The 72,089-nt window shown below is 34.2% G+C and overlaps 1 long non-coding RNA gene and 1 pseudogene across 1 annotated transcript; both read right to left on the minus strand.

Annotated features, from left to right (window-relative positions):
* Positions 1 to 5,926: 5,926 nt before the first annotated feature.
* On the minus strand, positions 5,927 to 41,052 carry LOC140524163 (uncharacterized). Its single transcript, XR_011973587.1, has 5 exons — positions 40,964 to 41,052; positions 33,036 to 33,293; positions 32,193 to 32,357; positions 30,780 to 30,849; positions 5,927 to 6,136 (listed from the first exon to the last, which is right to left on the minus strand). It is a non-coding gene; the product is annotated as an uncharacterized lncRNA (long non-coding RNA).
* LOC140521997 (heterogeneous nuclear ribonucleoprotein D-like pseudogene) lies at positions 6,195 to 23,345 on the minus strand (annotated as a pseudogene).
* Positions 41,053 to 72,089: the final 31,037 nt, after the last annotated feature.

The following is a 72,089-nucleotide window of genomic DNA, read 5'->3' on the forward strand; positions in this document are numbered from 1 at the left end:
GAAAATACCTGTTCACCAAGAAAGCAATCTTCTATAGTCTTATTTTTCCCCTTTCTTGGGCATTTTCCCATCCAGTTACTTGACTTTTGAGTCCTTTGTCAGGAGGAGGGTATACTCTGTGGACCTGTAAGCTTCTCGTTCCTCCAAGGGGGCACAATCAAGGGAGAGGAGTTCACTCTTCTCCTCGTCTGTGCTCTGGTCTTGGAGCTATCAAAGCTTTTCTGACTAGGATCTGCAAGAAGAATTCCCTTTACAGAGCCTCCATCAGCTCCACCATACCAGCCAGCACTCTTCCTCATCCCTGGACCACCACTAAGGACTGAGACCCAGAGCAGAGGCTCAATTCCCCCAGGGGCTTTAGGCTGAGGGCTCCAAAAATGGATGCTGCTGCTGCTGTTGCCATTGCTGCCTGGCGCTGGGTCTAGGGGAGGACCCTGCTCCCTTCTTACCCAGGAGAAAGAGCTTTTTCACTGACCTTTGAAGTGTCTTTGGCATTTGTGGGTAGAGGGATCTGAGAACTGCTGCTGCTGCTGAGAATCCTGCCCCAGAGGCCTGTTCTTGTCCTGTCCTTGCTGCACTGTGCAGGCAAGGCTGGGCTGGGCTCTATGGGCTGTGCTCTGCTCTGTGCTGCATGCAATAGACATTTCCTGTCAGCTTTCCAGGCTACCTTGGGCTGGAAATCTCTTTCACTCTGTTGTTTTGTGGCTTCTGCTGCTCCAAAATTTGTTTAGAGTCATTTTTGTACAGGTATTTTATGGGCTGTGTCTGAACATCAGAGTTGTAGTACAGCTAGAAAGCTGAACTTGGAACTGGAAGACTTAGTTTTGAATCCTGGATTTGACACATATTTATATGCATGTAACCTGGGCAAATCATTCAATCTCTCCTCAGTTTCCTCTTTGGTACAATAAGTATAAGAATACTTGTACTATTTGCCTCACAAAATTATTTTTAGAAAACTATTTTTGTAAACCTAAAAACTAAATAATTGTGGGTTTTTTTAATGTTAAGCAATACAATAGTTATAGAGGACATCCTATCTGGAAAGCTACCTATTTAGCAATGCAAGAGATGAACAAAGGTATGACATGCATTCCCTTCCTTCCATTTGCCTACAATTTATTAGGGAAATGTCTTATGAAGCTGTATATTATATACTATATGAATAGAATGGCAAAATGCTAGTGTAGTTGAGGGGAGAAGGTATATTTTGGTACTGAGTTTGGTAAGGTTTCTAGCAAGAAGTATATTTTCATTTGGTCTGTGAAGAAGGGATAAGATTTTCAGAGGTGGAACACAGAAAAGTGGGTATTCCACAAGGTGAAAGGGGTGACAGAAGTAAAGGTACAGAAGGTGAACCATGCATAGAATATTTAAGAGAAAAGGCGAATAAGCTTAGCAGATGCACTGGGAATTTATTGAAGTGTCTTGTGGACATATTGTGGAGAACTGTAACATAAAGGCAAAAAGTTTTGATTTAATACTAGAGGCATATAAATGCATTTAAAAACACAGTCCAAAGTCCTTCTAGACAGCTTCATAGTTAATATTATGAGGTAATACCATTTAGTCAAATCCTTTATTATGGATCCATCTACCCAAACCTATCACTGAAAACATGTTACTTGGTTGTGTGTAGACAGTTACCAAGGTACCTTAATTATTGGATTTATTTAACCTTGCCATTGAATAAGCATAATATAAATTCTGCTCAGGCTAATTTTCTTATATTTTAATTTTTCACTTGTTTAGTCTTTATCAGGAATAAAATCTAGCCAAGTATTCATCAAATCATGACCCCGATATTGAAAATAGTAGATATGATTTTACTGTGTATCTTTGTGACTCATTTCACATAAGAGTTCCATGCCCAAACAGCAAGTTGTTAGAAGCTCCAAAAAAGAGTTTATTACAGAAACAATCAAAGCAAAACCAATAGTAATTATATGGTTAGGATAAGGTGTTTTTACTGTATTGTTTGGAAAATACAATCTTGAGGCTGAAAATTCTATATTTACTTTGTGTTTCACTATATTAATTTTGGATGGCTTAAAATTTCTCATTTGTCAAGAGTAAACAATACACAAAGGTAATTTGATATTTTCAATCCCCTGTTTAAGTGAAATCCTATTTTATCTTTTTTAAAACATCACTGAGAAAGAGAACTTTATTGCTATAAAGTCAGTTAATGAAAATGTTGCCTCTAGAGGCCAACACTCAGCAGAATATCATTAGAGAATTTTTAGCAATGTGTGGGAAGACATTTTTAAAAACAATTCACAATTGCCATTTTGAGGTCAAAATATTTCTAGATGAATGAAATGAATAAAATTCTACCAAACCCAGCTCTGCTAGTGTAATATGTATATGTATATATATATGTGTGTGTGTGTGTGTGTGTGTGTATGTGTGTGTAAGTGTGTACATACATACATATATTGTAGGTTTACATACATATTGTGTAGGTATACATACATACATATATATACATACACACACACACACACATATATATATATGTGTGTGTGTGTGTGTTTGTCCTTCCTTGTCAAAGAAGACCATGCCTTCAGAGAAATAATGACATGACTTGTACTTGACTTTGTTTTGAGTGTGGGAGGGCTGTGCAGGTCCCCAGCCTCACTTCTCCTCCAGAGCCATCTGAATTCAGTGACCAGATATTCATCCGCATGACTGGAGATGACCCAGGATGAGGCAGTTGGAGTTAAGTGACTTGCCCAAGGTTAAACAGTTAGTGAGTGTCAAGTGCCTGAGGTGAGATTTGAACTCAAGTCCTCCTGACTCCAGCACTGATGCTCTATCCACTGTTCCACCTAGCTGCCCCACATACATATAGTCAGTAATGAAAACAACTGCTTTTTCATGTTATAAAGATAGCATTTAATGACAACCAATGACAATATTTGCAGCAATTTTTTGAGTAGAGGAAAAGATTTCAAAGTATCTAAGTATTAAAAATGGTATTTACGTTTCCATACATGTTTTCACATATTGCATTACTCTTCTTAGCATACTATATAGTTTCTTTGGTAATTGTGTATTTCTAGAGCTGTTTGCTTTTTAAATTATTTCAAATACTCTGATTTCTTTTTCCTTTTTAAAAATATATCTGATCATCATAGTCATTTTCAGGAAACTGAATCCTATGAAATGTAGTCTGATATAGTTAATAGATAATCAAACTGAGACTTAGAAAGGCTTAGGTTCAGTTTTGGCCTGAGATATATACTATGTGATAATGGACATGTTATTTAACCTCTATGAGCCCTAGGAAACTCTTTAAGTCTATCAGATGTAGATTAGTAACTGCCATAAAATATTTTTAATTGATTACTTACTTTAGCTACCCTACTAAATCATTAATTTCTAGAAGACAGGAAATTTATTTTATAGAATATTGTCACTATTGTTCTTTACACAATATCTTGTCTGTAGTATGTATTGAATGATGACTGAATGAGTAATTTATTCCCTCTTTTGCTTTTCCTTTTCATTTGGAAAAAAAATATTTCCAGGAATTCCTACACTTTTCCAACATCAAATTCTGGCTCAAAGCTCAGGGACTATTATTAAATAATTATATTTGAGTAATTGTAGAGAAGCAATGTAACATACTGGGTTCAGAAATGACCTCTGAGTCAGGCATGCATAGGTTCAAATTCCACCTGACAAATAATAGCATTGTGACCCTAGTCAAATCTTTAATTTCTCTGAGACTGCAAAGGAGTTGTTACCATTCCCCGGGAAAAGGAGTTTCTTCACTAGAATCTTTGTAAACAAGTGAAGTTATAGGTCTGGACCAATCCTATATGATATGGTTCATGCCTCTTCACATTTTTACTTTATATTTTTAGGCATCTTTAAATTTATATTTTATACTTTATATTTAAATAGATTATGTACTTCTACTTATACCTATAAACTTTATATTTTACACATAATATGGTTGTTGCCCTTTGAACTCAAAGGCATAGTTTAACTATGGCAGATATGACCAATATGCAGTTGGAAGACTCTATCACACATTGAAAACAAATAGCCTGCATATACATTTGGAATGGAGAGGCTCCTAAATTTGTGAATTTCACATGTCTTTGAGCTACAGTAATCTCACTGCCTTCATGGCCCATTTGAACAAATTTTTCATGTCTGTCTATTTGGTCAGGAAAGCTTTCACATGCTTGGGATAGACACCTCCTAATTCAATAATGGTTTGAGACCTGTTAGTTACCCTAAACCTGGTTCAGCCCATCTACCAAAATGGTTTTACTGCAGTCTGACCCCTGCACATGCTACAGCTTCTTGGAGTCACAGGCTAGAGTTGGTGGCAGGTGGACACCAAATGTGAAAGGTAGTCTTGGAGAAAAGGACCCAGCCTTCACACCATAGGTGCTAGTCTTTCACTGACTGCTTGTGCATCTCTATGGGTAAAAAATAATCTCAGAGAAGTGGTAGAAATCAAACTAATTGATGATAATTTAACCTGGTGATACTTTAGTGTTCTTATTTATAATATAGCTGAAGTTACTATTTGAATCATTGCTCTATAGCTTTCTGAAGGTAGTTGTAAGGATGAAATCTAGTAATGTATGTGAATAAAATACCACTGCTTCACTGTTCTGATTTATGCAAAAATACTTCTTTTTAAAATAACCTTTTATTTTTCCCAATTACATGTAAAGACAATTTTTGACATTCATTTAAAAAAAATTAAGTTCCAAATTTTTCCCTCCTTCCCTCCTCTCCTCTTCCCCTCCCCCTCTTTAAAATGATAAGCAATTTTATATAGGTTACATATGTGCAATCGTGTAAAATGTATTTCCATATTAGTCATTCTGTAAAAGAAGAAACAGATAAAAGAGGGAAGATGTGAAAAAGTAAAGTGAAAATAGAATGCTTCAATCTGTATTCAGAGTTTATCAGTTCTTTCACTGTCTGTGGATGGCACTACAAAAATACTTCTTGAAAGGTGCTAGTGCTTGTAGTTAGCTTTTTAAAAGAAACTAAATATGTCTGAGGCTCATTACACCAAAATGCACTGCCTTGAATATTACAAAATAAAAATGCACAATTTCCTTAATTCTGTCTGAGTCTTTCTAAAGGAAAACCAATTCCCCTGACAAATACTGGAGAAAGTAACTAAATCATTATCTTGCTGAATATGTGGATATTTCTGAATGACATGATAAGCAAGATGATGGATTAGTCACTTTCTCTACATCTTTTTAACTGATCAACTATCTGAGAAAAAAACAAACAAGTGTACCAGATATAATGAAGCATTTGAATCCATAGGACAAAGAAAAAAAAAAGAGAAAAACCCCCACTGCAGCAAAATTTATGTAAATTAACAGGATTCTACCCTAATCCTTAAAGTGCTTTATTAGCTCCCCTCATTTACCAGCCTCCATGGTTCAAAAGTACCAATGTGAGTTCATATGCACAAACTTGTATAAGCTTAGAGCTCATTCATAAATGTCAGTCTGTCCTTTTAAACTCTTCTGTAACTACCCCTACACTTTTCCCTATTTTAACATAGGCACAGACATTGACTTTCCACAGATGATTGAGGATAAAGGACTGTGAGACATCAAAATGTATTACATTCTGACTATGACTGGCCCTTGTTTGGAGACTCCAAGACTGCAGAATGTCTTCATATAACACACTTCCTAGCTCTAAACACCTTATAAAAATAGCATATATTAGGGAAAAGGAAAGAAGGAAAGGAATAAAGTAAGGATATGGAAAGAAACATGATACAGTGGATCATGAAAAAAGGAGACTAAAATCTTCCTGGAACAAAAACATAGGTGGGTGAACCCATTACCTCACAATAATTGAGGAGATCACAGCAACCATACATTAGAGCATCTTTTACATGCAAAAAGCAGAAGGAACCTGAAGGTGATTGACAAAGAAATTTTATTTAAAAATCAAAATGCCCAAGCATAGTGATACATGGCTGTAATCCTTCTTACTGAGAAGACAGAGATTCATGAATCATTTGAGCTCTCAGTTGAGTGGACTAGGTTAATCAGGTATTTGCACTTTGCCTCACACCAACGTGGTGAGCCTTCCTAGGTTCCGAAAGGGGTAGTGGGGTAGTCCAGCTGGCCTAAGGAGAACAAATCAGTACTAAATGAAACTTGAGCATATCAAAATTTTCATATCAATCATGGACCTGTGAGTGCTATTTCCAGCTGAGGCATAATACGAAGACTTTAGGTTCAAAAGAACAAAAAAAGGCATTAAGACTGAAGATTTCAAGAGAAAAATTCTTAATGAAATCCAAAAGCTAGAGCAGATAAATCAATAGAAATATCTTAAATTAGGAAAAAAGATGGATACTCAAAAACAATTCAACATCTGATCAATAACTATTACTAGACAAAGAAAAATGAACTAATGCCTGATGAGATACAGATTCCTGTGTACTCCAATAGATATAATAAGAAGCTCCAGAATGATTCGAAAGAGAGTTGAAATTAAAGGAATATTGACTCTCTGTCAAGAACTTGATATATAATTTAAGAATGAAATTAGAAAATTAAAGAAAAAGAATCTATGAGGAAGAGTTTCTCCAAAGAAAATCAGAAAGTAACAGATAGGGAGAAGAAAAATTCTGAAATGAAAGAATACTTTTTAAAGAAAAGGAAACAATTTTAACATAATATATAGATGTTATAAAAGGCAAAATAATTTATCAGAAGAACTCAACAGCTAAAAATACCTGAATGCAATAGTGCAAGAAATAATATAAGAAAACTGCCAGTATTTCAGAATACATACAAAGAATTAAATCAGTCAACTATATGTATACATATTATATGTACAACTCTGAGTATATATACTATACATTGATAGGGTTAGGGTTAGGGTTAGGGTTAGAATTGGAGCCCTAACCCTAACTCTAACCCTAAATATAGTATACATATATTGATATGAGTGTGTGTATACATATATATGTGTATGTGTGTACAGAGTCTATCATGTAGAGAATAAATTGAAAAGTGAATAACTACAAACATATCCAACATTGCTAAATCAGATGTAGTTTGGATGGAAAGAAAATATTAGTTGCAAGGATCAAGAAAGAATCTTGAGCTGTTTCTTAAAGGATAAGGAAGCCACAGTATGGAAAAACTTCATTTTAAGAATGTGAGATAGCTAGCGTAGATGACTAGAGACAGGAAATGGTATGTCATATGTGAGAAATGGGAAAAGTGCTACTTTGGATGCATGGTACAGTGTGTAAAGAGGAGCAATGCACCGTGAGACTAGAAAGCTGAGTCGGGGTCCTGTTGTATAGAACTTGAAAAGCTAAGTGTAAAAATTTACATTTAATTCAAGAGAAAATAGTAACCCACTGGAGCTGTTGGAGGAGACACATAGTGAAATCCATATTAAGAAAAATTATTTTGGCTTTTATTCCCTAACGTAGTGCCAAAGGGGAAGAAGGAAGCTGCTGTCCCTTCCCCCCAAGACAGAAGCCAAGCCCATGGCTGTGAAGTCCAAGAAGGCAGTGTTGAAGAGTGTCCAGAGCCACAAAAAGAAGATCTAAACGTTCCTCAACTTTCAGTGAACCAAGACACTAAGACTTCCAAAGTAGCACAAATACCCTGGGAAAAGCTTGATCACTATGCCATCATTAAGTTCCCCTTGACCACTTAGTCTGCTATGAAGAAGACTGAGGACAGCAACACCCTAGTCTTCATTGTGGACATCAAGACCAACAATATCAGATCAAGAAAACAGTAAAAAGCTGTATAACAGTGGCATGGTCAATCAACACTGATTGAGCCTGATGGAGAAAAGAAGGCCAGTATCTAATGCTCCAGATTATGATGCTTTAGATGTTGCTAACAAAATGGGAATCATCTAAACTGTGTCCAGTTAACCCACTCCACCTACAATAAAAATGTTTTAGAGTATTTAAAAAAGAAAAATTATTTAACTATTTTGAAGTATAGGATGGAATTAAGTGGGGAGAGATTTGAAGTGGGGTGTCCAATTTGAAGATTCTTGCAGTAATCTTGGTGAAAGGTGATGAAGTTCTAAGAGGCTGGACAAAAGTAGGAGAGAGCAGGAAATGATGTCAAGGAGATGATGTGAAAGTGAGAAAAAGGAGCACATTGAATGGCTTTGATTTTTTTCAATAAATTAAAATACAAGTTTCTTATCTGATAGAGGCAGCTTTGGAGGCTTGAGGAAAGAAGAGAAAGTTCACAAGACTTCTGTGGGAAGTTAGATAAGGAGTCAATTTCCAAAGAATACTATGCCCTAACAATAGGTGATTCAATACATTTTTGTGGGACAGCATAGTGCCCTGAGAGTGAATATAAATGGGAGTGTGAGAGGTGTGGGATGGAGGGCAATAAGTCAAGGACTTCTACAAGGTGTCTGGGTAAAGAGCAGAGGGATCATGCTTCTATCAATCTTTCAGTCAAACCAGGCAGGAAGATGGGGTCATAGAAGAATTAAAGAAGTCACAGAAAAAGGAGTTGAATATAGAGTGAATAAAAGTGGGGGTCTCAACCTAACAGGTATTTGAAGGATCATGAAATAAATCATTCCTGAGTAAAGGGGTGGGGAAGAGAAATATGTGCCTGTTATAAGTGAAGAGGAATTTATGATGGTTTAAATCTGTGGGGTGTTGATCTGTAAGGAGGCCACCTTTGCTGGGGTACTATTGTGCCTCTGTGGATAATAACTTGATCAAGCAGGTATATATAAGTTCTTAGGAGCAGCTGCCAATTAAGGGAGACTATGGAGCCAAGGATGAGATGCTATGACTTTGGGGAAAAAAGTATTTATGGGTAAGACCATGATTTTACTTGAATGACAAGATTTGAGCCACCAGGTAATTTTCATCATGTAGTTCTGCTTCTGAACAACATTCTTTCCCTCATACACTGTTACATCAAAGAATGAGGCACTGCAGAAATAGACATAAGATCAGACAAGATGTATAAAAGCAATAATATGAAAATTAATTAGAAGAGGGAACTCAAATTCAGTACTTCAGAAGCTTTAACACCATGAAGAATTAGGCTAGATTAAAGAAATAATAAGTGTACAATATATGAATCAGAGAACAAAATTTCAGAATAAAATTGTGGACATAAAATTAATGAAGAGAACAAAACAAAAAAATCTTTAAAAAGATAAGGTTAAAAAGAAAATGAAAACCATCAGAACATACAAGAAAAAACAGAGAATTTTTGAACTAACCAATTAACTTAGAGAGATCTGAGAAAGAATAACAAAGAGGGAAAGGCAAATAAGTAAATAAATGAGAAAAAATGCATAAGTAAAATGATAAATTCTTTGGAAGGTACAGGAAAATGGGATGGAGAAAAATAAAAGTCATATTAAATATCTTTAAATAAAATTAATTGCACATCAAATTACTAATTTCAGAGAGAAATTTTAGAAAATCTAAAATAATATTAAAGAACCAAATTAGGAAAGTACAAGCTTATCTCTCATAGCAATATATGTCAGTGAACTAAGTAATCTAATGAAATAAAAGTAGTAGAATGTAAAATGCATCACATTTATTTTTTCATTCTATGTTGCTCTCTGAGAGAGATTGCAGCAGGGAAGGTGAAGGGAAGGAAGTAGGGAGATAGGAGGGGGAGAGAAATAGACACAGATTCAAAGAGAGAGAGATGAAAATAATCTACTGGAGAAGACAAGAATTGGTATTGACTACACATGAAAACAATTAGAAAAGGGAAATCTTGTTGATTGGTTTCAAATTCTTCAATAAAATAAAAGTACATATACTTACATGTGGCCACTTTCATCATTGGTGGCTACATCTTATCCATACCTCCATCCCTTCCAATTCTCATGTCCTCCCATATTTCTTCATGAGAATATATCCAAGGTGACCCAAATTTCCTCTATGACTTCAACTATTCCTTGAGGACAACATTTCTTCTTATATTATTTTTCCTACACTCTTTCCACATGACCTTTTTTTTTGTAGCAACATATTTAATAAATGAAAGTTTTTTTATGGTGCATTAAGTTTAAAATATTACATATATGTGTCTGCACACATGTGTGTACATATATGTGTGTATATGTGTACCTGTATATGTGTGTATATGTACATATATTATAGCCTGAAAACATCCAATGTGCAAGAATGCAGGTTTGAGTCATTTGTGATTTTAATTCTATAGAGAATGTAGTATTTCATGATTCGTGGTCAGATAGCATCAATACAAAAATATTTATAATTAGTAGACCCAGAGAAGAAAAGCAAAACATGCAATTTAATCAGAGTAGAGTTAGGAATTCAATTAACACAAAATTCAGCTATAAAACTGCCTATGTTATGACCCTTTCATTGGAACTCAGTCAAATGAAGCAATAAAGTAAATATGAGAAGAATTAATATTTGAAAAACTTTATTACAGAACTTATTTTATTTCATTTTTAGAATAATCACATGAAGTAGAGAATAAAAGTAAAATACTAATTTTACAGATTAAGAAACATGGACTCTAATGATCACACATACATAAAGCAGCTGAGGTAAAATTCCAGCCAGCTTTTCTGACTCCAAGTACAGTGCATTTTTTACTGCACCACTAGAATTTTGACTGTCAAAAGACAATAAATGGAAAGAAAACATGTTAGAAGACATCATTCAAAGAGTAACAAAATGTAAACATTGACAAAGAAATGGAGTTAGTTTTTAAAATGGAAAATAGATAGTAGATTTTGTTGCAACAGAATCCTTCATCAGTTTCCTAGAAAAACAAAGTTGAAAAGGGGGCAAAATGAAAGAACATAGAGTCAATATAAAATAGTCATAAAACACCAAACCGGAGTGGGGGGTGGGGGGCTTGTGACAAATAAAATATAAGGAAAACAAAGGAGAAGAGTACCAATAAAACTACAAAAATAAAGGCTAAAGTAAAAGCAAAATACAGTAGGCTTCTTTATGAATGAACATTAAAAGGATTCTTTTATTTTATTTTCAAAATAAATAGAGAACAGACAAAACTAAACAGATAAACAAGACAATAGATAAGCAAGAAAAAAATCTACATTACATCCAGAAACTGAACATTACAGCAAAAATAATATCTTGTAAATTATTAGATCAGGATTATGATTTTTTTGTATTTATGCTGCCAAGGACAATAATTTATTTAAGATGTATTACTTCAATTACAGTCATCAATGGCCATTGAATCCCACAAGTGTTTCAGATTTTATAGAAGCTACATTTTACAGAAGTGATTTGCCATGAAGAATTCCTGTGCCCTTGCAGCCACAAGCACGAATGCTCCCCTTGTCCCTGGGACTGTGACCAGATTCCCTCTTCCCCTGCAAGAGGTAGTGCTCCTCTCTGACTTGGAATTGTCATTTAGACTCTGTTCCCTTTGAACTGAAAAATGTCCCACTCCAAACTTTTATTGTCTCTGCTATTCCAAAATTATGTAAAGTTGTTTGAAGGGACAATTCAGCTGTTTTATTGTTGTTCTTCTAACATCTTTACTCAACCAGACTCTTAAGTTTATCAGTGATTCTCTTAAACTATGACCCACCCACTCCTGGAATTGAACATGATAGTCCAAATGATTCTTATTGACCTTTCAGTCCTCTAAAATCCCCACATATTTTATATCTTGTACTTATATTTTTGGTATTACATCATGACTTTGCATTTATCCATATCTTATATTATCATGTTAGATTTGGCTCAGTGTTATAATCTCTCAAGATCCCTTTGGATCCCAGCTCTCTCTTCTAGTGTGTTACATACCTCTCCCAGGTTTGTTATTTTCAGATTGGATGAGTATAATAATTATGAGTTTATTAGAGTCACTGATAAGAATTGTATGCATCACAAACCCAATCTCCTTTGGGTGCTTTATGGAGGAGCTTATACCATGTTGATATAAGTCATTAGCAACTATTCTCTGACTCTAGTCATCTAATTAGTTCTGAGTTATTGTCTAACCTATATATCTCCATCTTCTCCACAAATATGTGATAGTATATGATAAAATTTTATCAAAGTTCTGCTTTGGTACTTTGTGCTTTTATTTGTTTTAATATTCTATGCTTTCAAATTCTATGTAAATTGTAACCAAAACATTCTTCTTATCTATACATTTGGCAATACATTATAATAAAAAGGAAATGAGACGTTAGCTTCATCTTTGACTCTTCCTTTTTTCTCCATCTCCCCCAAATTCAATCATTCATCAAGTCCTATTATTTCTCCACCACAATCTGAATTCCATTTTTCTTCTACCAAGATTATTATGAAAGACCAATAAATGGTTTTGCTATTTCTAATCAACTGATTCCTAAAACATAGCTTTGATCATGCCACTCCACTCTTAAAACCTTTCAGATGCTGCCCTATATTCTTAGAAATCAATTCCAAATTTCTTAATTTATCATTCAATATTTTCCACAATATATTTCCAGTCTAGCTTTATAGACTTGTCTTATATGATTCCATATCATATAGTCTTTAGTCATTGCCCAAATATCTTTTTTCTTTTGCATCTTTTGTCTTTGTCCTTACCCATAATATTTTCCTCCACGCTTCAATCCCTGTTAATTAAAATCATTTGCATTCTTCTGAGTCTATATAACAAATGTCACCTTCTTCATATAGTTTAAAGCAAAAATGATAATAACACTATGGAGAATTCAGAGAGAGAGAGAGAAACCAATTAAGAAACTAGCATAATTACCCAGGTGAAAGGTATGGAGAACTTGCTATAGAACAATTGCCATGTGAATGGATAAAAGTGAATATATTTTCTCTTAAAATGCTTGGAGATAGAATCAAGCAAGAATTAACAAGCAATTTAATTAGGGAATAATTGAGAATCACTTCAAGGATACAAATCTGGGTTATTTGAATGATAGTCATGCTGTCAGCTTAAATTCAGAAGTTTAGATGTGGGATAGGGTTTATTTAAGGGGGGAGTGAAGTCATCGAGCATAATTTTTTTTTAACTCAGTAAGTCTGAGATATGATAGAATATATAACTGGAGAAGTACCACAGACAGTTACCATTGTGTAACTAAACTTTAAGAGAGAGAAGATAGTTATGTAGCTTTGCTTTAGATATTACAATTTAATCCATGTCGATAGCTGTGATCACCAGTGAAGAAAGAAAAAAAAAGAATACCAAAATGGACAAAGTTTTGGTTGACAGCTATATTTATAGGATAGGAAATACATATCAAATCAGTAAGAGATGAGTAGAAATACAAATCAGTAGTATCATAGAAGTTAAGAGAGAAGAGGCTCTACACAAACCTAGGCAATCATCTGTGTAAGCACAATAATTGACTTAACCTTGACCAAGGACAGCGGGTGACATTTACTAGGATGGGATCATGAAGCATGTAGGGAGAAGGTAGAGGGAAAAGACCATACATACCCTAGAAGGAAACCCCCAATTAGGCAGAAATAAACAGATAGCAAGATAGATAGACACTAGATAGACAGATAAATGAAAGTCTGAAAAAAGTAATCAAAGTTTGCCACAAAGAATTCGTTGATTATTCAAGAATCTTTTTATTGAGTTTGTCACAGTCTAATATTTTTCAGGGTCAGTTTTTCTTGGAATGCTCAAAATTGGACAACCAGAATCATTATCAGGCTGAATCATGTGTGACTATGTAAGCTACAAATGTTGCAATATGGACATATGTTTGTATGTAAATATATATACATGTACATACATATGTCTACATATATACACTTTTATTCACTCATTTGTTTATTCATTTATTGGGATTGTTATTGTTTTTATTTTCATTTCTTTAAAGGACTTTTCAGGCAGCACAGTCAGTGCTCAGCAATATTGAGTAAATACATTTGTAAGTCAAGTGCTAAACAGCTGGTCAGATTACAAATGATTGATCTAACACACTCTTCTTAATGATCTAAATAACCAGACCGCAGACTGGCCATTTATTGACCGAAAACTGCAGAGCACTCAACCATTCTTGTGGCTGAAACAAATTCAACACCCAAAACCAAAAGATCAATACAGTCATGTGGATGAATCAGGGTAACCAAAGGTTAAGGATACAAAATTAGTAGTACACATTGTGCTAATTATCAGCAGGAGATATCAATAGAAAGTAAAAATAGATTTGGTCATAGACTGATAGATTTAGAGATAATATCTCAGAAATCATGTAATTCAAATCCTCCCTACATTTTACACTTGCAGAAATTTAGGATCAGAGAAGAGAATGGCTTACCCATTGCTACACAGCTTTTAAGTGGCAGCTCTGGGATTTGAACCCACGTTCTCTGACTACAAATCTGTTATTCTTTTCACAATATCACATTGCCTTCCTAATGATGGCTTAATAATTGCAATTTTGACAACATCATACTTTAAGGACTCAAAGTTTGAAAACTGACATCAGTGACAATTTTTTTGGTTTTTTTTTAAAAATCAAAATACTTAAATTATACAACCCCAGCCACAAAGCCCAATGGTATGGAAAACTCTCTTCTTTGATAAAGATGAACACCCTGTCAGAGGTAAACCCCATTGGAATCTGGATTTTGAGCCATGATGACCTTGGAGGCAGGATTTAAATGAGGTGGAGAAGCAGCCAACTAGGCTATCATGTCAACCCTTAGAAGCAAGGGTACCTGGAATTAAAAACTTGATAAGAAATTGAAGAGTTCAAAAGAGAACTGCCATATCTCAGAGAAATGAGTCATCTTTGTTCACATAGTAAATACCTGAGGTGGAATTAAATACAGTTCTTCCTGACTCATCATAGTTCCTCAATAAAGGTTTCATGAAATTCAATTCATCCGCCATTAGGTGGTATATGAGAATAAAATAAATGAAGTGATAAAGTCATGTACTATGCAAAAATAATTGTCATTATACAATAGCAAACAGAAACAGAAAGAATCACTAGTAACTGAAGACCAACAGAGGCCCAACTGAGATACCTCCAGGGAGTACGTATCTTAAGTAGATTAGAGTAGTATTGAAGTGGCTGCCTTTGGCAACAGAAAAGCAAAATTGTAAACCTAATCCATGTTTAGGATATAGAATCTCAAAGTTGGAGGAAGATTCAGAATTCTAGTCCAAGCCATGCTGGAAAAAAAAAACAAAACACTAATCCCTACAATATATGCACATAGATTCATACACAACCAGATATCTATTTGCCTTTGGAATACTGGGATAGGAAGCAGAACAAACTGACTATTGAAGAAAATTCATCAATAAAACCAGGATAATTGAATCAAATGTTGCTTTTTCTTACTCACCTGCTTATGTTGTGGACACATCACTGCCCAAAAAATAAGTCAATTTTATTGGTAGAGAACTTCATATAATATGTAGGTTTCAGTTTTAGTGTTCCCTTTCACAAGGTTTGCTTTTTATTCAGTTTATATAAATAGAGAGAAGACTTACACAAAGAGTACAACTTTATCCTTTATTTCAATGTTAAAAAGGAAATTAGCAGATTATGTGACTATTCAGAGTTAAAAAAACACAAAACAAATCTGAGGCAAGAACTTAGATGTTCACTAGTCTACTTATCAATCATCAAACTAGCTTATTTTTCTAAATTGTACTTTTTTGAATTACAAAAATAATGCTATTCATGCTAAATGGGAGAACATGAGAAAGAAATTCTGAGAAGTACAATATATGAAAAGGTAATGGTCTATTAGAAAAATAAGATAAATGTGAAAAATTATATAGGTTAAAAATTATAAAAAAATAAATTTTACTCATTCAACATTAGCTTGTCTTTGTGGATTTTTAAAGGACTAGTGTCTTTGAATATTTTCATTATCATTCATTTCAAGTGACTTTGCAAGTAAAGTGAAATGACATTTGTTTTCAATTTAGTGCATACTAAGTACCTACTGTGTGCAAAGTACTGTCAAGCACCAGAGATGTGAAGAGTGACATGGCTGTATTGCCAAGGCAATATTCATAGCACTGGTGGTGACTATGAATATGCCAACATAGTTTTCCATAGCCAAGTATAATAGATTCTCCATACAGAAGGCAGAAAAACAAAAAAAAAAACATTTATTCAGACACCAGAAAGCCACATCCCCAAACCAGAAAGCCAAATCCTTTACAGTAACCAAGAAGTCAATACACATTAGCACTGTAGGGAACAAAGGCATTCCCAAGCCTCCCCCCACCCCCACTGTAGCCTTCCCACAAAGACACAAACATTCAGGAGCCTAGCTATAGTCTTGCCTGTGTCCTCTCTCTCTCCATCCTAACTGCGCTCCCTCACTTCCTCTCAGTTCTGCTCCAACCCTGCCTGTTCACCCTTTCCTCCTCCCACCACAAGTGAGTTAGGTGTCCCTGTGATTTCAGCAGGTCACATGGGCCTAGCAATGCATGGGAAAGATCTTCCCATCTAAATTACTATTTCGATGGCGTAGGCTTTGCATAGAAGGAATTTAAAACAAACAGGTTGGAAATGGTATGAATGATTAATTCAGATAAAAGAAAGGAGGTACTATAGAAATGAAAATAGTGAAAGTGAGTAGAGGCATCTTTTTCAGTGAAGCAAAGTATTCATGGAAAATGTAACTTCTAACTTAGGCCTTAATAGAAAAGAGGGAATCTAACATTTGGGAGTTTTTTGTACTGTTTGGTTGTGTGTTTATTTGCTTGTTTTCTGGTGAGGAGTGATGAAGGAATTAGATCTACTAGAAATGAATAAGCATGAATAGTAGGCAAGCGGTCATTATAGAACTCAGATGGATTAGGATGAAAATTCACCTAACTTGATGGAAAGAGTATGTTAAGGAGGATAATATGAAATTAAAGGGCAACATTAAAGTTACATTTGAACCTGGTTATAGAAGGCCTTGGATTTCATCTGGACATATACATTTTATGGTTTCAAATAATTTTCAGGTTTTCCTGAAGGAAAAAAAAGTTTAACGTCAATAACAGAACCATAGATTTAAAAAATAGTAAGGAAAAAGGATATTGGGACTTAAGGTGTCAATAGGTCAATATGTATTTCTGTAATATTAAACAAAAGCCAATTGCACTCCCACTTTTCCTGCTTAAGGGATATAACACATAATTTATGGAAAATCAACTTGAAATTTGTAATATATTTGTACAATTATCTTCACTAAAATAGAACAATATTCTCTAGGTGTGTTTCCCTCTCCAGCCTTGTCTTGTAAATGAAGGTGAATAATCTACCAATAAAAATATTCGTGCTGTAGTTTTAAAATATCTTATTCATGGTAAATGCTTAACAATAGTGTCCTCATGTAGCAAGTCAGACCAACTGCCACCAGCAAGCATGGAATATTGTTCCTTTGCACAATCTGATCATTACTTTGTCTTTTATTTTTACAGTTACCAAATCATAAACACCCAGCTAACAAAAGTAGGCCATTATCTTTGGCCTCTACAATGGCAAATTGCTGAGCACAAGGGAATCCAGTTAATGTGCAATCATTTCTAAACTAAGAAACCAAGTGTTATGGGCACACCTGAGAGCTAGAGTACCAACTATCCCAGGATTTAATGTGTTTTTAAATATTTGCATTAAAATAACCCTTTTTTGGTAGTTTCATTCAAGCAGCTTGCTTGGGCAGATGTGTTTGTTCAATCTTTAGAAGAGTTAGCAGCTGTTCAAATTTAAAAATAATAGCCATGGGTGATTTTAAACAGGAAACTTGACAGTTTATTTTCCAAACTTACTCTCTACCAAGCAGCTGGGCAGCCATAAGGCACACTAACCTCAACTGGTGCCAATTAATCGCCATGCATATTCAAGTTACTACACTGGAATCAACTATTGGTCTAGAAACAGTGCCTTAACCTCCAATTCATCAGATTCCATTTAGAGAGTACTGTAAAGACAACCTTTCCCTACTCAAATAGATAGTACTCACTTAAAGTCTTTGTGTCACATCTTTTTCCTTCTAATAATAACAAAATAAAAGCTAGAATTTATATAGTGTTTTAAGGTTTGGAAAGCCCATTGCTTCTGTTGTCTCCTTTGATTCAACAACTCTATGAAATAGGTACTACTATTATCCTCTTTTTACAGATGAAGAAACTGAGGCTTGTAGAGGTTACCTGACTTGTCTAAGGTCACAAAACTAATAACTATCTGACCTAGGATTCAAACTCAGGTCATGTTGCCTCTAAATTCCAGTATTCTATCCACTGCACCATCCATCAGTCTCTGCAGTAATTTCACTGATATGGTTAAAAATTTCATTAATGCAAATCACAACCCCTTCCATGCATTAATAGACAATTTTTGTGAACTGCCGTGGTCAAATGAATATCATCTGGTGGTCAACTATTTCAGGTATCATATCTACCATTTTAACTTCTATAATATTAATTCACTCTGTGTTTCTAAGTTTATATTCTTTTTTTTAAGTAAATGCTTATAGAACCTTGTTGGAGTATTAGATTTACTATTCAATTTAATTAAATAGGCATTTATTGGGTGACTGTTATTCCAAGCAATGGACTTTATGTTTGGAGTACAAAGATACAATCAAAATACCTTTGTTCTATCTTAAGGTGCACACACTCACACACACACGCACACACTCACACACACACACACACACACACGAATATAACCATACCTATATAGAACACTGTCTTTAGTTTTCTTCTTTTTCGTTAAAGTGAATGCCCAAGTCTAAGGAGAAAAACATACAGGAACAAGATCTAAGGAAATAGATGAGAATTGCTCACCCCCATTAATGCTACCATTGAACAAATAAGCACCAAACAACTATTAGCAGTCCTATGAGTCTGATTACCATAATCTCTTTAAATCTCTCTTACTGCTTCCGGAAGGCAAATAAGATGGTGAAGGATCTGAAAATTACACGTTCTAAGAAACAGAATGCTAAATTCTATTACTTAGTTAATAAGTTACATAGTTAAAGGAATTAAAGATAATTAAGCTGCCAAAGGGTAGACATGGGATGGAAAAGGACAAGATGATGGCAATCTTCAAAAATTGAAAGAGTTGCTTTAAGGATGGAAGATGGAAGAGGATGAAAATGGTTTTGTGCTTTGTCCAGAGGGAAGAATTAGGATTAGTGGGTGGAAGTAGAAGAAAAACAGATTGTCATCAAAAATAAGAAAATGTTTTGTTACTCAAACCAGAGAACAATGAAACAAACTACTTTTGTATGTCATAAGGCTCCTGCTAGTGAATCAGTTGCAGTAGTGTATAGGTAACATGATGATGATGATGATGATGATGATGATGATGATGATGATGATGATGATGATGATGATGATGATGATGGTGACATTTTTGTATTGCTGTTGCAGTTGCTATTCTTCTAACTGATATTGGTCTTATTTATTTCTAACTTGAAGAGTTCTTTAAAATATTTGCTCTTTCTACCGAACTCAAAATAATGATGAGACAATGCCAATTGTGGGGCAACTAGGTGTCTCAAAAGATAGAGTGCCTTACCTAGAGTCAGGGAGACTCATCTTCTTGAGTTCAAATCTGACCTCAGATACTTACTAGATGTTTGATCCTAATTACCTTACTTAACCCTGTTTGCCTCAGTTCCCTCATCTGTAAAACGAGCTAGAGAAGGAAATGGCAAACAACTCTAGTATCTTTTCAAAAAAACCCCAAATAGGGTCATAAAGAGTTGAACACAACTCAAACAACTGAACAATACCAATGCTAATTATGGAATGGCGTAGCTGTGAAGTAACTCTCTAATAAAAAAAATTTAAATTATAAATACATTTGATAAAGGAGGCCAACAGCTATAAATACTTTTCTTGACTGAATATGAACATAGCCTAAAAGAAAACAATTAGTTTCCTGTTAACACTACCCCGTAATAAGCATATTAGGAATGTTTATTAAATATTGGTAAATTTATTGATGTCATTTCTAGAACAGTGGAAGTCGTACTGAAGATAAATACCCTAAATTATTCTCATTTGATTTGTCCTTTGCTTAAACCAAGAGCTTAAGTTGGGGTTCATAGTTCTGTGAGAGGTTTATGGATAAGTATCAGTGGATACATGAATTTGGTTAGGAAAATACATCTTTATTTTCAATAATCTCTAACCAAAATTATTCTAAAAAGGGGTTCACAACAATAACAAAAATTAATCACACTTTTCCTAAGGTCATCCAGATCAAAGCAGTAGCTCAAAGTCCATATGGTACAGGGCCATGGTGCTGGGGTGTTGTATAGACTGCAAATACAGAAACTTCACAAAATGGTTTTCTTAAACTTTTACCCTTCCTCTTTCTCTCACTGCAAATTTTGACTCGGTCAGAACTTAATTACTCTACTCAATTATAGTCAATTCTCATGTCACTATAATTAAATATTTTCTAAAACTAACATAATCCTCTATGCATCACCTGTCATAATTATTGCAAATGCTATAAAGGAATGGTTAATGAATATCTGAAAAAGAAACCAGTCATCACAAAGAGCCTTCATGACTTTACCATGAATAGGGCATGCTGGAATGACCTCCCCTTTTTTTATGATAGAGCTACTAGGCTGATAGATGAGAAAAGCTGTTTCCCACATAGATTTTAGCAAAGTAGCAAAGTTCATAATGCTATTTTTGTAGAAATTAGATGAAATATTAACTATATTATGTAGTTATGAGTATTAACAAATAGTTGGAAGGATGGAGAACATACAATATCAAGAATCTTTCTTGGTCACTTTACAGTATCTCCAATGGAAGGTACCAGAGATCTTTGATTTCATCCTATGCTGTTTAAAATAGATAATTATCTTAATAGAAGTATAGATGTTGTGCTAATTAAACTGAAAGGCAACATAAAGCTGGAGAGTACTGATAGCACATTAGTTGGCAAAGTAAAAATCCAGAAAGAACCTAACATGCTTGAAGTTTGGACTGAACTGAATAATGTGATATCTAATATAGAGAAATAGGAAATCCTACATAGGTTCAAAAGATCAGCTTCCTAAGTAAAAGACCAATTACCGTAAAAATGTGGCAATTTTTTTTTAACAATCACAAGTAATTTATTCTTAAGAATCATTTAACATGAAATTATGCAAATTAAATTTGTATAAACACAAACTCACATTTGTCATAACAGATGGCAAAGGACAAAACAAAAGAAAGAAAACTAAATCTCCACTATACATAATTGATCTCAGTTGTGTCATGTACCCTAAAAGCCTTCTACAAAATAGTCATCTCAGATCAGTAGATCACACTCCTTTCAGTGTCCTCATCCTGAAATATAAGCTGCTGTAGGCACCTGGTTTCTCCACATCCTTCTTTAATATGACTGGTGATTTTTTTGGTGATTACCACCCCCTGGAGTTACCTTGCCATATATCTGCCAGCTGTGGAGCACCTCCCTCCTTTCTGTTGTTTCTGTGACTGCCTGTATACCTCTTTGGGCTGGGCAACTTTGATTTCACACTTCCCCAAATGATTCTCATGATATCTGTTTTCTAATAATTTCTTTACTGGTTCTATATATGTAATAAAGCAAAATCTTCTTTCATTTATTTTTGTGCCCATAGTTCAATATTTTCAATCTCACCAAATGCTCCAAAATATTCTTTGATTTGTTCTTCAAATGTGTCTGGGTTCAGTCCACCAACAAATACCTTCTTAGAGAGCTTCTTTCCCTTTAAAGCTTTTTGACCCCTTTGGAGTCTATCAACTTGCTACCCAGACACTAGTATCATCTTTGAAAAGCACAAATCTGAATCCCCTTAATCTTCCCATGAAGGAATCTGTTTTAATTGTGCAGTCTACAACCTCTCTAAAAGGAGAGAGGTATCAGTGAGATCTTTCTTAACCCTCTGTCTTCCTACTAGTTCTTGTTGTCATTGATTTAGAAGCCCTCAGCAAATTCCTCCACGTTGTTGTACTCATTCACATTGTCCATGGTGGTGGAGCTGTTGGTCAGGGGCAGGTGACTTGGAGAGGGTGCCTTAGCTGCAGACTTCTCCTTCCCATTCAATTATTTGCCATATTGAGATAATTCTTTTCTTCACAGTGTTTTTCTCATCTTTTCTTTAAAAAAATTCTCCTCTCACTACTCTTAATACATAATTTTATTGCATCTTACCTGCACCCAATGCAAAACAATTAAGTACTACCATGTGAAAGTTAGGAATACAAAAGTTTTGAAATTTTTAGTGGATGATAAGCTCAATATGATACAACAGTGTAATATGACTTCAAAAAAGCTAATGCAATCTTAGATTGCATAAAGAAAGACCAGTGCCTTCTTGGACCAATGATATGATGGAGCCACTGTACTATGCCTTGTTCAAACTACATCTGGTTAATTGCATTCAGTTATGGGAGATACCTTTTAGGAACGATATCAATGAGCTGGAGAATGTTCAAAGGAAGGCAATCAAAATGATGCAAATCCCTGAGTACATTCTATATTTGCATTCTTTAAAGGTCTTAGGGATACTTGACTTGAAGGGGAAAACACTTTTTGAGGGACACGATAGCTGATGACTGTCATTCAATATATGAAAAATTGTCCCAAAAAACAAGGATTCAATTTGCAGTGTTTGGTACTAGAAAGCCAAAGTAGGAAAAATGGGCAAATGTTTCAAAGACACAAATTTGGGTTTTATTCAGAAAAAAAGGTATTTCCTAATAACTAGAAAACTCTAAAAATGGAATGCACTGCTTCAAGAAGTACAAGTTGTTAAACAGTAGACGTCTTCCAATTAGATAAAGATGACAACTTGCCAGGCAAATTCTAGAAAGATTTGTTGTTCAGATATGGTTTGGACTAGTCCTCTCCACATCTGAGATTCTGTGGTTTTATGAATGTGTCTACCATAGGTATTTTCACTTTCATTCATATGGAGGTATAATATATTTCTCAAGGAAGTATAATCAGATTTTTGAGCAAATTATTCTTTCAGTGTTAAAACATTAGAATTAATTTCTATAGCTGGTATATAATGAAAAATGTCATCTTTTCATCTTTATCAATTTTGAGTAAGATTTTATGATTAATTGCATATTATGTCAAGATTTTACCAACTGTCTAGATTAAAAGCAGATATTTTGGTACATTTTGTAAATTTATTTATTTATACCATTTAGATTTCAAAGAATTTATAATTTCATCTCAACATTGAGTATGTCTTCCCCTGTTACATTGTTACACACATATATGTATCACACACACTCACACACACACATACACATATATATGCATATACACTCATGTGTGTGTATATACTTTACATCCTTCGAGATTCTGGACATGCCACCCCCAATTTCCACCACCATGTTTTCATGAAAATATTCTATACAATTTCATCAGGTTCATTAAACACAATATAGTACTATAAATATTTTAAAAGAACCTACTTCATGGGATAATTACATTATCTTTCAATTTATCTTACATACTTACAACTGTGACAGATGTTTCATGGGATGGGAGAAGAAAAGGAAGAGGTTCTGATATTCAAGGACAATTCTGGAAAAGGTGTATTGCTTTTGAAAACATATATTTGTTATAATTAGTGCCTCAATTTCATATCACTGTTAGTATATTGGCCTTATGAGTATACCAAAGAAAAATGTATTTTGGAATGATGTTTTTTTCTCTTGAAAATAGTCTAATTCTGTGTGTTACAAACTTTACATATTACAATGATTGCTTTATGCTTTGTTTTTTTCTGGAATGTTTAAAATGGTCATGGTCTAAATCATTAGATCTTTGATCTAAAACAATATTTTAATACTTCTTTCAAAAATTCTTATACTACATGTGAATTTTTTTAAGTGGCATTTCAGTTTGTACATGTTTTAAGAGTACTTGGAACCATATTTTTCTGGTTCCTGTAAAATGAGTTCATCAAATGGTATTTTGTGAGTCATTTAATGGACCATAAGTGTTTTGACTTTAAATTTTTGATACTCATTAGGAGGGATTGTGTGTGTGTGTGGGGGGGGTTATACATAAGTAAATCAAATTAAAAACCAAAAATTTTAATTTTGTTTGAAATTCCAAATTTCTGATAAATTGTCAATATCACCTTGAACAAAGTATTAACTGTTTTTCTTTCTAATGTTTTCTGGTATAATGAGCAAAATCTATTTATTTTATATTTCTTTTTAAAATATTCCCCCTTACGTAGAATCAAAGTAGAACAATAGGATGGTACGTTTTCTGAAAATTTATTTTGCCACACTATGGTTTGTTTCAAAAACATTACAGTTATTCTGTTCACTTTAACAGGAAAAAATCTTTTGAAGTAATCACATAGGATGCAGATCAGTTTACATTTAGTGCCCAATGGAAAGACTTTTAGGCATAATTGTATTACAATATTCCTCAAGCTTATGTTCATTACAAAGTAGTTGGTGAAGGGATGTGGGGCCTTTAATTTCTGTTTATTTCTTGTTTTTAACAAGTTTATTCTAGTTTAGGACTTTTTGAAATTTTAGAGTTTTTTCCCCAATTAGCATTTTTTTTACTCCTCTCCCATCTACCCCCACATAAATACACTTAGTCATATAATACTTTTCCTACATTTCCTGTGTCCCAAAATGCATCTTTCTATATTTTGAGTCCATTATCTCTTTTAGAAGACAAATAGCATGCTTTATCATTAGATCTCAATGAACATGATTGTTCATTACACTGATCAGGGTTTTAAGTCCTGTAATTTTGTTTGTTTTTACAATATTGTTGTCCTTTTACATTTTTCTCCTGGATCTAATCACTTTGCCATACATAAGTTCATACAATTCTTCAGTGGTTTCTTTGAAAATGTCATTTCATCACTTTTATCTCATAGCAATATTTCTTTACATTCATATGTCATAATTTCTTTATCTGTTCTTTAATTGATAGATCCGCTCTTAATTTTCAGTTCTTTGACATAACAGAAAGATTTATGATATGAATATTTTCAAACTTTTTGTTTTCCTTTGGAGTTTAAGTCAAAGAGTATGCATAACCTAATGACATGGGAAGTATAGTTCCCAATTGTTTTTCAGAAAATTGGGGACAATTTACTGTTCTGCCAATAGTGCACTGATGTCCCTGTTTTCTTACAGCCCCTCAAAAATTCATAATTTTCTCTTTTTTGTCATTTTTGGCAATCTGATGTCAAATATGGAACAGTAAAATTTGTTTTAATTTACATTTTAATTATTCATTTCATTCTTTATTTTAAAATCATATTTCATTCACTTTTACTATGTCTATTGATAGCTTTGGGTTCTTCCTTTGAAAACTCAATTCATATCATTTGACTACTTAGCAGTTGAAAATGGCTCTTATTTGTATGCATTTGAAATAGTTCTTTATATATTTTGGAAATGAAACCTTCACAGTAATCTTTCTTGCAAAGATTTATTTCTCAATTAATTGTTTCTCTTTTAATTGTGACTAGGGAGGTTTTAGAACACTTAGGAAAGTTATAGATTAAAAACATTCTTTTATTTTTCTGTGCTCTCTACTATTCTTTGTCTCATCATGAATTAATCTAGTATCCATAGATCTGAAAGGTCATTCTAGCTCCTCTAATTTGTTTGTAATGTGACCTCTTATATTTGAGTCATACATCCATTTGCAGTATTTCTTGGTAGATGGTACAGGTTGTTCTAAAGGGATCATCACCTTGTTTAAAAAAAAAACTCTTAATAATTATTTCCACATAAGTGGTTTCTGTTTTAATCCCACATATTCCACATTGTTCATTCAAAAATTTTATCCTGAGAATTCTCCAAGAATTCATCAGACTGCCCTAGGGTTCTATGAGATTAAAATGGCTAAGAATTCTTTCTGTCTCTGTCTTTCTCTGTCTTCATGGTCTGTCTCTCTGTCTCTGTCTCTATCTCTTTCCCTTTTTCAGTTTCTATCTACCTGTCTATCGCTGTGTTTCTCCTTTTACATAATTATGTTCTAATCTTTTGTGCTTTCCATTCTTTTATTATGAATTCTGCCAACTCTTGTGTGATCCTGACTGTTAACACTTGAATTTTCTGGGAAATCTTTTTTATTTTCACTTTACCCTCTGGTTCTAATAGGTCCAAGTGCTTTTCATTCATGTTCTTCTGAAATATAGCATTCATATTCTTTTGCTACTCATGACTTTCAAGGGATCTGAAGATTTTTAGATTTTTTTTAAACCTCTGTTATTGTCCAGTTTTTTTTTTAATATGAGGTATATTATGGTTACTTTTTGCAACATTAAAGTTTTAATATTTCTTTCTCTCTCATGAATTCACCAACTTCTTTTAGATCCATTATTATTTCAGAGGGCTTGTAACTTGGGTAATGTTTTGTGCCATTTATACTAAGATGTTAATTTTCCTTCCAAGTCTTTCCTCTACCTGTCACAATTTTTTAATTCCCTCCTCCAGAAAATTTATTTCATTAAAAATACTGTTGCTCTATTTCTTCCAGGAATTTCAGCTGATATTGTGGCCAAATTATATTTATTTGGTTGATATTATGGAGTTATAATCTTCTGGATTTGTATTGGTGATTCTCTTGCTTTATAACAACCCTTTGCCATGGTTATTTACTCTCTGTTTACTCATTTTTCTAGCCATATTGCTAAATTGGAATTTTGAGTTAAGGCCAATCTCTGTTGACTTCTTAAGAGAATGTTGGGCCTTGTTTGTTTGGATTTGTATTCTCCATGTCCTAATGCTACTTTCTCTTGATATTGACTATTGTTTCTTAATGATCTTAGGAGTGACTGAAACTGTGGATCTTCAAGTTTTCACTGTGCTTTAAATGGTCTGATTTTAGGCAAAGTATGGTTTCCTGGGGCAACTAGGTGATGCAGTAGATAGAGTTCTGGGCCTAAAGTCAGGAATACTCATCTTCCAAAATTCAAATCTGACCTCAGATAGTTTCCACATTCTAGGCCAGTCACTTAATGTTCAGTTAGTTCCTTAAATGTTTCAAAAAAGCAACTGGAGAAGGAAAAAGCAAACTACTCCTATATCTTTGCCAAGAAAATCCCAAATGGAGTCACTAAGAGTCAGATATAACTAAAAATGACTGAATATCAGCAGCGCATTCTTTGTCTGAAATTTGTAAACTCCTGACCCTTCTTTATGGTTTGATAATATAACTGCAGTCTTGCCCTGGTTTGATCTTCAATGCATTGTGATTGGTCCTAGTTCTTATCAAATAATTTTCAGGTTCCTCAAGTTCCAAGCAACAAAATTATAGATTTATCCTTGTTCTGTAATCCTTATCATGGCCCCATGACTAATTCTGCAGTGCAGATCTAGGGTCAGAGACACACAGGTGCTGCTTATTTTGGTTTCTGGACCTTGCCCAGTACATCCGTAGTTGCTCCTTGCTTTCTACACAGAGTCAGGCCCGTCGCACCGGATCCATGATCTTGATTGTGTTTTAAAATATTTATCTCTATTTTTCAATATTCATTTTTTTAAGATTTTGAATTTTAATTCTTTTCATTTCCCCAAGAAAGCATGTAATCTGATGTAGGCCTATAAAACAATAATAAATATATTTCCACATTAGTCATGTTGTGAAAGAAAAATCAGAACAAAAGGGGGAAAAACTGAGAAAGAGAAAGAGAGAAAAAATAATATGCTTCAATATACATTCAGATGCCATAGTTCTTTCACTGAATGTGGATTGCATTTTCCGTCATGAGTCTTTGGAGTTGTCTTAGAACATTGTATTTCAGAGAAGAGCTGTTTATAAAAATTGGTCATCGTACAGTGTTGCTATTACTGTTTACAATGCTCTCATGGTTCTGCTGACTTCACTCAGCATCAGTTTGTGTAAGTCTTTCCTGGTTTTTCTGAGATCTGCCTGCTCATTTTTTATGGCACTATAGTATTCCATTACATTCATATACCACAACTTGTTTAGTCATTCCCCAATTGATGGGCATCCCCTCGATTTCCAGTTTTTGGCCACTCCAAAAAGAGCTGCTATAAATATTTTTGTACATGTGGATCTTTTCCCATTTTTATGATCTCTTTGGAATAGACACCTAGAAATGGCATTGCTGGGTCAAAGGGTATAGACAGTTTTATAGTCCTTTGGGCATAATTCCAAATTTCTCTCCAGAATGGTTGGATCAATTCACAACTCCACTAACAATGTGTTAGTGTTCCAATTTTCCCACATCTTCTCCAATATTTTTCATTTTCCTAATGTGTCTTGTTAGCCAAATCTGATAGTTGAGAGGTGGTACCTCAGAGTTGTTTTAATTAGTATTTTTCTAATAAATAGTGACTTAGAGCATTTTTATGTGACTATAGCTAGCTGTAATTCCTTTATCTGAAAACTGTTCATATCTTTTGACCATTTATCAATTGGGGACTTATTTCTTATACTCTTATGAATTTGACTCAATTGTCTATACATATGAGAAATGAGGCATTTTATCAGACACTGGCTATAAAAAAAATGTTTCCCAACTTTCTGGTTCCCTTCTAATCTTGGTTGCATTCACTTTGTGCAAAATATTTTCAATTTAATATAATCAAAATTATCCTTTTCGCATTCTTTATGTTCTTTCTCTCTTGTTTGATCCTAAATTCCTCAACTCTCTACAGGTCTGACAGTAAAACTATTCCATGCACTTCTGATTTGCTTAAAGTATCATCCCTTATGTCTAAATCTTGCACCAATTTTGGTATATGATTTTATCTTGGTATGTGGTGTAAGATGTTGGTTTGCTTACTTCTGAAATATTATTTTCTAGTTTTCTCAGGTGTTTTTTTCAAGTAGTAAGTTCTTCTCCCTGAAGATGGAGTCTTTGGGTTTATCAAATATCAAACAGTGAATTACTACAGTCATTTACAACTGTGTCTTGTATACCTAATCTATTCCACAGATGAACCACTCTATTTCTTAACCAGTACCAAGTAACTTTGATGATTTCTGATTTATAATACCATTTGAAATCTGATATGGCTAGACCACCTTCCCTTACATTATTTTTCCTTAATTTCCTTGATATCCTGTAATTTTTGTTCTTCCAGATGAATTATGTTATTATTTTTTCGAGCTCTATGAAATGATTGTTAGTTGTTTTATTGGTATGGCAATGAATAAATAAATTAATTTAGGTAGAACTGTCATTTTTATTACATTAGCAATAAGAGAAGTAAAAGAAGTTAACGGAATTATAATAGACTATAAGGAAAGAAATTTATCACTCTTTGCAGATGATAAGATGGTATTCTTAGAGAATCAACTCAAGAACTACTTGAAATTATGAACAACTTTAGCAAAATTTCAGAATAAATAATAAACTCACATGAACCATTAGCATTCCCATATATTATCAACAAAGTCCAGCTGCAAGAGATAGAAAGATAAATTCCATTTAAAATATAAATAGACTTGAGAATCTACCTGCCAAGACAAACCCAGGAATTATATGAAAACAACTACAAAACACTTTCCAGATATACAAAAAGATACAAATAGAGTCAGATTGAAACAACTGGAAAAATATTAATTGCTCATGTGTATGCCAAGCAAATATAATAAACATGACAATTCTACTTAAATTAATCTCTTTATTCAGTGCCATGCCAACCAAACTATCAAAAATTATTTTATAGAGCTAGAAAAAATAATAAAATTCATCTGGAAGTACAAAGCTCAAATATATCAAGGGAACTAATGAAAGAAAATTGAAAGGAGGTGGTCTAGCCATACCAGATCTCAAACTATATTATACAACATTAATTGCCAAAAAAATCTGGTGCTGGCTAAGAAAGGGATTGGTGGATCAGTGGAATAGATTAGGTACAAATTGCATTATAGTAAATGACCGTAGCAATCTAATATATGACACACCCAAAGACCCAAGCTTTGAGAACAAAAACACATTATTACTTTTATACAGAATTAAAGTATTAAGTTTTTTAACCTCCCTAACAGAATGAACATGGCCTTTAAATAATAAAGTTTAATTAACTATCCTGATAATGCATGTTAATATTTGAACCTTATAAAGCTTCAGATAACTGTGTTTGACTTGTTGCTTATACAAAAATGTTTTAATCCAGAAAACTCTTCTTTTCAAAAATGACCTCCAGACATTTATAGATATAAATTGCAAGTAATTCTGTTTCACTTACACACCAGGTGAAAATGTCAGCAGAACCATTTCTTTAACCTAAAACCAGGGAATGAAATGTATTTTTTCATACTGTAGGCACCACTGAAAAGTACTTATTTATCCTTGGTATACAGAAGAACACTGCACTTTTTGACTCTTAGGTGTCTTCTATTAAAAAAAAAAAAAGAACCCAGTGACCACTTGACCCCCCAGATCATGTTGGTGTACATCTTCACTACTTCCTTTTTTATCATATTTGGCAGATAGACTGTGCAGGTTCTTTACAAGATTTTTCTGTGAAAGCAAGATTGTGCAGATCCAAATTATATAGCAAACGCAGAACCTTTATAAAAAACAAATGCATACCAACAATCCCATAATCAGCATAATATACATAATGGATACATGAATATCATAAATATAACGAAAAGACAATTGCATCATCTTACCTACTTTTATGATGGAAAAATATTACTCTAGCCCACAGTAGATTGCTTTTGTGAAAGAATGCCCTAACTCAGTTATTTATATGCTAACAGGAAATACATATTCAAAATTTCCTTTCAGAAATTGTGAACAAATGATGCTTATGGACCTATTAAGAAAACAAACATTTCACAAGTCAACTTACCCCCTTCATCCGTACAAAGAAATGTTGATGGGATTTCTGCTTATGCCTGATGTTGCTGCTGCTGCCACTGCTGCAGAATAGGAGAAGATATAATTCACATGATATTCAGCCTCTTCAAGCTCTCCCTAAACCCAAGCATGATGAATGTTTCAAAAAGATCAACAAGCCTGCACAAAAAAACAAAACTTATTTTTGACATTAACTGTTGAGGAAACTAGAAAACAATATGGCACAAACTATACCATATATCAAGATAATGTCAAAAATGGTACATGATTTATACATAAAGGCTGATGCCATATTCAAATTAAGAAAGTATGGAATAGTTTATCTGTCAGATTTACAGACAAAGGTAGAATTCAGGACTCAAAATTTAGGACCAAAGAAGATATAGTAATCATTAGTTACATAAAATTAGAAAGGTTTTGCACAAACAGAATCAGTGCAACCAAAATTATAAGAAAAGTAGAGAATTGGGAAAAAATTTTGCAGCAAGTATTTCTGATAAAATCTTCATTTCTAAAATGTACAGAGAACAAAGTCAAATTTATTAAAATACAAGTCATTACCCAATTGATAAATGGTCAAAGGATATGAAAAGCAGTTTTCAGATGAAGAAATAAAAACTGTCTCTAATCATATAAAAATACTCTAAATCATTATTGATTAGAGAAATGTATATTAAAACAACTCTGAGATATCACCTCACTCAAATTGGCTAATATGACAAAAAAGGGAAAATGTTGAAAATTGGAGGGAATGTGGGAAAACTGGGACAATAATGCACTCTTGGTGGCTTTATGAATTGATCCAACCTTTCTGGAGAATAGTTTGTAACTATGGTCAAATGGCTATAAAACTGTGCATACCCTGTGATCCAGCAATACCATTGTTAGGTCTATATCCCAATGACATCCAAGAAAAGGAAGAGGATCTATTTGTACAAAAAATATTTTTAGCAGCTCTTTTTGTGGTGGTTAAGAATTGGAAATCAAAGGGATTCCCATTAATTGGGAATAGCTAAACAAATTGTGGTATATGATTATAATACAATATCATTGTATTATAAATATGACAAGCAGTATGATTTCAGAAAAACCTGAAAGATAGAGATAAATTGATATACAATGAACAGGAGGATGTTGCATACAGTAATAGCAACACTATCCAATGCATCATTATTCATTATAATGAATTGTCAAAGGAGAAAAAATCTCATGTCTTCCTGAACACATCATGATTTTGTTTTTGTTTTTATCTTTCCCCCAGCCCTAAACACCAAGTGCTTAGGAGGTCTATTATAATTTCAAGGCAATAATTCACAGCAATAGATTATTTCAGGTAATCCTTTCATACTCTCAGGGGCTTAAGTATATCATTACACATTGCAAATTCAATTACTCTTTTGAATACCTCTTCTCCTGACCACAGCTACTCATGTATCCCACAGAGATGATTGGTAAGTATATAGCACAGTTATAATTGGCCTCTGGTTGTTCCAAAGTTGAATGATATTTTGTGGAATCTGGACAGATTATTCCTGGGGAATGGGGAGGAGGGGAATATCTGTTGTTGTACCTGGTGATGAATAGGTAAAGATAAAAGTAAAGAAGCATTAATATGCATTATTCATATGTATGCAGAAAGAAAAATTACAAAGATGACTACTAATTTTATTTTGTCCTTTCATATGTTTGTAGAAGTTTATTGTTTAAAATATGCCCTACAGGGATCAAATAAATATACATGAAATAGAGGAACTCTTTGAACAATTTATATTCTACTGCTATTTGAAAAATAGTTTACAGAGTAGACTATCTCAGGTATTTTTCAATTATGACTTAAAAATTCTGCAGGCTGTATATTTTTATGCACATGTTTATGAAAGAAATAAATATAGTATCACTTAATATTGCAGAACCACTCATACAATGTCTAAATTGCTCTTAAGTGAGTCACATTGAGATCCTCAGAGTGATTGTTTAAGACAAAATCTGCCATAGGACATGATTTTGCCTCCCTTCCTTCTCTCTTTAAGTTAAAAATTTTTATAGGATTCGCTAAAAAGTCCTATTTACAGAACAAGGGTGAAACATGTGAAATCTGCATTTGGACTAGAAATCCTTTAAGGACAGTGTGATCACCATGCTTCAATTAGCAGCAACTCTGCCGAAACAAAAATCTTCAGTACAAATTAAACCATTGCTTGAGACATCTTCAATTATTACTAATAAGAAATCATTGTTCTGAATGTACCTTCAGAAGGATATGGTGTGTCAACTCTCCACTTCTGGTTTTTCCAGGTAATATAATTTAATCAGGTATCAACTCTTTTCATATGATGTTGACTCATTTCTAATTAACAGAGATGTACCATTGAAGAACAAAAGCAGGTCTGTGGCAGAGTTCATCCTCTCATTAGGAGGATTATTTGCTTCAGAAAGGAGTCAAGAGTTGTGTTCTTTCAAATCCAAAGAGAAAGGTGATTAAAATGATTTTGTCTCAGAGGTTCAGCTGGTGATTTCAAAATAAAAGTTAATCAAGGTTAGTAGAGCCTCTGTCAATGAACCAAAGAAACAAATATTATAATGAACTATTATGCGACAGGAAGATTGATGGAGCTTATTCATCCATTTCTACACTTAAAAAAACCTTACAAATGTCAGTCCTATTTACCACTTTTCTTTGAAATAGATAAAAATGTAAAGATATTTTACATTTACTGCAGAGATCTTTTGTGCTAGGGTTGTGGAATGAATATCACTTTTATTCACTAGCCCACAATTGAAAAATACTATGTATTCTGAAAAGGAAATGGATTCCATTTGAACTGAAACGGAAAGATTAAAATAGTGATGAAATCACTCCCTAAAGTATCTCCCTACAGTCTTATTAAAAAAGGAAATCCATTAAGAATAGAGTGAATAAATTCTCTCCTGTATCTATGACTCTGAAACTTCATTTATGAAAGTAACCAAGGCCAGAACTTGTTCTCCAGTAAATTGAGGCATTCACCTATCACCCAGTGAAATCTGAAGGGATTGTTTAACCTTTCTTTAAGTCCGACTGCTGTACCCAAGTCTTAAAACTTTCATATCACTTCATAATGAAAATCTTGTTGTAAAGGCATTTCTTGACCTCAATAATGTTTCAATTTCAGCCATGCAAACTGAATTCATCATAACAGGTTCTATTATTATGATCTCATCTTACAAAGTTAAACTCTAATAATCAAATAATGGCTCTACTCCTATATTGTGTTCCTTGAATTTCATGTTTTCTCCTTCCACTGTTATTGCAAGTATCAAAAAAGCCAAGTAATTTGTTAGTGGTGAAAATGAATATAGGATTCATAGAATCACAATATTTCATATTTGGAAGAGACCATAGGAATGATTTAGTCCCAATTTAGGACTTCCCTCAGCAGCATCTCCTTAGAAGGCATCAAGACTCTGCTTGAAAACCTATAATGATTATAATACCACAACTGGATGAAGGGATCTCTTTCACTTTGAAAAAATTCTAAGTGTTAGATTTTTTTTTTCTGTAGAGGCTATACTGACTTCTCTATGCTCTCTACTTATTTCCCTTATTTTTTTATTTTTCCCTTATTCCCTTATTTCCTTATTTTTTTGTTTTCTAATTTCTAAAACCAAACAGATCAAAGCTTTCCTGCTTCAGGCTCATCACAGCATCCACTTGTACCCCCTACTTGCCTGCTACATACTGCTAATTTAAAGATGTCTCAGAAACTCAAATAGAGAAAGGTCAAAACAGTGTAGAAGTACCAGTCTTTCTACAATAGAAGAATTCAAGAAATTCAGTGAAAAATAATTGCTGTTGCCTATAAATACTGTGAAAATGTTAATATGCATGTAGCATGTATAATCAAAGAATAAAATTAGAACAAGTCAAACCTATGTATACTACTTGCAAAAGTCTTTTAAATTATTATAAACAAAACAGTGAAAGACTGATTTCACAGATCAATTGATATGTGTACCCTTGTACATCTATGCATATTTTTTCATTTTTCTTTTTCCTACTATATCTGTAATATAGAGTACTATATAACTATTTTGTTAACTAATTTCAGCAATTTTTTGTTCAGTTTTTTTAAATGACATTATCCCCTGAAGACCCTGTTGAGTTTTTTAGCAGCATGTATTTTTTGTTTTTTTTTTTTGCTTCCCTTGAGAGAATCAACAAAAATAAAGGCAAGAATACAAAGGAAACACACGTGCTTCTATACATATGCCCTAAATAATTTTCAGCTTCTTACTAATTCCAGAGATATCAAATTTGTGTTTCAATTTTACCATGCTAAGTACTCTGAATTCACTACACAATTTTTCAGTTCTTTGCTTTATTTTGGCAGCATAGTTCTGGCACTATGCTTTAAAATACCAGCTATAGAATTCATCTCTTCATGGCATACCAAAATAATCTCAGCTGACAGAATTTCTTCAAGAGTGTTCACAGAGAGAGACTTGGGTTTTAGATTAGATCAGTCTGACTATGGTGTATCATTGAAAAGCAGAATAAAAAACAAAAATAAAACTGGATAAGTTGACAAGAATGTACTTTTGAGAAGTTGTTTCTGATTTTAAATTTTATAATGATACTTCAACTGAGAGATGCTGGTATCCATCTCAGAGGATGAACTTCATTTAGGTGAAAATTTTGCAATAACTGGAGATGCTGAGAAAAACAATATAGAATTCTAAAAGAAAACAAAAACACAATATGAATGAATATGGGGCACATTTTCTATCTCTGAAATCACAACAGAAACAGAAAATATTTTCTGTCAGTTCCTAAAGTTGTAGTTATTTCAACACTTGAACCTTATTTAACAGAGTCCATAGTCTCTTTTTTCTTTTTGTGTATATTCTCCTTTTATTACTTAAAACTCTGCCCAAGGGATGATCTAAAGGTACAAATAGTTTGATTCTCTATGTTTAATATTATTTTTTCCCTATGTTTATTTACACAATGCCAAAGTCTGGGATAAAAGTTGGCACTTTATTAAAATTGGTTGAACTATAAGACATCCAAATGACAATGGAGATTCAACCATTCCATTTTAATTTCAAATTAATTTCTTGAATTCTTTACTCATACCAGATGACTTTAAGTTTCACTGGGATAATCAATTTGATTCAATTAATTACATTCTTTTTTTTTTCCTTTCCCAAGTATATTACATGATCAGTCTAGCAGCTGGTGTTAAATGTTGGGCTATTTACAAAAAAAAAAAAGTTTGTCATTTGGATGAATGAGTGAAAAAAAAAGAATGAAAAGAATTAGCACTTACTACAGACCAAGCATTGTGCTAAGCACTTCCCAAATATCTCATATGAACTTCCTAAAAACTATGTGAGGCAAATATCATTGAACACATTTTACTATTGAGGAAATTGAGGCAGATCAAGGTTAAGTAACTTGTCCAGTATCATTCAGCTAGGGAATTTCTGAGGACAGATTTTAAGTTAGGTCTTCCTGACTCCAGTGCCATATCCACTGTGCCATCTAGTCACTTTGGTGGGCTCTACTCTGTCATTTCTTTGGGATATTGGCATTGGTGTTGCTTGTCCTTTATTTTAGAAGAGAACCAATGATATCACATGTCTTAACTTGCAAATGAATTGGATTTAAGTGAAGCAGAGCTGTGCAAAGTCTTTCTTCCGGAGTCATTAAAGTGTAGCAACAAGAAAAAATCAAAATGAGTAATCTGTATCTATATAGTGTGTTTCCATCTGGGAACCTATGCTCACAGGTCTACATTTTTAAAACTCAACTTAAATTCCCTTTTTCAGAAACATTTTCCTGTTCCCTCTATTTATAAACTGTTCCTCCTCAAAATATATTGTATTGATATATCCATTTAAATGTTCTAACTGCCCTATAGAATGGAAGAAACAAGTGCAGGTTCCATTTTTCTTCTGGTTGGTATCCCCAATGACTTGATGTCTTACACACATAAAATGTTTAATAAATGTTTCTCAAATTGTATGGAATTTAATTACAATGAAAATTTCAATAGTAAGTCATTTACATAATTAACCAAAGCTCCCCTAACAGAAAGCCATCTTCTTATTTTTTATTTGATCTCACTGGATATTACATACCAAAAACCAAAGAATCACAACACTTCTGATTTGGAAGATATCTCAGAGGCTATCTAATCCAACTCCTTTATTTTACATTTAAGAAAAGCAACACACCATTACAAAATACAGTCAGTCATCTAGTTTTTGATTAGTGATCTTCAATGATCACACACAAACTATCTCTCATGAGAGTCTACTTCTATTTTGGGTAGTTTTAGTTTTAAGAAATTATTTCAAACATCAAGTCTAAATGTTCCTCTTTGTAACTTCTACCCATTGATCCTACTTCTAAAGGCTCAAATAAAACATACCCAATCCCTCTTATCCATAACAAGCCATCTTGAAACCCTGGAAGATAAACATTATGGCCCCTAAGTCTTCTTTTCTCCAGGCTCAAGATCTTCAGGTCATAGATAAAAATGCCAAACAGAATAGGGCCAGCGAAGAACAGATCCCTGGAAGACTCCAGTGAAGATCTCCCAAGTTAAATTAACTAACAACTGAGGAACCTGAGTACATATATTTAAAATCTCACTTCTTATATATATAATCTCCATAAGCTTGGACAAGTCCCTTAACCTCACTCAGCTTCACTTTCCTTATCTAAAACATGAAAGGGTTAGACTACATGGATCTAGATATATCAATTGCTCCTAAAATCAGACCATTCAACCATTTCTGAAATAACCTTTTATACTTTCATTTAGCCTATATGTTCCCATTTTTTGTATAAGAATACTGTGAGTCACTCTGGCAAATGTTTTGCTAAAATCTACAGTATTACAATATCATATCAGAAGTTTAGGGATATAAGGAACCCAGAAGCCATCTGACAATATTCTCAATTTAGGTATGAGAAATGAGGTACAGAAAGTTTGTTACTTGCCCAGAATTGCATAGATAGTAAATACTTCAGGCAGAATTTCAACTGAGATCTTCCTGATTCCAAGTCTAGTGCTTTATCTACTATGCCATGATGTCTCCCTTACAACTTTAGTAAAGCTATCAGAAAGGAAATAGATGAACTTACATTTTCTCAATTGTATGCTAAATAGCTCTTGTGTTATTTTTCCACTGTAGTTTTCAGGATTGTTTTTTTTTTATTTTAATTTATTATGTTCTGGGTGATCTGTCTATCTAAGTTCTCTCTGTGAATGTTGTTTTCAAGGTTATTGGCTTTGACTTATATAGAATTCTTATTAAATTTATATCTTTTTCTTCATTTGTGATTTGTTCTACTTCTATATTTTTGAGTTCCAAACAATCATTCTTTAGATCAAATTTCTAAATTTTTGAGAGATTATCTATCATTTAATATTTTTAAAGAGAACTCTGATTTTTTTTTTTACCCAGTGCCTCATAGAGTACATGGCATATTGTAACATTTGAAGTATAGTAGGTCTTCTCAAATCCCTCTAACCATGCCATTTCCACTTACGCCATCACTTCCCTCTCCACCAGAAAAAAAATTGACCTCTGCCCATAGAAACTGATATGTCAATTTAAGCATTGTTTTAATGGCTTTCAGATCTTCAAAGAATTCCCAGGACTTTTTTAGTCTGCAGACCTGAATGTCAGCGCCACCAAAAAAAAAAAAAAGTACTTTGCTGAGTTTCAGGCCTCTATATCAATTTCAAGACATCTAGAAACTACATTCTACTTTCCAGTTCCTCTTTTCTGTTTTGTCTTGCTTCCTTAAAATGTAAGCTCCTTGAGGACAGGAACTGTCTCACATCCTTTCATTTTGTCCCCAGTACTTAATACAGTACCTAGCACATAGTAAGTGCTTAATAAAAGTTCTGTCTCTATCTTGATATGCAAAATTAGTGTTCATTGATAGAATAGAAACCACTGAAGATTTCACTGAAGGCCTTCTATTTGGAGGTTATGACACATTCACATTTAGTCTCATGGCACATGTTTTGCCTTGCTGCCACATTCCTTGTTTTGGTCATTTAGCAATCTGTCCAGAACCTTAGCCTGTGTCTACAAAACACATACATTTCACCCAGTTTACCTGAAATATTTTGGTTCTAGCATATTTAACAAGTTCAATTAGTCATTTCAGTCAAACAACACATTCAGATTCCTTTCAATAGTTTTTTTTTCTGAGTTATAAAAAATGTATACTAAAATCAGGGAGTTGGACTAAGTGATTGCTTAAGTTTGAAATTCCATGGTCCAATAAAAGCAAAGGTTTAAAAGAAAATGACTTTTGAAGCAATGCTTTATGTATGAGCATAGAAGATGGACAATAATCCTGTACTTTTTCATGAAAATTGGCTTAGTAGGATTTGAAAATGATAATCCAGTTAATTATTGTTGAATTACAAAGATAATTCTGCACATGCCGTAACATTGTTAATTGCTGCATTAAAACAGTGTTGAATATGAATTATTGCAAATGAGTTCATGATTAACACCAGTAAATACCCAAGAATTTGGAAACAACAAAGCAATCATTTAATCTTCCTTTTATCTCTTAGGACTGCTCATTAAAGCAATATATTTTCTATGTTTAATCGATCTATTTTTCGTTTCCATTTGGATCTGAGGGAAAAAAATATACAAGTGAAAAACTGCTCTACAGTTTAACAAAATTATCCAAAGAAGCCTACTTTACCTTGGTTCCAGGAAAAGATGGCTATACTTAGTAGCCTTGAAATTAAGTTCTGACTTCACCACTTATAAACCTCATGATTTTGGTCAATTCCCTTAACCTCTGTTTCTTCTTACCTCAAAGAACACAAGATTAGAGAGACTGATGCAAGATTATAGTCACAGAATCTCGGAATTGATAGGGACTCAGAAGACACAATCTATTTCAAGACTAGCTAAGAATTTCCTCTGTAGTATTCCTTATGTCCATGTAGTCTAGATTTCCCTTGCAGACTTTGAATAGCAGACCCATCACCTCCCAAGGTAGCCCATTCCACTTTGAAAAAGGTCTTATTATTATGAAGGAAGGAATGAAGGAAGAAAAGAATGAAGAAAGGAAGGATAGGGAAGGAAGGAAGGAAGGAAGGAAGGAAGGAAGGAAGGAAGGAAGGAAGGAAGGAAGGAAGGAAGGAAGGAAGGAAGGAAGGAAGGAAGAAAAAAAGCACTAAGTACCTACATTGTTCCAAACGCTGTGCTGAGTACCTTACAAATATTACCTCACTTGATATTCACAACATATGAAGAATAATACTACTTAAGAAACTCTTTAGGGGCACAAAATATAAAATCCAAGAAACGTACAGTAACAAATCCTAGGCCTCCAAGATCTATAAACAAATTCATCAGTATATGTAGTGTGAAATAGGGATTAAAATGTATTTAGGCAAATTTGACCTCAAAAGTATTAATTAAGAATTGATAATATGGGTTTCCTGATTGGTACATGACCATTTAAAAGTATACTTTATTCAAATAAATAGGATATGATAGGATAGGATAGAATGCTAAAGGATGGCAGAGTAGCATTGCACCTGAAGAAGTCACAGTCATGTGATTATACAGGAATCACATAGGGAATCATAGAGAAAATTAAATGAATTCAAAGGAATCAAAAGCAAATGTAATCAGAGAATAATACAGACCACCTGATCAGAAAGGAGAACTAGATCGAGCACTTAGTAAATAATACAAATTTGGTATAAAAGTCTAATTAGAAGCTTTGAGTGACTTTAATTATCTGGATGCCTGTTGGAGCTCTCAACGAAAATAACAACCAATAGCTAAAAATTTATAATCTTTCACAAATAATAACAATTTTATCCTCTGAAAAGTTGAAATAGCCATTATGATGGAACCAAACAGATCCTATACTGTGGTATGAAAATTAAGGGAACTTTAGGTAGAAGTAACACATTGCATTTTAGAAGCTATAAGAGACAAAGAATAACATAATAGAGTCATAAGTACCTTACAGTTTATAAAAAAACAGATCATAAAGGCTTCAGTGAGTTGCACATAATAGAAGCTTAATAAATACTTATTGAATTTGAATCAATTTAAAAGTTTACTTAAAATATTACAGCTCATTATCTTTTACCACAAACGCTATTCTTTTCCTATCTTCTGTATCACCTATCATCCAAGGTACCACCATCCTCCTAGTCACAATAGGTTTACAACTTAGATCCTCAGCTCTTCTCTCTCACAGACTATATCCAGATCTGTTGCTGTATCCTCATGACTTTACCTTCAAAACCTCTCTTACGCATTCCCCTCCTCTATTATGACATGGATACTAACCCTAGTGTAGGTTGACATCATCTTATGCATAAACTAGTGCATTAGCATGCTGGCTGATCTCCCAGTTTTAAGGAGGAATCTATACTCTACTCAAGTCCATTCTCCACTTAGCTATCAAATTGACCTTTATAAAACTGCAGAACTGACTATATCACCCAACCCCATGCTCTAATTCAGTAAATTTTGGCAGTCCTCTTCACGATAAAAAGCAAAATCTATTTTTATTTGTTTTTCAAAGCCCTTCATAATCTTGTCCCTCTCATATCTTCTTTCCAATCTCATCCATTTCTCAATCCTGCATATTTAGAGACTCAATGGCATGGGTATCCTTGCTGTTCTGTTTACAGGACATGCCATATACCAATACGGAGCATTTTCACAAGCTGTCCCCCAGGCCTTAAATTCTCTCATCTCTGTTCCCTGACTCCTCTGACTTCCTTCAAGTTCCAGCTAAAATGCCATCTTTTATATCAAGACTTTCCTGATCATTTTTTAAATTTATTTTTAAATTTTTATTTATTTTTAGTTTTCACAATTCACTTCCATAAGATATTTTCCCCAAATTTTTCCCCATCCCTCCTCACCTCACACCCCAAGGTGTCATGCAATCTGGCACAGGTGATGCATATACCTTCATGATAAACATATTGTCACAGTCACATTGTAAAAAAGAATCAGAACCAATGGAAGAAAATATGAGAAAGAAGAAACAAACAAAAAAGAGAGAGCAAATATTATGCTTTGATATGCATTCAGATTCTACAGCTGCTTTCCTGGATGTGGATAGTATTTTTCATCATAAGTGACCTGCAGTTGTCTTAGATCATTGTATTGCTAAGAAGTAGCAAGTGCATCAAAGTCATGGTACAATGCTAATGTTACTATGTAAAATGTTCTACTGGTTCTGCTCACTTCACTCAGCATCAGTTCATGTGAGGTTTTTAGGTTTTCCTGAAATCTACCTTCTCATCACTTTTAATGGAACAAGAGTATTATATTATGTTCATATACCATAACTTGTTCATCCACTTCCCAATTGATTGGCATTCCCTCAATTTCCAGTTCTTGGTTACCACAAAAAGAACTGTTATAAATATTTTTGTACATGTTGGTCCTTTCCCCATTTCTATGATCTCTTTGGGATACAGACCTAGAAGTGTTATTGCTGGGTCAAAGGTTATACACAGTTTTATTGCCCTTTGTTCATACTTCCAAACTGTTCTCCAGAATGGTTGTTCATTCTTAATTCCAATTTATCCTATACATATTTTGCTTGTACATCATTGTTTTTGGATTATCTTCCCCATCAGATTCCTTGAGAGTAACAAATTTGGGGAGGGTCTTAATTTGTAATTCCAGTGCTTAGTAGAGTACTTGGCATATAATAGGCATTTAATAAATGCCTATCATTTAATTCACTTATTAGACTTATCTGTTGCCTCACCTCCACTTACTGGCATCCATTGTTTCTTCCACAATTCAATTCAAATCTCATTTTATGCAGCAGGCCTTTCCTACTTTACTAACCCAACTACTAGTGTCTTGCCTTTGAGATCACAGAAAGTATCCAATAATTGTTTCATTCTGTCCTGAAGTGTTACATCTCTCTTATACATCACAGTTTTGAAGACTTGGTTATAACAAATTTTATTAATGATTATTGACCCAAAATTTTAAATAGAACCCTAGCAAAAATATCACAACAATCTGCTCCCCCCACCAAAAATGAACAGTTGTTGCCAAGCAGGACTTATGCCAAGTGGGAAAAAAGTATGATTCAATAAGAGGAAAAATGATAAGGATAATTACATTTTTTTGTTGAATGTTTATTTTTATTTCAGTTTTTAATTAATTTTAATCTTTACTGAATTGGCTTTCTGATCATATACAGACATCTGATACAAGAATGAATGATTCCCAAACTAGTAATTAGTTGTTTCCTGTCAAATTTTAATTGATTTCATGTTTTATAATATGCTTAGGTATTTGGCATGTGCAGTGCTTCCCAGTTCTTGTCTCAAAAAAAAGCATTCATGCTGTATAGGTGTGAGACTCCTTTGTAGTCTGTAAGTTTTTATTCTCTCTGATTCTTTCTTCCTGTTTCCCAAAGTCTTCATCTATTGCATTATTCTTTCTAAGTAGTCTGTAATGTACTCTGATGCTTCTGTTTCTGTATCCACAGATCTTTACTAAAATGATTTCTTCTAGGCGTCACACCATTTCTATTTGTATATCTTCTTAATATACATTACTACTCGCTTTCTTCTTTTATCTATCCTACTTAATTTAAGTGATGCATGTCCTCAAATATCTATTTTCAGTAGTTCACAAATATAGAGGTGAATGGGATTTCTAAGCCTATCTTGTCCATTCCCTCATTTTATAGAAAAGGAAACTGAGACCTGGAGAGGTTCTCGTTATGACTGTCCTCCCAGTAAGTTTTTTATGAGCCTTAATTGGTCAAATTTATCTCTCTAGTTAAAATCATCAGTTCACCTTGCTTATTATTTACTGCTTTGTACATTTATATGGAAACATACAAAGTCATGGGTCTCATTACCAATATTTTCTTGAGAGATGTGAACAAATATGTTATTGAAATTTCAATAACTGATTTGTCCAGCATCCCCAATCAGCCAGTCAAGAAATGTTTTCAATGAAGAGAAACGAGTTTTGTTTTGTGGAGTTTGTTCTTCTCAAATTCATTCTGGATCTTTATGAACACTGTCTCATGCTTACAAACTATCTGATTGATGGTAAATTCAAGAATTTTGCCAATAATTGGTGTCAAGCATCTCATCTGTAGTCTGTAAAATTCATTCTCCCCTCTTCTTAAAATTTAGACATTTTGACCATTACAGTTACTCCAAGATGGTAGAATTCTGGGAATATAATGGTATCAGGTTAGAGAAGTAGGACAGTCAGTTTAGAGAATCTCTGAGGATGACAATTAACAAGTTAGTCCTGCAGTCTGTTATTTAAGGTAGCATGGTGGTTTGTTAACACTCCTATGTAACATATTCCTACCCAAGTTTTACTTCATTATTTGCTCCATATTTGTAATGTCATCAATTCCTCTTTATGGAGAAGACTGTCCAGAAAGCAGTGCTTTTCTCCTTGCTCCCCCACTGCCAAGAATAGTAGGTTAATATTTTTTTTGTTTCCTTTCGATTCTCTCATTTAGGAGATGTGGTGGGAAATGGAGTCAGTTCCAAAACAGGGCATTTCCATGGGAGAGCCATCCAAGGAAGGACTTGCAAAGAATAATCCTAAGGATTGCAAGTTGACAGGAGACTGGGAATGTGACATCAGGTTACAAAGGCAGAAGGAAAACAAGGAGAGAAAATCCAGAAAAATAACTACCAATCACGGTGGTAATAGACTTAAGAGAAATTTAAGTCTGAGTTTAAACCTTCCACAACAGAGAATTTCAAAAGGAAAAGGCATTTGTAAACATAATGTCCATGCCAAGAACTCCAAGCAGTTTTTCAGTCTCCTCAAGTGTTATAAAATCTCCTCAAATAAGAACTATTGTAAATATCATACAGGAAGCCCTTCAGTTACCACTCAGATATTGGTCAGTTTCATTGGCCAGTCAATGTGAATGTGTCTCCCCCAGGAGAATATAAGCTCCTTGGGACCAATTCCTTTTTGCCTTTGTATCTCCATGGAAAAAGTAGGCACTACCTGGTGTGAAATCAGGAAGGCCTTTCTTAATCTTTACATCCATTCCCCCTGAATGGATGAGTAGCCTCCCGCAATACCAGATAACTACATTTTTTAAAAAGAGGAAACAGACTACATTGACTGTATCAATAGATGCAAAAAAGGGCCCTTCAACAAAATACATTGATGACATAGGCTGAAAGCCTAACTTACAAAAGTGGAGAAAGATTATTAATATGAGTTAGACCTAGCATTGTTTAGAGTGGAGAATTACACATTCTAAGTAAAAATATGTGCAAGTTAATATATCTCCTTGACCTGTTATTATTTGACACAGTTTTAAAAATGCTAATTATAGTAATTAGATCAGAGAAAGAAATTAAAAATATAAACATCAACAGAGGCAAAATGATCTTATTCTAAGATGACATGATCCTTTACATACTTAACTCCAGGGAATAAGGAAAGAAATTAATTGAAATAATTAATAGTTTCAGTAAAGTAGAGGGATAAAAAATAAATCCACAAATCATCAGCATTGTTAAATATAAATAAAAAGTAAAAAGATCTCGCTAAAAATACCTTCAAAATACACAAAAATATAGGATTAAATAAGCAAGATATATTCAATATGGAATATTCATTGTGCAATAAACATGATATTACACAAATTAAGTTATAGATTTGGGACTATAACAATTAAACTACAAAGAAATATTTTATTTTTTTTATTGTTCTTCAGTTGTTTCAATTGTGTACAATTCTTTGTGACTCCATTTGGGATTTTCTTTGCCATTTCCTTCTCCAGCTCATTTGACATGAGGAAATTGAGGCAGAGGTAAGTTTATTGCCCATGTTCACACTGCTATTAAATGCCTGAGGTCATATTTGAACTCAGTTCTTCCAAATCCAGGCCTGGTGCTCTATCCACTGAGTCACCTAGCTCAGTTAAGTTTTGGATTTATTGAATTACAGATGGGACATAAAATTCTAGTCTGATAGGCAGCTGTAGATGGAGATAAGAAAGGTTAAATAGAGCTGGATAAGTACATTTGGATATAATCTGTTTGTAGATGATAATGGAACTTAAGGGGAACATCACGATTAGAAGGAGAAGATGAGGGGCAGCCATTGGAAAGGTATGAAGTAGGGAAACTTAGAATTTCATATACAATGAACATCAAGAAGCTAGTTTTTACAGGGATGGTAAAAATACCATGGTATCTTTTATTTCTCATTGTTAATTTTTTTTTCAAATTTCTTTCTTATATATGCATCATCTTTTCTCATTGGAACTATTTTCAGAGTTTAAGGATGAATCCTGTGGCACAGTCCTCCAAAACTACAGTTCACTAACTCCATCAATCTGATTTACCAATCAGCTGATAGACTTGAATCACTCTTAGCAAAAAACATTCATCCAAATGACACAGCCAAAAGAAAAAGGTATGAAATGCACACACGCCCACAAATTCACACTTTAGAAAAACATAGACAAATTTTGCAGTTTTCAATTTCTTTTTTTTCATAATTTTATAAATCATAATTTTGATGATATACATGGCTAAGGCAATTTATAAACCCAGAAGACTATGACTTATTGACATTTCTTTCTTTATAAAGGACTCTTTTGAATAACTCTGGAATTTGCTGCTGTTCTTCCATGACTCATAAAAATTTTAGGGACAGGTAAGAATCATAGTGGATAGAGTGCTTGGACTGGAGTTAGGAAGAACTAAGTTCACATACAACTTCAGATACTCCCTACTTGTTTAACTCTTGGCAGGTCACTTAATCTCTGTCTCACTTTCCTTATCTGTCAAATAGAGATAATAATGGCACATGCCTCCAAAGGTTGCAAAAATTTAATGAGATTATCATTATAAAACATTTAGCACAGTGGTCAGTATGTAGTAAGTGCCATGTGAATATTAGTTGTTGATACTAGTATTATTATTATCAACAATATTTTCCTTTGGGGATTTGGAGCTAATTTTCCTTTTATAGAACAGTTCTTACGCAATGTATTAAAGTCTTAATTCATTGTTTAAAGTTTATGTTTCCTTCTGTCTTCTTGTATCTCACTATTGGTTTAACTGCTTAGGGCTAGTCTGTAATCAACCATTTCATGCTAGACGTTTGTCTCTCAACATTTTTATAGCAAAGAAAATAAGTCTGTATGATCATCAATCTAGGCAATGTGTCATATTATATAGAAAAACAGCCTTAGAGGGAGGAAAACTTGGTTCCAGCTCCACCAGACGAATGTTGTCTATATCACCTTGAACAAGTCATAGACAGCACCTCTCAGTGTTCTGGGTAAATTTCCATGATCTCTAAATCTCTAAGATTAAGTTTCAAATCAAGTGTCAGTCTATTTTGGTGAAGAGAATTTCCTTACTGGACATTTCTTTTTCCAATGAAATCATAGATCTGAACCAAAATATGATTAATAATAATCATAGTGGTTTCTTGTACTCATTGAACCTCTTCATTATGTCACAATGAAAAAGTCATCTGTTGTCAAATATTTAGGTTGCAAAAGTCTACCTGCCCTGTTCTCAGATTTCATTCAGAAAAATGTTCTTGAAGATTTTGAGATAAGGACATAGTTAAATACTTCAATATTTATTAACAACTTCTTGATATAAATTTATTGCAGTAACGTTATCAATGATTTTTCAAATTAATTAGTATTTGTCTATTTCTGAGGTATTTTGAGATGTTTCCTTTAAAACCCACAAAATCGTGTAGTCTTCAATGTGTATGTTCTCCAGTCCAGATGTTTTGTAGTACAATTTTATTTCTTTATTCAGCATAATGACTGTGCAAATATGATGTTCCACTACTAGTGATGAAGAATAGTTAATTATAGAAATTCTGCCAGATAGGCTTATTTTTGTATCAGTTGAACTACTTCAAGTTTCATCATTAAGTGTTATTGATGTGATATGGCTTAATTAAATATCATAATGGGCTTTCAACAAATTCACCTTTTTTTCTACCATTTCTCACTTTTTTATGAAGTAATTCTACCCATGGTAGTCTTAAAAATTATCCATTCATAATTATTTCTTGCATCATTTTCCAACGACTTCATTCCTCTTCACTCCCCAAATGACACATCCCTTGGGGAAAAAAGCATAGCTAAGAAAAATGACCAGCATCTTATACATATCTAAAAATATATCTTATATTTATGTTATCTTACAATCCAACACAAACTCATCAAGAAGCGAAGACAAGTTTCACCATCCATCCTCAGGAGTCAATTGATCAATATATTGATCAGATTTCTGATGTCTTTTACAATGGTCTTTTTCTTATACCATGGCGTTTTTGGGTTGACTTCATTTCTGAAGATCTGAAAACACGCTTGCACTTATTATAAATAATATAATAAAAATTATAGTAATGTATTTACACCTTTCCTTTCTTCCCTTCCCTTGCAAAGATTTCAATCAGAAGTCCTTCACCTTCTTTTGTTTATTTTAAACCCTTCTTTATGATCAACCTTATTAGGCTATATTTCATTTTGTTCAAGAACAATTTCTTACTGATTTTCCTCCCTCTTGTTTGTGGATATTCCTTTTTCCCCTGTTTCCTTTGATTTTCCCACTGAGTTGCATATTTTTGAGTATATCCATGTGTGCTTACCCTCTTTTCACCAATATAGATGAAAGTGAGGTTAATAACACTTACTTTCCCTACCCTTTCCTCCTAGTTTATATAGTCTTTCGTTTGTGTGAAGTAATACATCTTACCCATTATTCTCTTTACTTTCTTTTGTTCAGTCAATTTCAGTCATGTCTGTCTTCTTGTTGCTTCATTTAGGATTTTCTTGGTAAGGATACTGGAAGGGTTTGCCATTTACTTCTCATTTTACAGATGAGGAAAGTAAGATAAATAGTGTTAGTAGGAAGTAATAGGGGTCACATAGTTTGTAACTGTCTGAGGTTAGATTTTAACTCATCAAGATGAGTCTTTCTGACTCCAAGCCAGAGCCACCTAGCTACCTTTTTCCCCCTTAGAGTGTTTTTTTTTCCCTAACTTCTGCTTCTTTAATTTAGAAGCTGCTAAATCTTTTGCTATCCTGATTGTGATTTCACAATAATTGCATTGTTTTGGTTTGCTTGCAGTATTTTGTCCTTGACCTGGGAGGTCCAGAAATTGATTATAATAATCCTGGGAGTTTTCATTTTGGGATCCCTGTCAGGAAGTGATTGGTGAATTCCCTCAATTTCTATTTTATCTTCTGGTTCAAGAATATCAGGGTAACATTCCTTGATAATTTATTTTCTTTATTACTTCATTTAAAAGTTAAAAAACATAATTATACAATAAGAAAAGAAAAAACACAATAAACACAAATGCAAAATAAAAGAAAAAAAACATTGCCATGTGCAAAGGAGAATGGAAGAGGGATTCAAAATACGCAGCAATAAATCTCCATTTCAAGAAACCCATATAATACTAGGAATTGTGTTCAGAACTGACCATCTTTTATTTTTGCTCCCCTGTAAATTTTCTTTTGTTTTCTGCTGTGTGCTTTTTACTTTTTCTTTCTCCCCCTTCCTCCACCCTTCTCCCCCAATAAAGTACAATTAAGCATGTGTACATGTGTACATGTGTATTACATATATGTGTATATACACATGTATGTATATACACACATATGTGTATGTATAAGTCTATCTCTGTGTCTATATGTATATGTGTGTATATATGTATATACATATACATAAATATATATACACAAAGATATGTAATGCATATCCACATACATACATGAATTTACATACACAAACATATATTTAGATATCTGTAATCATACTCACATATAGACACACACATTCATATGCATGTATGTAAGACCATACTATACTTATTTGTCCTCTCTTTATCTGAGGGTGGATAATCTATTCCTTCATAAGTCTTAGTCTTTTCATATTTTTGTAAATTCAAAAACCTGTCAATTCCTACACCACAGCAATATTCCAACCCTACACTATCTAGTTATTTTAAATAGTCTAAAAATATTGATTAATATGACTGACATATAATTTAGTATGCTTACTTTATTTCTCTTATGATTAAATCTATTTTAGTTTTGAATTTGTCTGAGACCATGATTACTATTCCTATTTTTTCTCTAATAAATTCTACTCTGAATCTTTATTTTACATTTCTGTGTATTTCTTATTCCCTATCCCTCCTGACTCCTTCACCCACTACCTTTCCCTCCTATTACTTAACCTACCCAATGCCTAAGGACACCTCTTTTATCCTCTCATTCATACTAATGTAAATTCCCTTCTATCACTATCCCCTTTATCTTATTCTCTCCCCCTCCCCTCTAAAAAGTCCTTCCTTCCTACTCTCCCTCATTCCTATCTCCTTAGTCTTTTATTTCTTTCTGAGTTTAGAAGACTTTTATGCCCTTGTAGATATACATGTATTATTAATCAAACATATTCCCAGTGAATGTATAATTCTAGAATTATCAGCCCTCCTACCTCATCTAATTGCTCTGTCTCAATTCTTCCTCTCATATTCCATTTCTATAAAAAAAAATGCTATTTTTATTTCTTCTTAAATAGTTTTGCATTTTAAAATCATATCATACTCAAATCTACCTCAATCTTTCTCACAAACTACCCAATTACTAACAGTTATATTAGAAACACATTTTATATTTCCCCATAAGAGGTAAACACTTTGTCCTGACTAAGACCCTTGTAATTCGTCTTTGATATGTAATTTTTATTACTCTTGAATCTTATATGTCAAATCTTCTACTAAGTTCAGGATTTGGTTTGGACATTTTTTTTTGGTAGTCAAGTTTTTTTTTGGTTATTTGTTTTCAACATTTATTTGGCATTTAATTTTTCCCCAGTTACATTTAAAGTATAAATTTTTTAATTTATTAATTATGTTTATTTATTTATTTATTTTGAGTTTACAAAAGATTTTAAGCTCCAAATTTTTTCTCCATCTCTCCCCTCCCACACCCCAAAACATAATGCATTCTGATTTCCCCTTCCCCCAATCTGACCTCCCTTCTGTCACACCCCTCCCTTCCCTTATCCCCATTTTCTCTATGTTTTTGTAAGGCAAGATAGATTTCTATACCTTATTACCTGTATTTCTCATTTATCAGTTGCATGTAAAAACAATTTTTAACGTTCGTTTTTAAAACTTTAAGTTCCAACTTCTCTCCTTTCCTCCCTCTGCACCCATTCCCACTGAGAAGGCAAGCAACACAATATAGCTTATACATGTGTAGTTATGTAAAAGATTTCCATAAAAGTTGTGTTGTGAAAGACTAACTATATTTCCTTCTATCATATCCTGCCCCCAGTTTATTCTATTCTTTCTTTTGACCTTGTCCCTCCTCAAAAGTGTTTACTTCTAATTATCCCTCTCCCATCTGCCCTCCCTTCTTTCATCACCCTCATACCCCTCTTATCCCCTTCTCCCCTAATTTCCTGTAGCATAAGATAGATTTTCATACCTAATTGAGTGTACATTTTATTCCCTCCTTAAGCCAAATGTGATGAGATAAACTTCACTTTTTCCCTCTCACTTCCTCCTTTTTTCCCTCCATTGAAAAACCTTTTTCTTGCCTCTTTTATGAGAAATAACATGCTCCAATCCATTTCTCCCTTTTTCCTCCAAATATATTCCTCTCTCACCCCTAACTTTTATTTTTTCAGATATCATCCCTTCATACTCAACTCACCCTGTGCCCTCTGTCAATGTGTATATAATCCCTTCAACTACCCAAATATTGAGAAAAGTCTCAAGAGTTACAAATATGATCTTTCCATGAAGGAATGTAAACAGTTGAAATTTAGTAAGTCCCTTATGATTTGTCTTTCCTGTTTACCTTTTCATGCTTCTCTTGATTCTTGTGTTTGAAAGTCAAATTTCCTATTCAGCTCTGGTCTTTTCATCAAGAATGCTTGAAAGGACAGCCCAAAAAATACCTGTAAAGAATAACTTCAACAAATTCTAGAGCAACAGAAGCCACAGAACAATGAAGTGAAGAAGATTTTCAGCCCAGAGTGACCTGGAAGGTCGATTGGAAAGGTCTGTTGCACCAGATGCATAGTGGAGGCCAGTCTTGGTCATGTGGCACCAGGAGGAGCAGGACAAGAACAGGCCTCAGGGGTAGAATCCTCAGGAGTAGTGGAGGTTCTCAAATCCCTCAAACCATAGATGCCGAAGGCAGCTTCAAGGATTAGTGAGAGGATTTTTTTTTCAAATGGGCAACGAGGGAACAGGGTCCCATCCCCCCCCAGTTCCAGCCCCAGGTGTCAGTGGCAGAGGCAGCAGCAGCAGCAGTGGGCAGCAGTGGCTGTGGTGGCCATGGCAGGCAGCAGTCACCATCTATTGTTGGAGCCTTCAGCTTAAAGCTCCTAGAGGAACTAAGCAGCTGATCTGAATGTCAGTAGCAAGCCTGGTCAGGGAGTAAACTCCTCTCCGTTGATTGCACCATTTAGGAAAAATTGAGAACTTACAGGTTCCCAGAGTATATCCTGCTCTTGAAAAAGGACCCAAAAGTCAAGTAACAGGTAGGGAAAATGCCCAAATAGGGGAAAAAATAAGACTGTAGAAGATTACTTTCTTGATAAACAGGTGTTTTCCCCTGTCATTTTGGATGAGGAAGAACAATGCTTACCATCAGGGGAAGATGTAAAAGTCAAGGTTTTTGCATCCCAAACATCCAAAATAAATATGCAATGATCTCAGGCCATGGAAGAGCTCAAAAATTATTTTGAAAATCAAGTAAGAGAGTTAGAGGAAAAATTGGGAAGGGAAATGAGGGCGATGCAAGAAAGTAGTGAAAACTGAGTCAACAGCTTCCTAAAGGAGACCTTAAAAATGCTGAAGAAAATAACACCTTGAAAAAATAGGCTAACTCAATTGGCAAAAGTGGTTCAAAAAGCCAATGAGGAGAAGAATGTTTAAAAAACAGAATTAGCCAAATGGAAAAGGAGATTCAAAAGCTCACTGAAGAAAACAGTTCTTTAAAAATGGGAATGGAGCAGATGGAAACTAATGACTTTATGAGAAACCAAGAAATTACAAAACAAAACCAAAACAATGAAAAAAATGGAAAATAATGTGAAATATCTCATCGGAAAATCAACTGACCTGGAAAATAGATCCAGGAGAGACAATTTAAAAATTATGGGACTACCTGAAAGCCATGATCAAAAAAAAGCCAAACATCATCTTTCATGAAATTATCGAGGGAAACTGCTCTGATATTCTAGAACCAGAGGGCAAAATAAATATTGAAAGAATCCACTGATCACCTCCTGAAAGAGATACAAAAAGACAAACTCCTAGGAATATTGCAGCCAAATTCCAGAGTTCCCAGGTCAAGAAGAAAATATTGGAAGTAGCTAGAGAGAAACAATTTGAGTACTGTGTAAATACAGTCAGGATAACATAACATCTGGCAGCTTCTATATTAAGAGATTGAAGGGCTTGTAATATGATATTCCAGAAGTCATAGGAACTAAGGTTAAAACCAGGAATCACCCACCCAGCAAAACTGAGTATAATACTTCAAGGGAAAAATGGTCATTCAGTGATATAGAGGACTTTCAAGCATTCATGATGAAAAGACTAGAACTGAAGAGAAAATTTGACTTTCAAAGACATGAATCAAGAGAAGCATGAAAAGGTAAACAGGAAAGAAAAATCATAAAGGACTTCCTAATGCTGAACTGTTTACATTCCTATATGGAAAGATAATATTTATAACTCTTGAGACTTTTTTCAATATCTGGGTAGGTGGAGGAATTATACACACACACATATATAGGCAGAGAGAACAGGTTGAGTTGAATCAGAAGGGACAATATCTATAAAAAAATAAAACTAAGGGGTGAGAGAGGAATATATTGGGAGGAGAAAGGGACAAACAGAATGGGGCAAATTATCACTCACAGAAAAGATAAGAAAAAATCTTTTTCAATGGAGGAGAAAAGGGAGGAAGTGAGAGGGAAAAAGAGAAAATTCATATTTTTCTTAGAGGTTTTGATGTAGGTGTTTTAACTTTGTTTTCTTCTGTTTGCATGTTTTGGTCCTCCTTGTCATCAAATTAAGATTCTATAGTATGATTCTTTTTCCAATTTTTGTTCATTTCCCCAGCCATTTACTTGACTTTCAAGCTCTTTGTCAAGGTAGTTCTCTGCTTCCAGAGAGGGTTGGAGGTATACTGTCAGCTGCTTAATCCTCCCACATTCTGTAGGGCTTAGAGCTCCAGAAACAGTCCTTTTCTCTGCACTTGCTGCTGCTGTGACTGCTGTGGGTTCCTTTATCCCCTCCCTCCTCAGCCACCCTGGGGCTGGGGCCAGACCACTCCACTCTCCCACACTAGTCCCACAGGCTTTTTCCACTGATTTTCCAATTTGTCCTCAGAGTTTGGGGGTCCTGACATCTGGAAACTGTCACATGTATGAGAGATTCAGTCTCCCCAAGGCCAACTCACATCCTGTCTGTGCCAGCACGCTGGACTCTGCTCTGTTCCCAGCACACTGTGATAAACACTTTTCAGCGACCTTTCAGGCTGTCTTGGGCTGGAGATTTGCTTCACTGCATCATTCTGTGTGTTCTGCAGCTCCAGAATTTGTTTAGAGTCATTTTTTACAGGTATGTCTGAGAAAGAAAGTTCCTGTGGCTGGGGCTGAGGCTTCCCCCCAACCAAGCTAGCCCCAGGATTCCTCTCTTGCTTTTTCAATGAACTAACCTGAAGGTATTTGCTCTTCATATGAACTAAACCTTGGTGCTAGGATGGTTCTTTAGATTTTCTGTGATTGTCCCAGGAGGGCAATTGTTCTGCCTCTACTCCTGTTTATTCTTAGCACTCTATGATTGCCCTGGGGCACTATTTTTTCTTGTTTCTGGGGGAAATCTGAAGAGCATGGAATTTTCTAACCTATTCCACCATTTTCCCAGAATCCTCCCTGAAAATTTCTTGAAAGATGTCTAGGCTCTTTGTTTTTTCATGACGTTCAGGTATTTCAATAATTCTTAAATCATTTCTCCTGGATTTATTTTCCATGTTAGTTGTCTTTTCAATGAGTTATTTCAGAGTTCCATTTTTTTCTTTCTTTTGATTTTACTTGATTACTCCCTGATGTCTCATAAATACATTAGCATCCACTTGCCCAATTCTAATTTTTAATGAGTTGTTTTCTTCAGTGAGTTTTTGTACCTTCTTTTACATTTAACCAATTCTACTTTTTTAAAAAGTTATTTTCTTCAGTGAATTTTTGTATATGTTTTTCCCATTTGATCAATTCTGCTTTTCAAGGAATTCTTTTCATTGATTTTTTTTTTACCTCTTAACCTATTCTGTTTTTTAATATATTTTCTTCATTATTTTTGTGCCTCCTTTAGCAAGCTGTTGACTCTTTTTCATGATTTTTTTGTATCACTCTTACTTCCCTGTTTTTCTTCTACTTCTTTTACTTGATTTTTAAAATTTTTTTGAGCTCTTCCATGATCTGAGTTAAACTTATTTATTTTTGAAGGCTTTGGAGGCTTGAATTTTGAGTTTGTTGTCAAAGTATGTTTTTTAATATTGCTTGTCACCATGGTAACTTTCTATAGTGACAAGGAACATTAAAACTTTGTTTAGTTTGCTCATTTTCTGCTTATTTCTTTACTTTTAGCTCTCTGATAAAAAGGAACTCTTCTCACCAAATTGAGGAGGCACTATCTGAAGCTTCAGGGTTTTGTGCAGCTATTTTCAGAGGTAACTCTAGGGTCCTGTGAGTTTTTGGCTCTCCCAAAGTGGTATGGTCTAGGACAGGGATAGAGAAACTTTTCCTGTTGGATGGCCACATTAATATTCAATTATAATCAGATAAGGCTGCATTCAAGAAACTTCAATTAGATATATTTGTAAAATTCATATTCTTTTATAAACTCTAGTTGCTATCTACTTAATAATTAAAAATGAACTTGAGACAAAACACCTTCCACATCCAGAGAAAGAACTATGGAATTGGATAGCCAATTGAAGCAGATCATTTTCTTTTATATTGCATTGGTTTTTTTATGGTTTCTCTCATTCATTTTAATTCTTCTATTCAACATGACCAAGGTGAAAATGTATTTAATAGGAATGTATGTGTAGAACCTATATAAGATTGGATTGCACCTCAGGGACTGAGTGGGCAAGGAAGGGGGTAGAGAAGAGAAAAAATCTAAGATATATGAAAGTGATTGTAGAACACTGAAAACAAATAAAATAGCAAAAAAAGAGCCAAGTAAAAAAAATAATAATTGTTGAGTACTTGGCACATAGTAGGTAATTTTAAAATAATTTAAAATGAAAACTATTTCTTAATTTTAAAATTAGCTAATCTTTTAGTGACTTTGTTGTATCTGCTTTTGTTGGAAAGCATTTGAATATTTGTTTGCAGGATGGAGGTCCACAGTTTCAGTTGATCTTTTAGGTGGGTATTGGTCACTTGTGACCTTAAAGGCATCTTGATTTGGGTTAGGTAAGAGAATGTAGTTTTGCAGGAATAAGTGGCTGAAAAGCAAGAAAGTATTTTTCTTGCATTTTGCTGAAGGCATGGGTATTCTATGGAATTTTTCAATATTTCATCTAGATCTTTCTTAACATCAAACAATGACTTTAAAATATCATCTACTGAGAGCTCAATAAATTCTATCTGTAGTTCTTTAGGTGCTTTGGTGATATCAAATAAGTGAGGCTGAAATGTTGGAGTGTAATGTCATGATTCTCAAAGTCAGTGAGCCTTTCATTGTTTTCTCCAATTAAAAAGTATATAACAACTGCATATTCTTCAAATGATTCACATATGTCATCCTGCTTACCAATGGCTTTTGCTAATTGGGGAAAATGTTTATTTAAAATTTCCTTTTGAAGAGATGTTTTGAAAAGAATAGCTTTTTTTGAAATGCTTGGAATTTTGTTTTTTGCCACATACATACAGACTTAATTTAAGAGCAGGAATTGTTTTCTTCATTGATGGTGAGTAAATATTGGGAATTTGAAAGGGAAATGTAAATTTGGGAAATAAAGAAGTAGTTAAGAAAATGGCATCTGAGGATGGGATTTGAACTTTTGGAGCAAGGTTTTAAATTTGTGATTAAGAGTTTCTTGATTTTATTATTCTTGCTTTTTTGACAATATGATTATTATAGAAATACATTTTGTATGATTTACATGAATAATTGATATCATACTGCTTGCATTCTCAATGGGGAGGGGAAGAAAGGAGAAAAAGAATTTGCAACTCAAAAATTTTAAAATAATGTTAAAAATAAAACATATGTTTGTTTGATCATAAACTGAAAACTTCTCATCTCATCTGTAAAATCAGTGTTGGACATCATGACCTCTAAGGTCCTTTTGGCCCTAAATTAATGGTCCTAGGTAGGAGCCAGCAATAAAATCCATGCTCTCATATGTCCACATGTGAATGCTTAATACAGCATGAATGAAATAAGCTAGAAAATTTAAAACAAGTAGTCAGATTTGCAATCATGGATACCATTAAAATTTTGATGAAATTTAATATATGACTCAAAGTATATACTTTATTTAAAAAATAAATTAGCTAAAAGGAGAGGGAGTCAAATTTGTATAGTCAGAAGAAGGACTTATGTGAGAAATCTGGGAACCAGAGAGGGAAATGTAATAAGCATCAATACATGGAGAAATTAAAGTGATATGATTATGGATGTATATTAAAGATAGTATGAAAATGGAGAAAAAGTAGATAAGGTCAGAAAACAAATCACAAGTCTGACATAAAGACTTGATCTGTGGCAATACTCATGGAAGAGTTGACTCATTTGATTTTTGACTAGACCTTTTGTTTTCTGGAAAAACAGAGCATTTGTTCTTTTTCTTAATAGCTGCTATTAGGAGCTGAGCTCCTGTTTGGAATTAAGTCTTAGTTCATACCTGGTACCTCAATATTCTCCTAAATGACACAAGAGCCTCCTGAATGATATATACAACAACCGAAAGAATCTACTCAGGCAATTCATAAAAATTAAGCCAAGTATATGGACAATTGTTAATGTCCTTCATTCTCGAGAAGGACTAAAATGACATCACTCTGCTAGAGTGAAGTTTCAGTTTGTCTGACTGTGGTTGATCAGACCAAGCTCAGAATGAGCTCAGAATGTTCTGCCACAGGTTGGGCACAAATAGGCTGTTTGAACATTTGGGGTGGATTCTCTAAATTTGTGTGTCTTGTGTTTCTTTTGAGCTATTTCAATTCTGCTTTGTTCATAAAGCACCTTCTCTGATGTGAGAATGCCATGCTAAGCAGTTCTGTGCCAGTGTTTCCCATGTCACACAATAAATTCAAAAGTTCTTAAGAGAGACCTTGAGAGTATCCTTGTATTACTTGTGACCACCATGTAAATGCTTGCCCTTTGTGAGTTCTCCATAAAATAGGAAGTGTATGTTTTGCTCTTAAACAATGTAGCCAGCCCATCAGAGCTGTGCTCTCTGAAGCAGAGTTTGAATGCTTGGCAGTTTAGTTTGAGAAAGGACCTCAGTGTCTGGTATCTTATCCTGCCAGGTGATTTTCAGAATATTTCTAAGACAATTCAAATGGAAGCAATTAAGTTTACTGTCATGGCACTGGTAGACTGCCCAGGTGTTACAGGCATACAACAGTGAGTTCAGCACAACGACTCTATAGACCTTCAATTTGGTAGTCAGTCTAATACCTCTTCTCTCCCACACTTTCCTTCAGAGCCTTTCAAACACTGGCTACCTCTGGCAATGTGTGTGTGTGTCTACCTAATTTTCAATATGTACATCCCTGGAAAGTACAGTACCAAGGTAAGTGAAATTATCCATAATATTCAAAACTTCTCTATTTCTGTAATTGATGGTTCTACATATAGATGGTGTGATGATGGCAGATGGAGCACCTGTGTTTTCTTGGTATTGTTGGGTCAAAATTAGCACAAGCAGCAGAGAATCAATCCATACTTTGTCACATCTTAGCTTCAGAAGCTGCATTGAGCACACAATCATTTGCAAACAGAAAATCATCCACCAACCTTCCCTCCACTTTGGTCTTCATTTGGAGCTTTTTCAAGTTGATAAATTTACCATCAGTGCAGTAACTGATCTTGCATTCATCCTCACTGAAAGCACATGGATGAAAACAAAATGCTAAAGAGCATGGGCACAAGCACACAAGCTTAATTTACTCCATTGGTGATTGGGAAAGCATGAGAGCACTGTGCATTATCCAGAACCCAGGCAAGCATGCCATCATGAAATTGAAAATTAAGTAAACAAGCCCATTACTTACACTATAATATCCAGTAAGAGCATCTGTAGCTAGCCAATGGAGCTGGTTCATCTCTAAGGCATAGCAGGAGCTATTTCCTAGAGCTATAAGGACCTCAGAGAAATTCTAATTTGATTCTTTCCTTTTATCAATAAAGAAGCAGATACAGAGACATTAAATAACTTGCCCAAGGTAACATTGGTACTAAAACACAGAATCAGGATCCAAACCCACAACTTCTAACTTTGTGTGCAATGATATTTCCACTAAAACATTTGGTCAAATATAATAGACTGACAATAAATTAAGTCCCCAATTGAACAAGTGGAAGATAAAAGGTTAGAATGAATACAGGAAACTACATAGAATTTTCAGTGATCTCTACTTCCCCTGACAAGGACAGACAAAATCATTTATGTGAATGTCTTTCCAGTGATGATAAATAGCCATGAATCATGAATATTACAATGTCCAAAGAATCAAAATCAAAATAATCCAAAGGGAACTTGCAAGATTTATGGTGGACATAAGTAGGTTACCACATTTTACTTATTATAACCTGCGTGGTGCAGAAAGTAGTGTGTGTGTGTGTGTGTGTGTGTGTGTGTATGTGTGTGTGTGTATACAAGTGATCAGAAAAGATTGATCTTGTCATGTTGCAAGAGAGATGGATAGTCTGGGTGCTGAATTTTTACCAGTTTAATATTAAAAGACCTTGAAGAATATTTCCATAATATTCATTGTATCTAATTTGGAGGCTTTATGGGGAACAGGATTCATATAGAATTAGAAGGCATGAATGGATTATAATTGATATCATTAGAGGGAGTATCTATATTGATTGGATCATGGATCCATTGAAGTACAAAGATAAAATAATAGAGAAGACTTAACAATTCCTTGCTAGAACAATTTATTTTTTTGTTTTAATTAAGAATAATCTTGGAATGTTTAATCTGTGTTGATGACATATAAGATCACACAGATGTCCACTTATTTTGGATTCATTATAAAACTAAAATTATTTACTAAATGGTCTATTTCAGAGCCTCAAATTCAATATGACAGTCTGTCAAAACCCAATTTCACCTAGTGAGACACTCAAAATAAATTAAATCTATATATTTCAAATTCCTTTGTACTTAGTTAATAAAAATGGGCTGAAGAACTCTTTGATATTTAAGAATTTTGTCTAAAAATGTCCTTGACAGAAGTCTAAATATTGGAAAGGAAATATAAATCCAAAAACAAGTTTTCATTGCCTCATTTTTTATCCCTTTTGTAGTCTTAGTATTCTAGCTTTACCAACCTGAATATGATATGGAAACAACAAAGGCTTTTCCCTTAAGGGGCTTACGTTGGAAATTAGGAACATGTGACAATATTTTACTAAGGAGACTAATTGTTAAGTATGCTTAAATAAGAAAGATAACTCATCTTTTTAAAAAATATATTAAATGTGATTTAAATATATTACACAGGATAAATAACTAATGATGCCTATGGATTGTTTATTGAGGTTACTGTCTATATCATGCAAAAGAAACAAGTTAACAAAGGTGTGGTTTAGTGAAATTGTAAACTTTATTATTATTATCAGGCTCAATACTGTCCTTTACTATGTAATCATTTGAAAGGAACAGTAAAAAATCTATTCATAGAACACTCATACAAACAACTTGCAAAGTTGTTGTCTCACATAAAAGTTCTTAAAAGATACAAACTTAGGGGAACCTCAGCCAACTCTCAAAGGAAATGTGAGGATCTTTTTGAAAGCAGAGCATTAGGGTCCTGATAGCTATGGTGCATGGTTACCCATCAGCTCCCTTAAGTACACATGGTTTCATAGTTCTGAAACCTATAATTGAGAAATTTTAAATAAAATAACAAATTGGAAAATATGGAATAATTACCTAACGACTCATTAAGGTTGATTTTTTGCATTGCACGGCACAAGATAGAGTTGAGGCATTGCATGCAATGAGGTTCTTATTTGAGACAATAAAAGTCAGAAAGAGACAAGACAAAAAAAAAAAGCTGGAGGAGAAGTTGAGTGCAGGAAGACAGTTGACACAGAAGATAATGAGAGATACTACTTGCAAAAGATAGAATACAGATGGTTGATGGGTTTTGAGCAAACCTCACAGACTGACCTGGAAACTGACAAAAGGGGTTATTTGGATGTAACAGAGCACAGAAGCTGTTGGAATCTACTTGAAAGATACTCCACTATTTGAAGAGTTGCTTGGGATTACTTTGCTGTAGCACAATCTACAGTGTGAAGTAGAGGAAACTTATACTGAATAGATGCCTTTTAATGCCCTCTATAGTTTGATAAAGGGAGGAAAAAGGGAAAGACAGACTTTGAAGCAGTATTTGTTTTTATTTTTGTCTTTGTGTGTGTGTAGGTGTACATAAGTATGTGTGTACCTCTGTTTTGTTTGTAGGTGTGAGCTATGTTGATGTATTTTTGCTAAAAGATTGTCAAACTTTCTTAGCAGCCAAGAGGAGCAGAGTAGAATAACTATGAGGAATGAACTAGGAACATCTAGAAGAAAAGCAGTTTTGCACAGCAGGGAAGTGATGAGTGATTCTGACTATTCCTTAAAGATAGCAAGACCCCACAAGGCCTATAATCTAGAGGCAAGGGTTGTTCTGGAAGCATAGATTTCCCTACCAATATGTCTCACTGTTGAGTTTCTATGACTTTTTGCTCATTTGCCATTCCCAATTCCCGGACACTGTGTGTACTGGTGGAAGTTTGTGACAGGATTATGGAGAAGCTGTAATATTTCAATTATTTTGGTTTCTCCTCATATTAAGTAAATGTTATCATTAATCTTGCTTTTACGTCTTCATTTAGTCTTTCATGTTTAAGAATCAAAAGTATCATTGTGATAAATTTTAGGCAAAGAGGAATCACACTGGTGGGGGCTCAGGAGCTAGGGTAGAGAATAGTAGAAACAGTAACAGAGTTAATTTGATTATAGTTCCAGAACAGAAAAAGGAGTAGTGGTAGAGGTATATGTATACTGACATGGAACTTGATAAAAAGTTTATGGGGAGTGAAGTGAAGCATTATTTTAGCCTGGGCAACTGAGGAAACAATGAATCTGGGTCAAAAAAGGCAGGAGTGACAGGTAGATTATTCAGGAGTAGATAATTCAGGGCTTGGTTTCTGGCCAGAGGAATTTCTTGGGAAGATGATCAGGGAATGAATGCAGTGAGGGGTAGGGGGATGAAAATTTGAATGGGATAATACTTACTTGGATGTTACCTATATTTTTCCCCAAAAGACATCAAATCTTTAAAATTTCTATTTTGCTACTATATTATCAATTCTCTTAATTATAGATAAGCAGCTAAATGGTACAGTGGATAGAGTGTTGGGCCTGGAGACAGGAAGTCTCATGCTCTTGAGTTCAAATCTCACCTCTGACACTATTAGTTGTGTGATTCTGGGCAAGTCACCTGATATTTGCTTCATTTTCCTCGTCTATAAAATGAGCTAGAGAAGGAAATGGCAAACCAGTCCAGTATCCTTAACAAGAAAATCCCAAATGGGGTCATGAAGTGTCTGACATAATTGAAACAATTGAACAACAACTTTATCTCTAAGTAAATTAGGAAGCTATAATAATTTCATGGCCCTAGAGATCACTATTATTGACTAAACTCAGAGGTTAAGCCCCTAAACTTTAAGTGAGAACCTTAAGTAGTAACAGTACGTGTATTTGAAAGCATATACCATAAACATGTCCAAAGGCTATGAAACTTTAGGGTAAGTTCAACAGAAGTAATTTTTTGTTTTTAATTTGTCCTGTGCATAAGCATTTTACATATGAAATATTTTTATAGTCTTAAAATATATAATTACTGTAGAAGATGTTTCCTAAGTTAAAGCTAGAGTTTATGCACCAAGAGAATCGTTCTCATTATCTTGATCACACTGCACACCCTGGGCCTGATTCATTCTGAATAAGAAAATTTTATATTTTGCAAATCTAGCTAACAAATCACATAATGATAAAATAATCTCTGTGTTACTTAAGATGATCCTATGTTGATCCGTATCATGCCAACAGACTATTTTAGAATCAGCTCAGATTTTGCTTATTTTTTTTTGCCAGTATAAAAGTGCTGATTGCCAAGTAATCAATCTTATTTGATCATTTAAATAAAATAAAAAAACAATTTAGATTAAAAAGAAATGCATTTTGTGACCTGGTTAATTAATTAATTAGTGCAATTAACATTAATGGAATAGGAAGATCTTCCTTGTCCATTAATAGGCCTGTGTGACTTGCTTTAGGTTCTGGCCCAGCTCACAGCTGTGATACTGCCTGAGTCACATAGAACCTGAGTCACATGGAACCCATTATGAGAGGCGTTTGCTCAACAGAAAAAGAGCAGAGGGATGAATTAGCTTAGGGGAACTTGCTTATGGGAAGGTCTAGCTGAAAGAATACTTAAGATGTCAGTGCTCTCTGAATTGGTGATGAGTACAGCACCTTGCTGAATCTTACCTCTTAATAAAACCTAACAATGACTTTCTGAATAAATATTTTGGTTTTGCCTTTGAGGAAGAGAATTTATCATATTTTGTGAATATGTCCTGGAAACACACATGCATATTCATAGTAGCTCCTATGGGCATCACATTGGTGTTACAAATGCTCATAAATTGACTGTAATGATTCTAAAATGTGAAGCAAGTTATCCATTACGTTAAAAAAAAATGGGTTTGTAAAACGCTTGAAACCTTGATGAACATGAGTATTTTTCAGTTTGCCTGTAATCAGGCCCACATTTTTAATGGAACACTTCTAAGATCATATGTAATTAAGTCATTTTGAGTCATTTAAGTTGACCAAAAATAAATATCATCCAGCAGCTCTCATTTTAAAGGAAGCATATTTTTGTGAACTGTTACATGAAACTAGTCATAAAATTTGCTTCAACTCTTCCTGAAAGCAAATGAATATTGAAAGAGAAAGGAAAGCACTACTTCCCCCAAAGTTATAGATTAAAAGGTAGCAGACCTATGATTAATGGGTAAATTAATAAAGTGGGTATCATGAAATATATGCTGCAACTTCCATGAGTTTATTATAACCTGGCAAATTTCTATTCTTCGTAATCTTCAATGCAGTTCCTGATAAGGGACACAACCTTTGTTATCATACCAATGGACATAATGATATTGGTTTATGACATTGCTGACAGATAACTCAGAGGGAATTCAGCTTATTTGCATCTGCCCATTTGTCATTTTACAATTACCCTTCACTTAATAGAGTTTTAATGTAAAATACCCAAAGACCAAATGGTTATGGAAATAGAAATGTGGGGCCAAATAGAATTCTATTCCACTGAAATAAATTGCAACATTAGTTTTCTGGACTCTACCCATTTAAAATGAGAAGATCAAAAGCAAATATGAATCAGGGATATCCTTATCATCCATAATGTTGGTCTCACTTCATGTAAATTGAGTACCACTCAATATTATCCCTCACAAAAGGGAAATTAGAAGTACTTCTAATTTTACTGATTTCATGGAATTTCAGATATTCATGGAATTCAGATTTTATTTTAAGGAATTGGGAGATGTTAAGACTGCTGAGAATGCATAAATAACACAAAGGTTTTGGGTAGATCTGTACAGGGGCATGCATATGGTCAAGATGCATATGGTAGGAAATAGAGAAGAATATAGACTTTAGGACTATAAATGTGAAAACTATTCATTTTATCTTAAAACTCACAAATCCCATTTGTCTGATTGAAAAATGCCAAATCAGAATAGTAAAAAGCTAAGGTAGGATTGACAGCCTTCTGATGAATTCAGTCAGTGTGGAACGTCTTTTTAAATAATTCAGAGAGAATATGCCAAAATATTTGTCCTATCCAATTTTCCACAACTTGTCTAAATTATCATGCTTCCCAGTAAGGCATCTGGCCACTTTTATAGTATTAATATAGTGACTTTAAAATCTGACCAAACAAATTTTTAACCAATTTTGATTTGGAAATCATTGTATAGACTTAGCAAATGTGTGGTATTAATCATGACTGTGTTGACTAATTTTCCAGAAACACTAAGATATAAGGAAATTCTCTTACAGATAAACATATCTGTGAATAGAGGGCAAAGAATATAACTACTCTTACAAAGTGAAGTATGTGTCCTTAAATAACTCCTTTTAAATCATTTTTCTAAAGATTAGAAAATGTAAATTGAGGCTGTGAAGGACAAAGATGTTTTTCCCATGGTTTCTACTGTGCAAGAAGCATGTAGTACTTATCCCCCAAAAAAGTGCTTAGAGAGGCCCCTGATTGATTACAATTCATACACCTGCTTAAATAGGGCATGGTGCCTGTGAATGCTAAATATAATTCCAATCCACCCTCATGTATATGAAACTCATGTGAAGAATTCAAACAGACTGCTAATAGAATTTTTTAATCTATATGTGAAATAAGCCTTTAGAAATAGTGTGATAATTTTAAACCTAAAGAGTTCAAAAAAGTAGAGGAAGTCACTGTAAGATGTAGAACAAAACTTCACAGTGGATGAAAATTTTTAAAATTTTAATGTAAGCAGTCCCCTACAAAGTTAGCAGTAGTGAGTGAAATTTGATTAGGAGACGGATTTCTTCCTACAGGGTACTTTTCCTCACAGCAGCTGGCTTCTGAGGTGCTGAGTAAAACTACACTTGAAATAATATAATCCCTGAAGATCCATATAGAAGAGTTTGGCTCATTTATGTAAAGTGCAGTGACAGAATAGAAACTGCAGTTCTGTCCAACTTGATTCTCAAAGATGCTTTGAGCATCTGAGAGGCTCAAATCTTCCTTAAGTTGGCAGGGTGACAGGCAGACTGATTCATTGGCTAAATGATGGACATGTAAGATTCTAATACCAATTCATTCTTGTGACTTATCTAACCACTTGCTTTAAAATCTCTGAAAATGTTAACAGGTCCCATTCTCTATATTATCTACAATAATATATTCCCCCAATTTTGCTTTTTTTCTCCCTCTACTGGGAATATTTTAAATATTTTAAGCTACTCATCAAAATTATGGTCTACATAAAACTACTTCAGTACATTCAAGAAGGTGAAATGCTAGATTATTTGGACAGTATCTGCTACTTAATTTCTGTCATCTTTGCCACCCTTTTGAAATTCCTGTCAGTTCCTCCTCTTTCCTGTCATTTTCTTAAGTCCCTAGTACTACCATGCCTTCTTCATTCGCCTTTCTGTCTCAGTTATTTTCCATCTATTCTTGTTTTGTTTCATTGAGGGAGTGGGGCATGGGATAGCATTTCTAAAATATTCAACCTGTATTGCTTTGTGGGGTAGCTAGGTGGCACAGAGGATAAAGGGCTGAACCTGGAATCAGGAAGACTCATCTTCCTGAGTTCAAATCTGGTTTCAGAAATTTATTAACTACGTGAATCTGAGTAAATTGCTTAACCCTGTTTGCCTCAGTCTTCATTTATAAAATAAACTGGAGAGGAAAATGGCAAATATCTCCAGTATCTCTGCCATGAAACCCATAAGAGCTTACAAAAAATTGGACACTACTGAAATGACTGAATAACAATTCCTTTTATGATCTTTGCCTATCCTCCCTTCCATTAATTCTTTATTCATACTGATTTTTTGCCTAAATTCATGGGTATGCTGGAATCAACTTGAACCACTCTTAAGAGAGTGTTAAATTTTCTGTGTCAGCATTTAAACTTTGAGAACCAGAAAGTTCTACAAACTAAAGCTTCATTTGTTTTCTTGCTGATTGTCTAGACTTAAGAAGGTGATGGAGAAAAAGTTAATATTGCAGATTAAAGTTAAAAGTATCTTATCCATACGTTTTTTGATATCTGGTTGTTAAACATTTATCAACACATTCCTACTTAAATTAGATCCCAATATGTATTCTTCTTACATATTACTCTGACGTTCTTCAATCATTTAGAAAAGGGATTTGATTACAGAGAGACAGTGTAGAATAGAACTGTCCAGCAGAAGATCTAGATCCTAGAACTGCATTCACCATGTAATATCCCTGTAATCTATGGCTACTTAACTGTCTATGAGTCAGTTACCTCATCTACTAAAATGGAGGTAATAATATAATGCCTGACTTATGGGGGTCATTACAGGGATGAAATAAGAATATACATATAAAGTACCATATAAGAGTGAGCCAATGAGACCAATATGCTATGTAAGATTATTTGCTTTAATGAACGTAGGGTTATCTACTGTGCTCCCACCCCCACTTATCAGAGTCTAGTCAGACTGATGTAACATGAAGTTTGTCTTGGACACACTTCAATCTTCCCTTTCAGTGTTCCTCCTCCATCTTGTGGAATCTCCCATCTCTACATCATAGGGTGCCCAAGAATTCTAAGTGGTCCTTCTGTCTTCATGACATTACTTTAGTGCTCCACCCAGAGCTATTTCCATTCATCAAGCATTGTCCTGTGTTCCAGACTTCTCACTTGACCTTCTCCTGAGCCCAAATAATATTTTCCAAGACCCATTCCCTTGAGAAATTTTCCCTCTCAACTGATCCTCAGGTTATGAACTGAACAGATCAACTACTCCAACCTAATTCAGAAATCTTCTGATTCTGATTACTTTCATTTACAAAAAAAGCCTACTTCTTCATATAATACCCTCTTATAGTTAGTTCAAAAACATTTTACCAAAATTTACCAAAATATTGACAAAATATTTATCTCCCTTTAACTTCTCCTTACTCGCTTTTGTTATGATCTCTGGAATAACATCAAAGAATCCACTCTCTTCCAAATGACATAATGATTATTTCCCTAGTCTTCTTTCTTTAGAAACATTTCCAGTTTCTTCAGTTATTTTCCATATGAAATGATTTCCACATCCTTCATTACCCTCCTGGATTCACTCCAGTGTATCATATTCCACTTACAATATTAAATAGAATTAAGCATAATACCCCAGGTAGGGTCCAACCAGCATCTGAGTACAATTAGACAATCAATCTAGATAACAATAGAGTCCTGCAGCTCTCTGCTAGAGACTTTATTCCTCTAGACTGATGATGCTCACCTTACTTTAGGTAAAGCTGATGAATGCTCTGTTCAAGTCCATGAGACTCTTTCTAATCTTATTATCACTCTGCTGACATTCCTCTGTGGTATCTCCAAAGATATTAAGAAAAAAAACTCTACTGTTTCTTCGGGATTCAATACTTGCCCTGATACTCTCTCTAGGTCAGCTCTTTTGTCTATTTCATTCTCTAACTCAACTAACCGCTGTGTATGTTATATGAAGTGTAGCCTTCAAATCTTAGCCTTCAAATACTAAAAGGAAAAAAAGGCAAGAGAGAATATGACCAATGAGATAATAACTTATGATGATATTTTGGGTAAATACATTTTGGGGGAGTGGCAGATACTGAGATAAGATTTTTTCTACCATAAAGGAGAGCCAAATACAGAGAGCAAACTTTTAGGTTTTACGTTATTAACACCAAGTCTCCACAAATGAGTGTCAAGTTCACAGACTTTAAATAAGATTTCAGTGATGAGGCCAAGATGCTAATCTGTAAAATCTTGCACTATTTGGGAAAAAGGATATGCATAGAGCTGGCACTCATTTCTTTGTAGAGTGATAGCTTTGTTCCTCTTCTGTTCTACCAAAAGGTAGAGAACATTCAAATCCTCCTTGTGTATCAGTATTTGTACTCCAAAAGAGTGATTAAGAAGATGTTAGACCTGCGGTTTCATTTGTATCAAGAACTTTTAATGATTAAAAACCCCCATGCCAATTTAGATCAACACCATTTCCATGATTTATAGTCTTGGAGAATTGCCTGGACCACTGAGAGGTTAAGTAACCAGCTGTGGGACAGGGAAGTATGCATCAGAGACAGAATTTGAATTCAGGTCTTCTAGATTCTGGAGGTTGTTTTTCTATGTACTACATCCCTCTCCCTCTCATTTTATTTAATCTATGTCTATATCATGTCTTTACATCTATAATTGTGGGTATTTATATAAAAATTACATGTAAAATATATTTATATGCATTTTAACTTATATTTTATATATCCAATATATACATATAAAACAAATATATGTTATATGTAAATATGTGCATGCAAAATATGCATCATGGAACTTCATCTCTCTAATATTAAACTCATTAAAAGAATACATCACATCTCCCTTCACCAAAGGTTTTTTCTAGCTTTGACGTCTGCTACTTTATTTGGGCCAAATTCCTTAGGAAGGATGTAGACTTAAATTTTTAGTTCTTGTGCCATGGCACAGATTCTTCCTGAAAGACTAGACTTATATTAAGCAATGAGAAGATGTTATTCAGTTCTGTACAATCCAAATCCATTCTGCTGATCTAGAGAAAACTAGATGACAAATGAAACAATTTGCTTTACTTCAATTCATTGTAATCCACTTTGTGATTGCACCTCTCTACTTATAAAAACAATTGCTAGGTTCACAGACTTTAAATAAGATTGCACTTGGGTATTCATGATCTCAAATCTTGTACTGTATGAAGTAGGAAGATCCACCAGCTTTGATCAAAGTGCATAGAACTAGTACTTATTACTATCTAGAACTCAAGTTTACTCTTTCCTTGGATCTGGCTACCTCTGAATTCTTGTGGGAAGGACATTTTAAGAGGTAATAGTCAGCTTTTTTTTTTTTTTTTCAAATTCTAGATCTGGGCCACTCTATCTAATTACTAGTTCCCTCTGGCTTTCCTTTAATTTACCTGATAAACAATAACAAACTGCCTTGAAAATGAAACCCTCATCCCAAACTCTATATCCCTCTCTACTGAACCTTCATTTCCATAACTGCCTTCAGCACCAACCAGGCAGTGTTCACAATTTCCACAAAGAAGCAATTTTCTTCCAGTCAGTCATCTGCAAAGTAAAAAGCTCCTGTATGAGAAGCCATCCAGAAGCAGAATTTTAGGACAGAACTACCCTAGAGGGCAATCTGGTTTTCCTCTCACTGTATCTGGGACTAACTTGCATTATTTGTACTCTATGGGAGACAGTAAAACAGGGAGACAGCAGCAGTCACCCGAGACTCCCAGAAAATCTTCCAATGCACTAGAATACTGAGAATTTGCCTGGTCTGTTTGTTTTAGTTGGTCTAATCTAATCCAGCTGCCTTGTATGTTTCCCATGTATAACTAGCAGACGAACATCAAAAAAGAACATGTCTGAAGGGTGTAATTAAGTAACCATTATAGAATTTAGGTCACCATAAGAAAAGTTGCTAACAAGATAAATAGACCAAAGACCTCTCTCCTGAATGACAGATGAAAATCTAGGGATTGAACTAAGATGTTTTTAGATCTCTGGTTCAAGTACTCCAGGGAAATACCACATTAAGAGCTAAAGTTATTGAATATTCTGGATGAATATCTAATCTACGGTGCATATATTGTGACCCAGCAATAGGATAACAGTAGGTATATGAGATGGTACCAATCAATGCCACAAGCTAGGCATGTACAATTTGTATAATTTCTGCTATAACTTTCCTCAACGAGCTCAAAGTATTGTACAAAACACTTTTACATATGAAATATTTACTGAAATAAAGCTGAAAACTGGGAAACCAAAGGGAAAAAGAGAAAACAATAATAAAAGGCAAACACTAGGGAAAAGAACAATCAGTTTATCTAAGGCCAAGTGCTAAAAGTAATATTCTTTTGTGTATGTCAGAGTGATGTTGATCCATAGTGCAAAATATCTATACTATAATGTAATGTCAGCTGGATTAAGAGTAAAAATACCTGGGTTTAAAACACAACTTTCTCACTTGCCAACCATGTGAACTTGTGACTTCACTTCTCTGGGCCTCAGTTTCCTTATCTACAACATAAGGAAGTTAGATTAGATGACTTGTAAAATTCTTTCCAGACCAAAATCAATGTTTTAAAGTGATTCCATTTCTTTCCTTCAACAATTCTATAAGCATTTATTAATCATCTACTATGGACAAGGCATGTGCTAGACATTGATGCTATAAATAAAAATAGTAGTCTTCATCTTCATTGAGCTTAGACTATATTCTACTAGACTTCAATGAATCTTCACCTTTTTTGGGATGATGTCAATTTATTTTTTTAATATAAAATTTATATATGTTTCAATTCTTAACATTCACTTCCACAAGAATTTGAATTCAAAATTTTCTCCCCATTTCTTCCTACCCACCCACCTCAGGATAGCATGCACCCCATCCATCCCTTCCTCCAGTCTGTCCTCTCTTCTGTTACCCACCCTTCTTCCATCTCCCTTAGCCTCTGTTTTCCTGTAGGGCAAAATATGTTTCTATACTCCATTGCCTGCATATCTTAATTTCCAGTTGCATGCTAAAACAATTTCTAGCATTCATTTTTAAAGCTGTAAGTTCCATATTCTCTCCCTCCCTCCCCACCCCCTCAGTGAGAAACAAGGTGGCACAATTAAGGGAGAGGAGTTTACTTGTCTCCTGTCCTGATGTCTGGTCTGTGAGCAACCACAAGCACTCTTTTCTGCCGTAGAACTGCGAGTAGAGTTCCCTCTCCACAACCACCACCAGCTCCATCAAACCAGCTGTCCTCCTCACCCCAGGACTGCCACTCAGTATGGAGATCCAGATCAGCTGCTCAATTCCTCAGGGTCTTTAGGCAGAGGGCTCCAAAAGTGGATGCAGCTGCTGCCCCATAGCTGGGACTGGGGGTGGACTTCGCTCCCTCTCACCCAGGTGAAAGAGCTTTCTCTCTGACCTTTGAAGCTGTCTTTGGCATTTGTGGGTTGAGAAATCTAGGAATCACAGGTTCTCCCTGTGGTTCCTGCACTCTGAAGCCTACTCCAGTCCTGTCTGTGCTGTGCTCTGCCCTGAGCCTATACAATAGACCTTTCCTGTCAGCCTTCCAGGCTGTCTTGGG

This window comes from Notamacropus eugenii, chromosome 2 (assembly GCF_028372415.1).
Source record: "Notamacropus eugenii isolate mMacEug1 chromosome 2, mMacEug1.pri_v2, whole genome shotgun sequence".
Taxonomy (NCBI): Eukaryota; Metazoa; Chordata; class Mammalia; order Diprotodontia; family Macropodidae; genus Notamacropus; species Notamacropus eugenii.